The sequence below is a fragment of the Oryza brachyantha genome, chromosome 3, assembly GCF_000231095.2.
Source record: "Oryza brachyantha chromosome 3, ObraRS2, whole genome shotgun sequence".
Taxonomy (NCBI): Eukaryota; Viridiplantae; Streptophyta; class Magnoliopsida; order Poales; family Poaceae; genus Oryza; species Oryza brachyantha.
In genome coordinates, this window is record NC_023165.2 from 13,975,204 (window position 1) to 14,046,098 (window position 70,895).

General features: G+C 38.3%; 7 protein-coding genes across 7 annotated transcripts; 6 read left to right on the forward strand and 1 right to left on the reverse strand.

Moving 5' to 3' along the window:
* The first annotated feature begins 2,116 nt into the window (after positions 1-2,116).
* LOC102711335 (3beta-hydroxysteroid-dehydrogenase/decarboxylase-like) lies at positions 2,117-7,801 on the forward strand. The gene is made up of 12 exons (XM_015835780.2): positions 2,117-2,531; positions 3,840-3,929; positions 4,244-4,377; positions 4,466-4,636; positions 4,870-4,992; positions 5,066-5,145; positions 6,029-6,227; positions 6,388-6,484; positions 6,618-6,792; positions 6,915-7,071; positions 7,199-7,265; positions 7,361-7,801. The coding sequence occupies exons 1-12, from the start codon at positions 2,270-2,272 to the stop codon at positions 7,501-7,503; spliced, it is 1,698 nt and encodes a 565-aa protein (XP_015691266.1). The 5' UTR covers positions 2,117-2,269; the 3' UTR covers positions 7,504-7,801.
* Positions 7,802-8,879: 1,078 nt separating this feature from the next.
* Positions 8,880-15,569, forward strand: LOC102711606 (ubiquinone biosynthesis protein COQ9, mitochondrial). The gene is made up of 6 exons (XM_006651422.3): positions 8,880-9,194; positions 9,313-9,420; positions 14,011-14,178; positions 14,269-14,440; positions 15,123-15,196; positions 15,286-15,569. Exons 1-6 carry the CDS (start codon positions 8,895-8,897, stop codon positions 15,364-15,366), a joined length of 903 nt encoding a protein of 300 aa, XP_006651485.3. The 5' UTR covers positions 8,880-8,894; the 3' UTR covers positions 15,367-15,569.
* Positions 15,570-24,599: 9,030 nt separating this feature from the next.
* LOC121053797 (probable nucleoredoxin 1-2) lies at positions 24,600-26,880 on the forward strand. The gene is made up of 3 exons (XM_040521600.1): positions 24,600-25,146; positions 25,430-25,918; positions 26,068-26,880. Exons 1-3 carry the CDS (start codon positions 24,721-24,723, stop codon positions 26,707-26,709), a joined length of 1,557 nt encoding a protein of 518 aa, XP_040377534.1. The 5' UTR covers positions 24,600-24,720; the 3' UTR covers positions 26,710-26,880.
* A 10,670-nt stretch (positions 26,881-37,550) lies between these two features.
* On the forward strand, positions 37,551-41,332 carry LOC102717226 (probable nucleoredoxin 1-2). The gene is made up of 4 exons (XM_040521963.1): positions 37,551-37,742; positions 38,762-39,247; positions 39,341-39,829; positions 40,483-41,332. Exons 1-4 carry the CDS (start codon positions 37,653-37,655, stop codon positions 41,137-41,139), a joined length of 1,722 nt encoding a protein of 573 aa, XP_040377897.1. The 5' UTR covers positions 37,551-37,652; the 3' UTR covers positions 41,140-41,332.
* A 5,255-nt stretch (positions 41,333-46,587) lies between these two features.
* Positions 46,588-47,852, forward strand: LOC102712154 (SPX domain-containing protein 5-like). The gene is made up of 2 exons (XM_006651423.2): positions 46,588-46,880; positions 46,978-47,852. Exons 1-2 carry the CDS (start codon positions 46,659-46,661, stop codon positions 47,500-47,502), a joined length of 747 nt encoding a protein of 248 aa, XP_006651486.1. The 5' UTR covers positions 46,588-46,658; the 3' UTR covers positions 47,503-47,852.
* A 9,551-nt stretch (positions 47,853-57,403) lies between these two features.
* LOC102717504 (elongation factor 1-delta 2) lies at positions 57,404-61,426 on the forward strand. Its single transcript, XM_006650117.3, has 8 exons — positions 57,404-57,504; positions 58,229-58,314; positions 58,393-58,509; positions 58,600-58,675; positions 58,908-59,031; positions 59,433-59,546; positions 59,651-59,812; positions 61,120-61,426. Coding segments are annotated over exons 2-8 (681 nt in total). The 5' UTR covers positions 57,404-57,504; the 3' UTR covers positions 61,122-61,426.
* Positions 61,427-64,353: 2,927 nt separating this feature from the next.
* LOC102712432 (protein NEGATIVE GRAVITROPIC RESPONSE OF ROOTS-like) lies at positions 64,354-65,858 on the reverse strand. Its single transcript, XM_040521648.1, has 5 exons — positions 65,853-65,858; positions 65,057-65,740; positions 64,750-64,948; positions 64,586-64,655; positions 64,354-64,418 (listed from the first exon to the last, which is right to left on the reverse strand). The coding sequence occupies exons 1-4, from the start codon at positions 65,856-65,858 to the stop codon at positions 64,636-64,638; spliced, it is 909 nt and encodes a 302-aa protein (XP_040377582.1). The 3' UTR covers positions 64,354-64,418; positions 64,586-64,635.
* Positions 65,859-70,895: the final 5,037 nt, after the last annotated feature.

A 70,895-nucleotide genomic window follows, 5' to 3' on the forward strand; every position in this document is an offset into this window, starting at 1 on the left:
CGGCCCAATTTGAGAAGGAAGGGAAAAAAAAAGGAAAAAGGAGGGAAAAAGGAAAACCCCACTTTTGCCGAGTTTTAAATTAATTTGTTTGGCCAAATTTTATACTTCTGCAGTTTAAATTTAAATCCTGTTAGTCGATTTGCGAGCCTCGATTTAAGTGAATTAATTCCTTTTAGAGGGATTTTTCCTGAGTTAAGTAAGCCAATTGTTATTTACGGATTCCTTTTTACAATTTAGGCTTGGGATGAAACTCCGGGCGTGACATGCTGCGGGATGAGTCGTCGTTCTCTGGCAACGGATGAGCGAAATAGCAGGGTGAAACCCTACACAAGCTCCGGCGATGGATGTGGTAGCGCTGAGGTAGGCGCCTACTGACGATGGGGTGAAGCAGCTGACTAGACAAACGAGAAATTACCACCGGTGATGTACGACTGCCGTGACCGTGGTGGCGATTACTCCGACGGAAGACAGGGCACACAACTGGGATAAGGTCACTACGAGAAGGAACAACAATGTGTGGCCGGTTAGGATGATTGGTGAGAAGTAATTTGCATTGCTTGTTAAATTTGGTTAATGGAGGGTAAGATGGTCTATTTGCATGGCTAGTTTTTTTTGAACTCATGCACTTTATTTAGTAAAGAAAAGTACGCATGTCATGAGTAGTCCTCGACACTGAGGATTGAACTGCATGTGCCACTAATTTTGAAAAGAGGGCACTTGAAGATGGTCAAATCAACCTAAGCTCAGGACTTTTGCAACGAAGGATTTTAGAAGATCCAAAAAAAAAGTAATCAGGCCCTTCATTGCTTCTCCGCGTAGACAAAGACACCTATGGCGACGACGACAGTGATTTGAAGACCACAAGAAGCTGTAGATGAACGCCAAGAAGCAAACCCAAAAGGGGCCTCCGATGGAGGTTGAGGTTTCATTAACTGCAATAAGAAAGTTCAGCCACTCCCTAAAGATCCATCTGCATTGACAAAGAAGGTCGACGTTCTTGCGGATGGATCACCGGAGATGAAGGTGAAGACCAACACAACTCGCTAAAACGCAAACCTGCAGCACATCCAGTTAAAGACGCCATGGGAAAATTTGGAACTGCCACCACGGAAGATCAACAACCATAGTTTTGCACCGAGACAAGAGGACGTAATGCTGGCGATCTCTTGAGCTGCACAGAGAAAGAAAAACACAAACAAGCAAAAGGATTTACCCTACTATGAGATCTACCCGACTAACCTAGACCCCCATCCCCGCCGCCGACGACCGAAGTCATCGGAGTGAGTCGCCAAAGGGGTAGATGAACTCCGCGTGGCTGGCTCGAGGGGAAAAGGGTGAGGGGGCGAGGGGAAAGACGGCAGTGCCTGCGGCGCGGCGCACGGGCGCTCGAACTACGGCCTGTCGCCTCTGCCTCCACCGCGAGTTAATTCCATTAGAATAAAACGAAGAATGGCTAAGTTTGGTGGAATCGCTCGATACAGAAATGGAGAGAGATTTTGGATGCTAATAAAAGTTGCTTTTGGTTCTATGGATATGATTGGATCTGATATAGCCGCGGGGTTTTTGACAATTTTTGGTTCGTGGATAAGAGGTAGGTATAGTGGCCATCCAAGAAATATTTCTTAAATATGTTGGATGGATGAATCCGGCCAATTTGGTTGGATGAAACCATCCACCCTCGATAACCATGATCATTAGCAATAATTAGTGATAATTAGTATAGTTTATTGTTTATTAATGGTTATCATTTTAAGATTAGTGTTAATTATGAATAGTTAATATACTTTGTTGTTAATTAGCATCAATTATTGTAGGATTATTGATCATAAGAATATTTTGTTTTAGATTAATAATTTATTATTTTTATTCCACCGACCCTTATACGTTCAACCAAATAAAAAAATGACTCATCCACCTAACCAAACAACTTATCATATCCAATAAAACATGTACCGCCATGTCCATTCAACCTGGTCCGTTAATCAAACGCACCTAAAGTGAAATGCGAATTTTTGGTGCCACGCAACCAAAATCAGCAACTTTGGATGGTATAGATCCGATTTTTCCTAAATAAAAATAGAGATTCGTTCCTCGTTGTTGGTCGTCAAGCCACGCACAACGTGGCGCTACACCCGCACGGGCCCACTGGACTGCCGCAAAAGCCACAGATCGGAGATCGCGACCAAAGCCGCCGGCGTGCTCTCTGATAAACCGTGCACAGTGTGTGTGGTCCGCCTCGAATCTATCGACGGCGGCGGGAGGAGGAGAGATGGAGGCGGCGGCGCCGGCGGGAGGAGGAGGAGGCGGCGGCGGGAGATGGTGCGTGGTGACCGGCGGCCGCGGCTTCGCGGCGAGGCACCTGGTGGCCATGCTGCTCCGCTCCGGCGAGTGGCGGGTGCGCGTGGCCGACCTGCCCCCGGCCATCGCGCTCGACCGCGACGAGGAGGAGGGGGTCCTCGGCGCCGCCCTCCGCGAGGGCAGGGCCGCCTACGCCTCCGCGGACCTCCGCGACAAGGGCCAGGTCGCCAGAGGTGCGTCGTCTCGTCTCCCGTTTCGCTTTTCCCAGATCGCTGCCCCGGCGGGTAGGGTGCTGCTGTGTTTGACTCGTACGAGCGAGGCAGAAATGCGGAATACAATGTTGCAGAGTGCGGCGTGGTGAGATAGGCGTATCGGCCATAGCTTTTGCTTATGCTTATAAACCAAAATTTGAATTGTTAACCTTAAATTTAACTCTTTGCTTATGCTTATAAACCAAAATTTGAATTGTTAACCTTAAATTTGGAGTTAACGTCCAAGTTTATTAATCAAATTTCTCGCCTATCGAAAATTCACTTCAGTTCGATATGTTGGGTAGGCTTGGACTTATCCTAGTTTTATACTTGTTTTGATATGTGTATGGTGTTAATCTCATAGTTGCCATACATGTTACTATTAGCTTGAGCATGTATTTGTCATCATGGCACATTGATCCAATCAAACTAAATAGTTGTTCGAGTGAGGGTCTTCTCCTGAGTCCTGATATGAATTCTAGATGCAAAACCTGCAATTAAAGCTCTGTTGGCATTCTGGGTGAAGTATGTTAATCTCTTTTGGTGCAACTTCTACAAAATTAGTCTATGCTGCAAACAGTAATTTGTGTTGTGTTCTAAAAATATGAAATTAGGGAGAGACATGACAGCTAGATTACTATTTTATTTGACTCCAAATTGAAATGTAAAACAAGGTACAAACATTATAAGTTTTCATTTCCACAGCAACTAAAAAAATAAGCGCAACTCGGGAAAGCACACCAGCCACAAACAGCGCCAAGACTATGCTATTTCATCTGCAAACATAGTGTTTCTTAATATGTTAGAATCATGGTGGTCCTAGAGGGCATGTTCAGATGACATTTGTTGATGTGAAATTGCAAAAATAATCATAATAATACTTTCATATTATCCCTCATGTTCGGGGGGGGGGGGGGGGAATAAGCTGTGTTAGGGACCCCTGTCTCTTGTTCTTTGATTTGCATGCTCAGATCTTGTGTTACTTGCAGTCATTATCTAGTTTGTTAGTTTTCTGCAGTTTCCAAAGTACTGTATATGCTGTCATCCTGATCCTTGTCTTCTTTATGTTACCCTCTGGTCACTAAGAATTTGATGTTTTGGACATTAACATGGTCTCCAAAATACTTCTTTTATCACCCATGATTGTTCTTGTTTATTATTAGACTTAGAGTATAACAATAACTGATGTTATTGTTTTCATAAGGCAGATCTAAGCATTGCTAAATGATGCTGTTAGTGTTACTTCAGTACTCAATATAACTGTTTTATGTCTTTGATCTTTATATGCAGCTTTTGATGGGGCTGAAGTTGTTTTCCACATGGCTGCACCAGATTCATCTATCAACAACTTCCACCTTCATTATTCAGTTAATGTTGATGGTTGTTACTCCTGACTTCTATGCTATGCAGCTTTGGTTCTTAATTAATCATTGTACTGATTGTTGTTTATGTGATGTATCACATTGATGCGTAGCAATAGCATGGGGGATTTGCCACTGCCAACAGTTGTTAGTCATGTGACACTGACATGTGGGACCAGGATAGACATGGTAGTGAGACATGGAGTGGCAAATCCTTGATTTTTATAACATTCGTAGGATTAGTTTTGGTTTATTTTTCCAATTATGTTGAACGCCATATAGTACTGCAGTGAAGTTTGTCTATTTGATGACCTTATATAATGCATTTCACAGGAACAAAGAATGTCATTGATGCATGTATACATTGCAAGGTGAAGAGACTTATCTACACTAGTTCACCAAGTGTAGTGTTTGATGGAATTCATGGAATCTTTGATGCGGATGAATCAATGCCTTACCCAGACAAGGTCTTCTCTTTATGAGTTACATTATTTTGATTTGTCTTTGGTTCTTCTTTATCCCTATATTTCCTAACAAGAATTTTTCTTACTCCAGTTTAATGATTCGTATTCAGAAACAAAAGCAGATGCAGAAAAATTGGTGATGAGAGCTAATGGCAGGGATGCACTTCTTACTTGTTGTATACGCCCAAGTAGCATTTTTGGCCCTGGTGATAAGCTACTGGTTCCTTCTTTGGCTGCTGCTGCAAGGGCAGGAAAGTCTAAGGTAAGACTGGCTACATTTGTGTATGCTTTTGTATGCTAAGTTTTGTCTCGTTGTTCATATAATCATAGTCATGTTGATATGGATAATGTCGACATTATAGGATCGTAATGCTATTTTAATATCAAACAAAATTGACACTTCAATTAATTTCTTTATGCTTGTTCTAAAAACACTTTCTGCAAATGTATTTCCGGCATTTTTCTGAAAGCCATTGCTTATATTCCAATTGGCAGTACATTATTGGTGATGGAAACAACTGCTATGATTTCACCTATGTGGAGAATGTGGCCTATGGCCATGTTTGTGCAGAGAAAACTCTATCTTCTGAAGATGGTGCTAAGAGAGCGGCTGGAAAAGTATATTCTTGTTTTACATTTCACGTTTTAAGATTTAGGATTTCTATGACATTATCATTTGTTTTTGTTCCAGACCTATTTCATAACAAATATGGAGCCTATCAAATTCTGGGAGTTCATGTCATTGATTTTGGAAGGACTCGGATATGAAAGGTATTGATTTTCTATCTGCTTATAGTTTTAGATTTAAGTTATGTAGATCATTGTTGATAGTTTCTGTTATCTCAGCTGACTACTCTAGCTAATAGTCTCACTTCATGTTGACTTCACTTGGAGTAATTTTCTGATGTCACCTGCAAAATTTATGATGGAATAGATGGATGACATGGATAACATTCACTTCTATCTCAAATTTCAAATGCTTCTTCCTCCATAAAATAGTTCATTATGGATATTCAATGAATTGCTCTTTGTAGTTTTAGAGATTATTTTTTCCAAAACAATCAGTTTGCTACGATGATATAATTCATTTGAAGTCAGGTCGTTTAGTAGGTTGTGCCCCCCCCCCCCCCCCCTCTCCTACGTACATGCAATCTAAAAATTGAATGACTAGACTATCTTATTGGATGGCCATATTGCTAACAGAGTTGCTACAACATCATGCATGGACATATTAGTTCTCTGAACACCCTGCAGAAGTTGCAGCAACCTGATGTTTTAAACAAATAATTGCCTTTTTCTAAGAAATTGCTCAATAAAGATCTTGATAACCTGCACTTTGGAGCATTTGAGATGATTTCTGTTGGTTTTATCATTAGCTTCCTGTAGGACATTTTTCCTTTTCATGAAAACATCTTCTGTTATGGAAATACGATCATTACAATGTACTTCATAATTCAGATTAGCTGCATTTCCTGGCTACATGTGCTACTGATGCCAAACGGCTGTCAGTAGTATCCGGCTATGTGCTGGACTAGATTTGTTGTGTTCTGCCTCTTGTCCCTTTAGAATGAGTTTGAAGATGGGCCATAAGAAACACCTTATACATACATGAGTCTTTCAGTCTCCATTGTACTAATACATTAAAAAATTGCAGGCCATCGATAAAAATACCAGTTTCTGTTATGATGCCAGTGGCTCATGTGGTAGAATGGACATATAAGACATTCTCTCGCTATGGAATGAGAGTTCCTCAGCTGACTCCTTCAAGGATCCGTCTCCTCTCTTGCAACAGAACATTCAGCTCCTCAAGAGCAAAAGATCAGCTTGGTTATGAACCCATTGTGTCACTCAAGGTGTTTATCTGTGGTCCATAATGTGCATCGTGATAGCTTTTGCTATGCTTGTGTGTGTGGTGGTTTGGCCTATAATCTTGACAAGAACTTTCTTAGTCCATACTTGCTTCTTTTCCTGAATATTTTCACTGGGTTTTGATTTATCTATTCTAAAATACAGGATGGACTGAAGAGAACAATAGAGTCATATCCTCATCTACAAGCTCAGAATCAAAGGAGCATATCAAAAGCTTCAATTTTCCTTGGGAATGGAAATTGTATGAATCTCTCTCTCTCTCTCTCTCTCTCTCTCGTATGTGCACACACACATCCTTCTTGAGATGGTAATGGATGTCTACGCATGCACACCCTTCTTGAGATCATAACAGTTTCTGTTGATCTTTTTGGCAGTCGCAAAAACAGTTCTCTGGGAAGACAAGAAGCAAACAATGACTGTGCTACTACTATTGGCTGTTATATACTACCACTTATTTACATGTGGTTACACCTTCATTACAGCAATGTCAAAGCTTTTTTCACTAACTGCACTGTTCTTGTTCATTCATGGGATACTGCCTTCAAATTTGTATGGTCTTCTGTCATTTTTCTTTTTACTGAATATACCTGCTATCAGATGGTTAAACACCATGTAGGACTTTTTTCCATCTTCAGTTACCAGATAGTGATTGTTGTCTAATACTTATGCAGGTTCGGACACAAGGTTGAGAAGCTTGAGCCATCAAACTTTCACATCTCACAGGTGGAGGCACATCATATTGCTCATTCAGTCAGCTCAACATGGAACTCTTTAGTTGGTGTACTAAAATCTTTATGCAGAGGAAATGATTGGCCACTGTTTCTCAAGGTACTGTACTTTCATATTTCTACATGACTAAACTAGCATTTATATTACCCCCTTCACAGTTGTACATTCTCTATTATTCCTGCCGAATTTTTCTGTATTCAGTGTCCTAACTGCTGCTTGTTACCAGGTGGTATCCTCCCTACTGGTTGTGAGCATCCTTAGTTCCATGTCTTCGCAATCTGCATTCAAAATAGGTAATTTAAAATACCATGATTATCTTTTTAAATCCTACAATACATGGAGGATGAACGCATGATTGATAATGTACCATTGTCCTTGGAGAAAATAGGTATTTCTATGGTTTTCCTAGGCTTCAAAGCGTACGAGAAATGGGAGGACACCATTGATAACTTGGTGGGTGATGCATGCTCGGTTGTCATGCATTTTGGTCCGAGCCAGAAATCCTCAAGGCAGAAGCATGCAGATAATTGAGTGGAATCATTTAGGGAGGTTTCAATTTCAGTAATGATAGTTTTTTATTCCCAGAACTTCGGCCAATGTTCCTATAGTGTTGTGAAATAGTTCATAGGCTCATGTTTTGGGCATTTCCATATGGTGGTGGATGTGATTTCAGGGAATTATGTTTTTTCTTCGAACAGATTATTTTTCTGCATTTTATCATTGAGAGACGAGGGATGGGTGCATAAAAACAATCAGATTTTTTTCTTGATTATGCTGGGACTTATGTTGTTGTGAAGTAAGATAACTCAAATAACTTTGTCACCCTTCATTTATACTGAATTGGAAAGGATGAATTAATTATAACTGCGGGAAGGAGCTAACACAAGTTGTACCTAAGAAAAGACTATATTTTACTATTTCCAATGTTCCAGCAGTTTCTACGTAATATCTAAGACATAATAAGGTCAGTTTCAATCTATGTTTTATTATGTTTTATAGAAATATCATGCACATTAAATAGGGTGTCATATCAGTAAAATTATTGACTTGACAAGGGTTATTAAATTAGGGTGTCATATCAGTAAAATTATTGACTTGACAAGGGTTATTAAATGAGAGAGTTTTATAAGATTAGAGAGTAGATTCACCCTCATAAAACTCATCTAATTTATAGTCATAATAATTAGTAGTGTTTGTATTATAAGAATAGTGTCTTGTACTAGTTTTTTAATGACATGTAGAATATAGAAATTATGACTAGTGCATTGTATTACGAATACTCTAGAAGCAATCTAAATACAAAAAACTAGTCATGATTTCTATATCACCATGTCATAAAAATATTAGTATAAGACATCACTCTTATAGTGCAAATATTAGTTAATCTGCCTCAATATTAGTTATGTCTAATAAGTCGGTACCGTTGGAACGGTACGGTGTGGTATAGCATTTTCCTAAAACTAAAGAAAATAAAAAATGTTTATAGAATAAAGAAAAGTCTATGCAACCAAAACTTCGTACATGACCAGACAAATAAGATCCTCTGTAATATTATACGTGTAGTATTACTTACTAAAAAAATAAGCTCGTGCCTATAGGATTCACTTGTCATCGAGGAGTGATCCGAGACGAGAGGCGTCGTGCACAAAGAGCACCTTGATTCAAAGGGTGACGGATGTCAGGCAAGATGGTTCTTCGGGGACACGTGTTGGGATACGAAGGGGGTATACGTGGCACGCGAGGGGTCCCCAGGTTTTCGTTTGAGCGGCGAGCGAATCTGCGCCGTCCGCTCTCGGTGGGCCAACCCGCGGCGGACGACCCGATCTCGCCCGCGCTACCTGTGAATCAAGCTCCGGTCCGCCGCCGCCTCGCCATTTCGTCGAGCAGGTCGCGCGCATCCGCACCTCGCTCGTTCCTCCCCGATGGCCTCGCTCGCCGCTCGCCGCCTCCTCTCCCGCGCCGCCGCTTCCCGCCGCCTCGTCCCCTGCGCCTCCTCCCCCGCATCTCTCCGCCGCTTCTCCGTGGACGCCTCGGCGACGCCGCCCCCGCCCCCGCCCCCGCTCCCGCCGCCGCCCCCGGAGCCGACCGTCGAGCTGCCCAAGTCGGAGGGCGCCTCATCATCCTCGTCTCACGCTGGAGCCGGAGGAGCGCATCGCCGCACCGGCGGCGCGGGGTACGAGGAGGAGCAGGAGAAAGTGCTCCGCGCGTCGCTGCTCCACGTGGTCTGCGGTTCTGGCTCCCTCGAGATCTGCTTCTGCTTCCATTTCCGCCTGCCTAACTGCGTAGTGATTTTTCTTTTTTTTTTTTGAACGTCTGGTTGTTTGGTTGTGCCTGCCCCAGCCAAGGATGGGGTGGAGCGAGTCAGCCATGATCGCTGGGGCGAGGGACGTGGGCGTGTCGCCGGCCATCGTTGGTGCTTTCCCCAGGAAGGAGGCTGCGCTCGTTGAGGTAACCATGCTCTCGGTGACGTTGGGGCTACTGGTGTTGCCTTGTTTTCTCAATTGGTGATTCGAAATGCTCTTTCCAAGAAAAGAATATTTTAGCCTTTTAGGACGCTAGTACGTTGGACTGTATAGGTAAGGATGAGAGATAGTATACCCATGGTATGAATTATTGGATACGCATCGGTTGGGTCAGGACCTCAGTAGTTAACACAACAAATGTTGTCACTCATTTCGTTGGTATGATATTGTTGGTTTCTCACCTAATTGATGGATGCTCATGAATGTGAGCACCTCAAGTTTGTGATGTGATTCGTGTCTCCTAATTATTTTTTTTAACCCATATTATCTAATGGATGCTCATGAATGTGAATGCCTCAAGTTCTTGATGTGATTCATGTCTTCTATTGTTTTATCCCATGTTAACACGTGGTCAGCATTGCTGGTGAATATTTTTAAGTACATTAATACCAACATGAACCATTTGTACTTTGTACTTAGAATCTACAAGAGTATTATAATTACGATGATGGATAGTATATTATAATTATTTCACACCCATAATAGAGCTGGCAAAAAAGATCATGTACTGGGCTTGTGGGTTCAGTTCAGATGTGCTTACATTTTTATCGAAGTTGGTACATGTCTGAAATGAATGGATTTTCAATGAAACTTAATTCTGTCCAAGGCCAATTCATATCTTGATTATGAAATTCCTTCTAAACTGTAAATAAGGTGATAATAAAAGTTTTACTTGGTTGATAGCCAGTCCCATTTCAGGAATGTCAATGCTGTGTCATTGTTTTTGCTTGGAAGTATAATGTACAGGGATTACAATCATGTACATGAATGCTATCTTATGTAGCTGCTTTCTACTTAAAATTGATTGGTAAGGGTTCTGTGCACTCAAATTGCATGTGCCTGTTCTTGAAAATATAACTTGGTACTTAAGCTACAATTTTTTTTAAAAAAACACCACTCTCCCAAAATTCAGTTTCAGCTTGTAATGTTTATTGTTCATTTGGTATTGACTTTCATTGGCATCTCCTATTGAAGTTCTCATTTTATTTGAAGTTGGCAATTTTATTGAACTGCTATAAGTGCATGACCATCCTAGTTGGTAAAATCTCGGGCAACATTGATGTATAATCCATTCCTCCATTTGCACAAGCCATGGATTTATTCAGCAAGAATGCTATTATATTGTGTTATGATTCACATTTTTGTTCTGAATTAGCCTCATTTTACCCAAAGCGTGGGCACAGACATTTTCATTATGTATTTATGTCTCATGCTGTAGCATGGTCAGTATGGTGGATACCAATCCAATAGGGCCATCTCTGTTAGGACAAAATAAAGTACTGAGTAATCTGTGCATATTATTTAAGGTCATACAGATCATGTGTGGTTTCCTTAACTCCACTGTGTTCGTAACCATTTTTGTATTTCCAATTTGCTAGAATGGGTCATATTTACTCTTTAGGAAAATTGGTGAGGATTGTAGCTAGCTGTCTGTTTCTTGTGCAGCATCCTGCATCAAGCAAAGCAACAATCTGTTCAAGTAAATAAAATTGGAGTTGATATTAGTTGACGTTTGACCAACTTGATGTTATTCTTTACCAAAATGACTACATCTAAACTTAAAAATCTAGTTGGGAGACTTAAGTGAACTTCCTATTTCTTTTTTCTATGGTGGAATTCTTCTCATCTCAAGTTTATGTGAATGTTGTCTAGTCATGTACGGTTTTGCATATTTCATAGTATGTCTTAGCTTCTTAGGATGGGGGAAGGGGCTCATGATGTATTGTGCAACCAAATTGATCTAAAAAAAATCACATCAGAGTTTATTTTATAATCTATGGAACTTTGGCACAGAGAGTTTTTGGCTGCGAATTTGAAGTTCATTCCAAGAAAACAAAAATTCAAGTCTGTTATGGTTACTAATCCCTCCAATTTTTAATGTTTGACATCGTTAACTTTTAGATGTACGTTTGACCATTCGTCTTCAAATTTTTGTGCAAATATGCAAAAGTACAAGTCACATTTAAAGTTACTTCAATGATAAAACAAATCAGAATAAAATAAATGATAATTACGTAATTTTTTTATAACTAGCATATTGCCCATGCGTTGCAATGAAATTTTATTATAAAATATCATTAGCTTCTTATTAAAGTAAAGTTAATAAAAGTAGTTTGGTATATAGATCTCAGTTATTTTTCCTTTCAAAAAATAGGAGGAAATTGGTGGTAGGGTAGGTGGCAGATTCACCACCACCCACCACGATCACTAGGTCCACTACTCCTTTTTATAAGAGTACAGATATAAATGGTTAAATGTAGATCCAAAAGTTAATGGCAACAAACATAAAGCTAGAGTATCATTTACTTTTTAATCTCATCTTGTCCTATTTGCTACCGTGAACACCATCCACTGGAAAGTTATATGTACATAGAGATGTAGGTTTCCCTGGTAATTGCATTTTTCCTGGAAATTTGCTACTCTGAACACCATACACGTGATAGTTATGTTATCATGACTAAGTTTAAATTGTCAACAGCTCAGTTTGGGAAACATTAAAGAGGATAGCGGATTAATTTTTTTAGGAGGACCCCTTCATTCTTATCAAAACCCTATTCCTCTGGCTCAGTTGCCTTTCCTGTTGCACCATGGCAAAAAACACAAAATGCACATGGGTTGTTTGGATCCCAGGTTTTGTTAATAGTAGTTTGTCTTAACATTGTTTTAGATAAATCCTTTTTTATTTCCTGTGCCAGGATCATCCAATTAGAAAAATAACAAGTTTCTCAAAACCAGATAATCGTGTTTCCTCAGAAATGAATCCACAGTGTTTTTGTAAAAAACAGTTGTCTCCGGCACACTATTCTGCCATGGGCCACATGTGTGCCTAAATAGGTTGTACCACCAAATTTGATACCAACCCAGACAGGATTTTAGATATAGCTAGACTAACAAAATAATGACCTAAAACTGATTTTAAAAGTAAACTATATTGAAGTTGTTTTCCTAAAAATTATTTCTATTTTACTCATCCAAACAACCATATAGGGATACCCCTGCATCTTCCTTTAACTGCCCATAATTCTGGTCGTATATTTAACAATGAATGAAACCGTGTGATTTGAATACCTGGTGTCTGTCACAGCTGCCATAACAACTTTGGTACAATTCCTTTCTGTCATCAGTTGTGAATCCTCATCAGTTGCCATGTTGGTGTGGAACTTCTTAGGCTGTTACTTGTTAGTCCGACTGCATAGCTAGAGTTCAGGTTGTTAAATGTTTCTGTGAGAATTAAGTAGTATGTTTAAGGGTCCTTTTTTTATGTCCTTTTGCCTTTATTTAGTTAGGCCAATGATTGTTCGTTAACTTCTCTGCAATCTTAATACCCTGCCAAGTCTTCTCCATATTCCTCATGAAAAAAAAATAGTTGTGTATTCTTTGCTGTATCAGCATGCCTAGGCAACATAGGTTGCTATTTGTAAATTTTAAAAACTAGATGTCCTTCGAAAGAGGGCTACAAAGAAGTGGAAAAAAGTGCGAAAATATGTGGGAGCGAGAGATACTGAATACTGAACATGAAATAACTCAGGAAGAAGGGGAAAAAGGCCATAAGTTAACCCACATTTAAGTGACTAAGTGGTTAATCCACAGGATTTTGACTAGTTTCTATGATAAACAGAAGGGTCAAGTTAATTACAGCTATCAAATGCATCTATAGTCAGAAATAATTAAAAAGAAATATGAGGGTGCCTTAGAAAGTCTCCTGTTTGAGAATTGTTTCGATTTTTGGCCATGAATTGACAGAACCTCAACTTTATGCTTATTCAAGATAGAGATCCTTGATTTGTTCATTTTTTCCAGACTTTCTCTAGTGAACCCCTTGCTGTTTTCTCGTACAGAACACATAACTGCAACTGGAATTAGTGGTTTAAAGGTGAGGTCTACAATTGAAAAATAACTGAAAATTTGTGGATGTAGCCAATGGAGTGTTGTGAGAGCCTTTAAATTTCATGTTCAAACTGAATTGTATTAAAGAAACAAAAGTATTGATACTAAGAGTGTCAGAGTTCTAATTATCCTCTCTTTTGATTTACTGTTTATTAGAACTTTGTCGTTTTTGTTACTCAGCATTGAACAAACTTGAACTTATTAGTGTAGATAAAGCAATCTGATCTCATCTATATAATTTTTTATGTTGATTGCCGAAAACAAAAAATGTGATGATTGTACACCTAATTGAGCTTTTTCATTAGATATTTAAACATCATCTGTCCTTTCAACTTCTTCCCTTGTTTAAAATCTTTACATCCCACATTCGAACATAGCATGACCTCTTAAACAGATATGCAAGGTAATTGAACTAAAGCACCTGATATGAATTCTAGGGAGATCTCTTAGTTTACTTGCCCTAAAAATATGTTTAGGGATGTTCCAAAGCCATCTGAAAAACATTTTGACAAGTTCATGATAGGTAGAAATGTAAATATTACTATATTTCGCATGTTAACAGTGTATTATGCTACTATGGAACAAGCGTCAGTATGCTTGTGCTGATCATTCTGTTTATTTGGTGCAGTTTTTCATGGATGACTGCCTTCAACAACTCATTGATCGCATAGATGCTGGTGAGGGAGAGCTTTTGAAGAACTTGGTACTGAGTGAGAGACTTTCCAAACTTGTCCGAATGAGGTTGGAAATGCAGGGACCTTATATATCAAAGTGGCCTCAAGCTCTCAGTATCCAAGTACTCCATTCTGACAACCTCTTTCTTGCACTTATTTTATTGGATCACCTGATGGCCTACACGTATTAACTTTATGCCTCTGTTTGACAGTCCCAACCAGCAAACATTCCAACAAGTTTAAAGCAAAGAGCTGTCCTTGTTGATGAGATTTGGCATGCTGCTGGAGATGCTGGGTCAGATATTGATTGGTACGTGAAGCGAACTGTGCTTGGTGGCATCTACTCCACCTCAGAGGTGTATATGTTAACAGATAATTCTCCAGGTTTGTTATACTAAGCTCCATACTTTAATTCCCGCTTCCTGTTCTACATAATGTTAAAATCGAAACTTAGTAATGCAACCTTTGGAAACACTTTTAACGGCAATCATCAAGATCGAAAATGTTTGCCAAAATCTCTAAAGGTTTAAAGTGCAAATGGCTCTAAAATCTCAATGAAGATAATTTACCATGTTATTTTTCTGTGTTAGCAAACCATAGTGAACTGAGCTTGATGCTAACATTTTAGCATATTGTCTTTTATATCTGAATTGTTTGATTAATTTCCTTTGGTTATCTCAAATACAAAGAATTGTATGTAACTGAACAGAATATCTGTAAATAATCTGGGACCTCTATAGACATTTATGTAAGTAAAGTTCTGTAAGACACTTCATCTCTTTTGGCGGAAACACCAGCCTTCTGGCCCTTCATTACCTAAAATCTGAAATCAGGATGAAAAATTATCAGGCAATGATAAAGAAAACGCATGGAACTCATGTGTCTGTTGCATCATCCCCAAGCCAGATAAGCATACTGACAGCATTAAACCTGTTTAAAGAATTAATGGCTTCCATTTCCTGCCTCTGAATATCACAACGAAAAATATAATGTTCACATTTTCTTCAAGCGGCAATCAATTATAGACTTCGTATTGACTGTTCCCTCTTGTATTGACACTTGTTAGATTTCCGCGATACATGGACATTTGTGAGTCGCCGTATCAAGGATGCTCTTGATCTTCAGAAAACATTTCAGGAGGTACCACATCATGCTCAAGCTGCACTGTATTTGTTTTAGATCTCATCATCTCCTTCTAACCTGCTGATCCGAAACCATCATGTGTGCAGGCCGCGTATCTAGCAGAAGCCGTGGGAGCAGGCATGGGTGGCTCCCTACAGGGTGTTCTGAACAGAGTTTTCAAGAACTGAAGTGCACGAGCCTGCCTTGGATACATTCTCATTCTCGATGTTTCCAATATCGCATTTCAATTCAGAAGTTTAGCACATTCAGAGTCAAATAAAGCAAACTGGTTGCTTACGATGTAGTGCTGTACATAGTAGCATCGTTTTTCAAATGAAATACTGTCGGGATCCACATGCGGACGGATATGAGGTTGCTAGATCTACCAACAGTTGTGCTGTTTTCTTTGCTCTGAACCTGAAATGTTCAACATGCGGTTATCTAGGTAACTGTACCTCCTGTCGTTGGTTTCGTCTTCCAATTAGAAATTTTTGCCAGTGGTTGGTGTCGCCAAACTGGCCCGAAATCATCATCGGTAGCCAAAAACAGTTATACAGAAGCAAATGATATGTGATCCAAGTGAGGCACGATATTTATTGATAAAGTTTAGCTAAGTCTACATGACTACATCCCTAGAGCATTGATCATGGATATTTTTTCCCAATTCAATATAGTTACATCGTACCAAGATATCGATAATCTTTGATTGCCAACGCTGTTGATAAGTCATTTTCTCGCCTATGCTAGGTTACATGTAATTATAACATGTTACTCCCTCTCTTAATAAGGTATGGAACACACTCCCTCTAATTGAGAGCATAGGATCAATTTTACTACGATCATGACATCTATTACATGTCCAAGTTTTTAAATGTAGGTGACTTTATACACATAATTGATATAAACTATAATAATCTCTATGTGCGAACCTCCATATATCCAAATTTGAGATGGTTCCTTCAACAGCTCATGCAAGCTACCCCACAAGCATGTTTGTGACCAGACATGTTTAGAGGTGTACCATACATGTCTCTTATGTCTTCTCCACCTATGATTCTCATCAGAGTTGAGAGAAGTGAACTTGTGTAGGAGGTGTATACATATGTGTTGTGATCTTTGGCAAGTCCTAACTAAGAGACATGTAGGCATGTCAAAATTCCAATAAGAATGAGTGGCCTCTCATTCATGTCCAATGGAGTGTTATTTAAAGTTTGAGTAATTTCCTCTTGATAAAAGTTGTCATTCTTGGATAGATTGCTCATGATTTGTATATCTCTTTAAGTAAATATTATAGAGTCAAACAATGCATGAATTCAACACCTGAGTCATGAGATATCATCGTTTTACTAAACAATCATGCTAAAAAGTGAATGGCGGTCTAAATGGATCAAAAATGAGCTAACCAGGTTAAGGGTCGGTCTGACCGATGGTTAAAGGGTGGTCTAACTGCTAGAGGCACCTTTCCATTCCCAATGAACTAGTTTTTCTACCGCTGAACTGCTAGAAGCACCTTTCCGTCCCTAATGGGCTAGTTTTTCAATCGTTGAACTAACTGAGGTTTAACCACACAGTATAGGGTGGTCTGATCGATAGACATGTCTAAAAACATATGTTTTAGTCCTCAACGGTTAGTTCCTTAGTATGGGCAATATAAGGGTGTGAGTTTGAGTAGTTTGGCTATTGGTTTCAACCCTAGCGATAGAAGTTTATCATCTCACATTTTAAAAATATATTTTTAACTTTATAATAGTTAATTTCATCATTTATATCATTGAATACTACCTCTATCACCATTTTTCGTTTTTCTGTGTCCAACGTTTGATCATTTCGTCTTGTTTAAAAAATTTCTAAAAAAGATAAAAAAAAAATTAGTCACGCATAAAGTACTGTTCATGTTTTATCATCTAGTAAGAATAAAAATATTAATCACAAAAAAATTTCAAATAAGACGAAGAGTCAAAACATTGTATCAAAAAATTGAAAAATGATCTTATTTCGCGACGAAGGTAGTAACTGTTAACAAATCAAATAATATTATATCTTTCATTTTTCATCTGCAAAAGAGTAAGTTGGCCCTAATTATCTCTTCTCTCGTAAAGTAGCTTCATCCTGATCCTAATTGTTTACCGGTTTTGGATTATTGATCTATGGTACGTGCAATTCATTACGTTAGTGCTATTGAATAAAAAAAACTGCTGTTGATCAGAGTTTCCAAGAACCGGAGCCTGCCTTGGATACCTTTTCGTTCTCGATGTTTCCAATATCGCTTTTCCAATTCAAGTTTAAAAAAATTTTCTAAAAACATCGCATCGAATTTTTAGATATTTAAATAACATATTAAATATAGATGAATAAAAAAACTAATTGCATAGTTGTGGAAGAAATCTTGAGACGAATCTTTTGAGCCTAATTAATCCATGATTAGTCATATGTGCTACAGTAACCAACATGTGCTAATGATGGCTTAATTAGGCTCAAAATATTTGTCTCGAGGTTTCCAGCCTAGCTGTAAAATTCGTTTTTTCATTCGTGTCTAAAACCTTATTTCAATATCTAATCAAATTCGATGTGACCTTTCTCTAAAAAAATTTTGCCCTCTAAACACCCCCTTAGAAGTTTAGCACCGTTCCGAGTCAAATAAGGCAGAATTGGATCGTGATCAAGATTTGCTTCCGCCGAGGTGCTGTACATGATGATACCACGGTTTTCCCAGTGAAGTATTGTCAGAACCCACGGTTTTCCAAAGATGGTTGTTAGATCTACTAACATCAGTTGTGCTGTTTTCTTTCAGTGATTAATTAGCTCTGAACAAGAAATGTTCAATGTGTGGTTATTATGTATGCCAAGTTGGCAACTGCATGGTAACCCCTTGTCGCGTTAATCTATATCAAGTAGCGTTAATTAATAATTAGTTTGATCTTCCAAATGACTTTTTTTTGGTTACTGGTTGGGTTTGGATCTGTTTGCATCTGCCTGTCATACAGTAAACGATGGCCACTCGCAGCTTCACACTTCGTGACATCGGGTGCCATGATGCAAACGAGAACGATGGGTGGTGACGTAATCTGTCACACCTCGTAATTATCGGAGGAGGGGGCTCCAAAAAAAAAAGTAATTATCGGAGGAGCTCATTTCATACGAATTTTAAAATAAGCGGTGGATATCAATCATTTGTTTTAAAGAGCTCCGTAAAATGCATATCTTTTAAAATTTCATTGTTTTTTTTTGTTTTAGAGGACCCAAAGCAATTCGTGACATTAAGTTTTGTGTTGTTTTTTATATTATTATCAGTTTTCTTTTCTCGGATTTTATTCATATGCTTTCCAAATGACTAAACGCATTTTTAGATTGTATAACTATAGGGGTCATCATTTGACTTTTTCAGAGAAAAACCAAACATCATATTTTCAAAAAAAATAGTTTACAAATAATATATGTATATATGTTCTTAATTATCTTAATTATCTAAAAGAAAGCCAAGTCTAAATAGTAATTATGATAAAAACATCAAAATCAAGTCTAAATTTAAGGTTGAAAATTTAGATTTTTTGGCTCATAAGTATAAGAAGAAGCGAAAATATAAGTGTATTACTCTTACAATCTAAATTGTTAAATCTGGACAAAAATCTGAATTATCTGATAGAGCTAGAGATTTTTAGTTGAAGCTACGGTGGCCACGTGCTCCTTCAGACAGGATGAGAATATACCGATATAGGCAAGTAACCGAGAGGCGAGACAGAGTCTACTGGTTAGGTACCATGCAAATGCAAAATACTCGAATCGCTCCCATAATAAATGTATTCTTACGCTGTTAATATTTAATATTTGATTGTTCATCCTATTTTCTAAAAAATATAATTAGTATTTTAGTATTATTAGATGATAAAATATAAATACTACTTTACGTGTTACTATTTTTTATGTTTTCATAATTTTTTAAAATATAACGAACGGTTGGACGCGAGATGTAGTTAGGTCATAGGACCTCGGTGGCTTCTACGGCTCTGTTCGTGAAGGCGTCAGCGGCTAATGTATATCTTTAATTTATGCGTGTACGTATTTTAAGCGATTAAATGATACATAATTAGATAAAAAAGTTTATATTAAAGTTGTTTAAAAAATCATATTAATTCATCAAGTTTATAATAGTTAATACTTAATTAATTATATGCTAATCATATATCTCGTTTTACATACTTGGGTAGGCACCACTCCTACCATTACTTTAGAACGCGCCCTACACGCACATCAGACAAGCACCGATCACTTAGGACGAGAAAAGAATCTGTCTATGATGATAGGCCTACTTGCAAAAGAGCATGAAACTGGATTAATTCCAACTTTTACAAGCCGGTTGGTCAATAGCTTACATGCAAAGGTTTCTCAAAGCTAACTACTTCGTTCCAGTATATATACAAACATTTAGGTGATGTTTAGATTGAGAAAATTTTTAGGAGAACTGTCGCGTCAAATGTTTGACCGGATGTCGAAAGGGGTTTTCGGACACAGATAAAAAAAGAATTTCATGGCTAGCGTAGAAACTACGAGACAAATCTTTTGAGTCTAATTAATCCGTCATTAGCACATGTTGGTTACTATAGCACTTATGACTAATCATGGACTAATTAGGCTCAAAAGATTCGTCTCAAGATTTCTTACATAACTGTGCAATTAGTTTTTTGGTTCATCTATATTTAATGTTTTATTTAGGTGTCCAAAAATTTGATATGATGTTTTTGGAAAAAAAATTTGGGAACTAAACAAGACCTTATATGTTATTTAGTACTCCCTTCATTCCACAAGATAGGCATTATAGAATTTAAATTTTGTATCACAATATAAATATTTTGCACTAATTTTCATGATTCCAATCATTCTAATTATTTTTAGAACCAATCAAATATTTAAAAAGAAAATCTAATCAATTCAAAATTCAAAATTTAATTACTAAAGTGACTAAAACGGAATCATTTGATATCTCCTTAATTTGTGGTAATCAACATAAAAATGGTTATATTTTGAATTGGAGGCATTAGGAATTAAGATAAGATTATATTGTCCCTTAATAAACAATAAATGAATGGAGGTGAGAGAGTAGGTGAAAATAAAGTAGAAACAATTTTAATGAAATAATTAATAGAATAAGTAGTGGTGTGAACAATAACAAAAATACTTATATTAAAATTTAAATACTAATTGTTTTTTATAACGGAGGCAGTATATTACAAAATGCTGCGGCTGCGGTCATGTCAGCCCAGCCACGCGGCCCAAAATTTTGACCATCATTACTGGGGACGTGTTCGGCTATAGGGTAAGTTACCTAGATTTTTCGTTTTTCGCATATATATTTTCTGAACTGCTAAATTATGTATTTATTAAAAAAATATTTATATGATATTAGTCTATTTTATTTTTTAATAATTAATAATTAATTAATCATATAGTAATCTATTGCTATATTTTTCGTGCTAGATAAGTTAACTTATCCCCTCACTACCAAACGTGGCCTGGAACTCGCATCATTGGCATTGATTCGTTTTTCTATGGAAAAATAAATGACATATTTGTAAATAAAAAATAATTTCTAAAAAAACATTTATATATGTATTTTTTATCAATATAAAAGTCAATGTTGAAAAATAAATTTCGGTGAAAAACCCTAAAATCGACTCTAAATTTAAGGTTGAAAATTTATATTTTGTTTTATAAGCATAAATATAAGCGAAAGATTGGGTAACTTTGTCTCCAACGTAGGTTTCCAAAAACATCCGGTAACTGTGTATTACCTACATAGAATTTAACAAACTTTCTTTGAATTATAATTTTGTTAAAGTAAAATAATCCTAGAAAATAGTACATAATTTGTAATGATATCAGGTGCTAAATTTTGCAAAAAGAAACAAAATTAACTTCTAGCCTCACCTTTTGGCGACATTTTTTATGAATAAAAATTTTATATATGTGTTTTTAGTGATTAAAAAGCAAGATTGAAAAATAAATTGCAATAAAAAACTCTAAAATTAAATTTATATTTAAGATTAAAAATGTAAATTTTAGCTTATAAGCCTCAATAGAATGAAAAAAATGAGGCACTTCGTATTTCGTATTTTTACAAGACTATGTTATTTCAGAAGGTCGGCGCTCGTGGACATTAATGGCATTTCTGTTATCGTCAAATACGAGAGATTACGGGTTTCTTTTTCTTTGAGATTTTGTTTTATTTTTTTCATGTCATGGACCGTGGTTACCGGGGCTATTTGTGTGGTTATGTGGTAATCACATTCTTACCGTGGGATAATAAAATTCATGTGTGTCACTATTTGAGGGGAGGGGTGGGGTTGGGTTAATCATTTTCTGAACCTTTTATTTTTATATTTTAAAACTGAGCCCACCTAAAAGTTGTTTCTAGATCTAAATCTTTTAACCACGGTGCCCCATCTGGTATTGCCTGTTATGTGTTATGACATGAGAACAAGTTAAAAAGGTTGACAAAGTAAAAAAATCAAGGAAGAGAAATATACAAAATGCATTTTAAAATGGAGAGAAACAAGCATCAAGGAAGATTATAAGGTCATTGCCATGATTAAGATAATGTGATGAATAATTAGTTTTGCAAAAAAAATATTTAATAAAATGTAGTTTGAAAACGTTCGTGAGGTTGGTGTGGGTGCATGTGACTAATAGGAGTTATGTTGTAAATTCAGTGCCTACAAACAGTTACTTGTCTATTTAAGTGTAGGTGGTTTGAGATCAATCTAGATCGATGGAGGGATCCGGACCAGATTTAGGAGCAAATGAACATATATATTTATGCACATACAATTTATATATAAAAAATTTAACATATGAAGTATGTAGTAAAAATTATTTATATTAAAATATTAAAATATCATCTTAGAAAGATATATATTTATAAAGATTATATACTCTTTCTATATATCATTCGTACATAAAACGTCTGTATAAAGAAAAGGAGTTTATATATAGATAGTTTGTACAATAAAAGTTGTGCTCATGTTGGTTAATGAGCTTATGGAAGTTTGCCCATTAACATTTCCAACAAACACATGTGCACCCTTAATGATTTCATCCATTTTAGTAAATTGAAAATAAGCCTATTTTTCATTAGAAAGAAAACATTACAGTAGTACTACATGTATTTTTTTTGTGAGTACTAGCATCAGACGACAAGTGTGAACAAATGACAAAATTAAAAAAGTTGTGAAGTAATGGAGGAATGGAGGAGCCGTGTGCCACCAGCTGGCTGAACGGAACTCTTTGGTAATCTTCTATGCTAAGGAAAAGAAACTAAGACGCAGGGCAATTGGGGTCGGTCGGTTGGGCCACCGGCCATTGTTTCAAGCAAGTAAACGCCCCACAGGGACTTCCTCCTCCGCAACTCCGGCGACCAGGTCCCTCTCGACCACCCTGCTCTCTTTTCTTTTACTATCTCCCTCCATTCACAGTCTAAGACATGTCTAGTTTATATGGATAACGAATCTCTTTATAAATTATATATATTCATCAATTAATAAAAGCTAGGAATTAATGAAAGCTGGGCTAAAAAGTCTTATAATATAAAACGAAGACAGTACATAATTACTTCAGTCTAAGGCTGGTACTTTTAAGTGACTGTCGTTTTCATTTGCACTTATAAACTAAAATTTAAATTTTTAACTTTAAATTTGTAGATTATTTTAAGATTTTTTTCACCGTGGTTTATTTTCTAGTCCTGGCTTTTAGATCGATATAAACGCTTATGTAAAAATTTTGTTTATAAATATACCATAGAAAAGCCAAATAACCTTTTTTTTTAACAAGCCTCTACCAACGTGCACACATCCCATAAATAACATGAAAAAGAATATTGAGTGATCGGATAAGTTCGATACCGATTTTTTTTCTAAAAGGGGACCAGATGAATTAAAAGCTAACAAAATAGATTACGTAAGCTCTAGCAAGTAATTTTCTAGCCGTCCAAAGCGAATAAAGGACTCGTAGACTACTACTCGAGTATCCGGCTCGTCGTGTGAACCAAATATTAATTATAGTGGAGTTCATCACATAGCGATAGAATGCTAGAAGTACCACAAGGGGCGATTTCACTAGGCAGATTTAAACAAATTTAGCTCTGTGAGATCGTAAAACATGTGTAGTTACGCCGAAAACAATAAATTAGGAATTTTTTTAGTGTACTCCGCGGTGTATATGAGCTGTTGAATAGGACTAATCTAATGTCTTAGATGAGTTAATATTACGATGATTAGATTGTGTAGCAGCATGGTAGGAAGGTAATATAGACAAAAATTATTATGGTATTTTTGTAATTTATAATTTAATCGAAGGGCAATGTGTTAACCATATTATTGTCGCGCCGCCGCCGCCGCCAGGTGCCCCTCCCACGCCGACATCCGCCGGTCCCGTTGCCCGATGGTTGCCGGCACGCAGCCGCAAGCCGCTCCCCATCGACGCCGACGATATCGGATGGCACTCCCGTACCAAGTCCCGCCGGTCCGCAGACTCTCATCCATCGACGACGCGTTGTCGGATGCCGCACCCACCCCTCCCCTTGGACCGCGCTCCGCCGCCGGTGATCCACCGGCGTGGCCCTATCCTCTCCACCTGATGCCTCTGCTTCTACATTGCCACGCCCTCTGCTGAGACGGAGTCGCTAGCCTCACCTGCATCTGGCAACCGAGCCTTCCTACCCTCCACCGATGTCGCTTGGCTTCACCGGGACTCTCCGGAGCTGGCTGCAGGCTCGGCGACAGCCGCTCTCGGTCGGAGGAGCACGCTGGTGGCCTAATCTGCTCAGTGTGGGTGTGCCTTGGGCCGACAGGCTCCTCGTGGACCAGATCAGGTGGGGGTGGAGTGGAGATTAGCTAGATCTTTTGGTTAGCAATCCACCATTGTTGGTCCACTCGATGCTAGTCTTGAATCCTTGATACGGTGGTTTGAAGTCTTACTGTTTTGGTGCGAGCGATGGCTGAGGAAAAAAAAAACAGTGGATTCGACATTCGTTTTATTTCTTGAAAACCTCCTGCATAGATATAATTAGCACTATATTGTTGGGCCTTGACCTGGTAGCAAACTTATCCATTTAATCTAAATGACTAAATTGACCTTCCACCTCATTTAAGCAAATGACAAAATTATCCCTCGAAATCAGCGGTGATGATTTTTCCTACTGCACTACTGTCATCCTAAGTGGAATGTACCGTAAAAGCGCCCTAAATTAGAGTTGTTTTTGTGTTTTTTTTATCGTAATTTATTTTTCAGTCTTTGCTTTTATATAGTCAAATAACACATATATATATATATATAAGTTTTATTTATGAATTATTTTTCGAATATGCCGTTTCACTTTATTTAAAGAAACGAAACGATCACCTCCCATGTGTTTAGAATGAACATACGGAGAAATCAGGAGAAAGCCTTGTCTCCATCTCCACCAATATGTGTTAAGGCATCATATCTACTGTCCTGCAGGTCAAGATCAGCAGCATCGAGGCACGCACCGTGGCCCTCTACTTCTCGGCGTCATGGTGCCCACCGTGCAGGCGGTTCACCCCAAAGCTCACAACGAGCTGATCTCCCAGCCGGAAAAGAGCTTCGAGGTCGTCTTCGTCTCAGGCGACAGTGACATGGACGAGTTCAGTGCCTACTTCGCCAAGATGCCCTGGCTGGCGGTGCCATTCTCGGACTCCAAGGCTCTCGCCGACCTCAATGAGCGGTTTAAGGTGATGGGCATCCCACACCTCGTCATCCTGGATGCAGAATTCGGTGAAGTTTACACTGAAGATGGGGTTGAGCTCGTGAGTGAGTATGGCGCAGAAGCTTACCCTTTTACTGCAGAGAGGATCAATGAGTTGAAGGAGCAGGAGAAGGCAGCTAAGGAGAACCAAACCATTCATAGTGTTCTTGGTACACCCACTCGGGACTACTTAATTTCGAACGGGGGAGACAAGGTATGGTGTCCATCTTTTGGCTTTCGAAATAAATAAGCGAAACGATATATTTATAAAAGAAAAAAATAATTTATGAATAAAACTATAATATACATGTTCTTGCTTGTTAGTGACATAAAAGCCAAAATTGAAAAATAAACTATAATGAAAAAAGCTTAAAATTAATTCTAAATATAAGTTTAAAAATTTAAATTTTAGCTTATAAGCACAATCACAAGCGAAAAGATTTCGTAGATTCAGATACTCTCGCCTGTTTTCTTATCCTTTTTGTTGGTACACCCAGGTACCCATCTCTGAACTGGAGGGCAAGTACGTTGGTTTGTGCTTTGTGGTGGATGGCTATGGTCCAGTTGTTCAATTCACTTCGTTGCTTGCTAAAATATATGAGAAACTCAGAGAAGTCGGGGAGAAATTTGAAGTTGTAGCTGTATCCGTGGACGGTGATGAGGAATCATTCAGTGAGAGTTTTGCAGCCATGCCTTGGCTTGCCATTCCTCATGGAGACAAGGTGTGTGAGAAGTTGGCTCGTTATTTTGAGCTTAGAGGCCTGCCTACACTTGTCCTGATTGGTCCTGATGGGAAAACACTGAACAATGATATTGCTGAGATAATTGATGAGCATGGTGTAGATGCATGGGAAGGGTTCCCTTTCACTGCAGACAAGCTGGGAGTTCTCGCCGAGAAGGCGAAGGCCAGAGCTGAAGCCCAGACCTTGGAGTCACTTCTGGTCACTGATGGTTTGGACTTTGTCCTTGGGAAAGATGGGGTGAAGGTATGTGTTGGTTATGCATGGTTTGTTTTCATAGGCGAAAGTATCCATTTCACCACTTGTAACATTGTGTCAAAGTAATTCCTTGAAGTCATGATCTGCATGATTAATTCTATGTCATGATTAATTAACATCTGGTTTTTGATTTGAAGGTTCCTGTCTCAGAGCTTAAAGGGAAGACTGTTCTCCTCTACTTCTCAGCTCAATGGTGCGGGCCTTGCCAAGCCTTCCTGCCCAAGCTCGTCGCTGAATACACCAAGATCAAGGAGAAGCACAGCGATTTCGAGATCGTCTTTCTGTCCAGCGACCAAGACCAGAGCTCCTACGACGAGTTCTTCTCCAGCATGCCATGGCTCGCTCTTCCTCTGGGAGACCCCAGGGAGAAGCAGCTGGGCAAGACCTTCAAGATCCGCGGGATCCCGTCGCTCGTCGCCATCGGCCCCGACGGGAGGACGGTGACCGGGGACGCCAAGGCGCCACTGACCGTCCACGGCGCCGACGCGTTCCCGTTCACCGGCGAGAGGCTCCAGGAGCTGGAGAAGAAGATGGAGGAGACGGCGAAGGCGTGGCCCGAGAAGGTGAAGCATGAGCTGCACGAGGAGCACGAGCTCGTGCTGACGCGCATGGCCACGGTGTATGGCTGCGACGGGTGCGGGGAGATGGGCGGTTCGTGGTCCTACAGGTGCAAGGAGTGCGACTTGGATCTGCACACCAGGTGCGCGCTGGAGAAGAAGGGCGACGAGGAGGCTGCTGCTGGCTATGTGTGCGAGGGAGACGTTTGCAGGAAGGCCTAGCCTAGCTAGAGATGTTGTTTTTCCTTCCTTCCCCATGTTGTTGTCTCCTTGTCCAGCTTTTTCCTGAATGTTGAGGTCTGAATTGTGCTGGGATGGGTAGTGGCAGTAATACATACTACATGTTTCATGGTTTTGCTTGCAATGACTATGTTTTTTTTTTCATGGACGAAGACTATATGAATTTTTTTTTTTTTACTTTTGTTTTTCTTGGCCTTCGGCGCTGCTGTCCGAGTCTGCGAGGGTGCTACCGAAGCGTAGCAAGCGGATCGCGGCCATGCTTGCGCTTTCCGGTCCTGGCGACACAGTCACTCGGACGCAGCGCCATTCTGATGCACAAGTTTGGCCTTGGCACACCTCGGCGCCCTCTTCACGAAGCCCCCTTTCGCACGACCGCATCATCCACATGCGTAGAGAGGAGATAATTATTTGGCTTTTTATGGAGAAAACGAAACAACATACTTACAAACATAAAACAATTTATGAATAAAATTTTTATATATATTCTTCGCCATTTAAAAAATAAGTCTGAGAAATAAACTTTGGTAAAAGAACTCCGAATTTAAAGTTAAAATTTTAAATTTCTTTATAGAAGCGGAAAAATAGGGGTCTATCGATGAGGTTGATAGTAATTTACTAACAGTTGGGTTGTTTTAAGGATCTGTGGATGAAACGAATGTTTGGGGTGCCAATAGTTTGTTAATCCATCATGATAAACGAAGGCCGCTCGCAGCTTCACACTGCGTGAGTATCGACGTCGGATGCCTTGACGCCATCGAAAGCTATGGGTGGTGATGTTGGGTTTTGTCATATTTAATTGTAAATAAATCATAGTGTTAATAGATAATGTTTTGTTTGTGCTTTAATTTTAATTTGCCTAACTCTTAACCACCTAACCAACGTACCATTTACTCTATTTTTTTTACCTAAGTCTATCTGTGTTTGATGTGTTATTTTATTTGTTATAAAAGTATAATCAGATTAAAGTTAACCATGTATAATAATGATAGCACCTAACCAAGGAGACCCGTAATGTGTCACCTACTCACATCAAGTTTTTCTCGCAATTATCTGCAGGAGCTGCTTTATGCAAAACTAGTCATCTTAATGACCTACTAGTCAAGTCAATGAGTGAGTCCAAGTGGAACCATGGCAAGTCACTACCGTCTGCAGGCATATCGATCGGACAAACTCATCATCGAAACAATCCACTCACAAGCGTTTGTCGTGAGTAGCTTTTAATAATAAAATAATTAATAGTTATATATTTTTTAATAAGACCAATGACAGGACAGAGGGAATACTTTTATTATTGTGTTCCAAATTCATTCTTCTTAAAAAATCTGTTGTTGATCAGAGTTTCCAAGAACTGGAGCCTGCCTTGGATACTTTCTCATTCTCGATGATTCCATTATCGCTTTTCAATTCAGAAGTTTACCGCGTTCCGAGTCGAAGGTATGGTTTAGATTGAGAAAATTTTTGGAAGAAGTGTTACGTCAAATGTTTGATCGGATGTTGGAAGGGGTTTTCAGATACGAATGTAAAAACGAATTTTATGGCTAGCCTAGAAACCGCGAGACGAATCTTTTAGCCTAATTAATCTGTCATTAGCACATGTTGGTTACTGTAGCACTTATGGCTAATCATGGACTAATTAGGCTCAAAAGATACGTCTCAATATTTCTTTTATAACTGTGCAATTAGTTTTTTTATCTATATTTAATGTTTTATTTAGGTGTCCAAATATTCGATGCAATGTTTTTTGGAAAAAAATTTTAGGAACTAAACAAGACCTAATCATTTTCTTTTTCAAATGAATATTCTGGGGATCCACATGCGCACAGGGATGATATTAATTAGCTGTTGATTTTGGAAGTTCAAAGGCAATAGTGTAATATATCTGGATACATTTGATTCTATATGCTGCCAGATTCGGTGGTTAGCAGTTTAGCACGTTCCAGCTCAAACGAAACAAATCAATATTTTCAGGATATATCCACATGCGCACAGAGATCGACGAGGTTAATTGCTAGTAATATAGGGGGTGTTTAGTTGTTGAAATGAAAAATTTTGCGTGTCATATCAGATTTTGATCGGATGTCGAAAAGGGTTTTTGGACAAGAGTGAAAAAACGAATTTCACGGCTGGCATGGAAACCGCGAGACGAATCTTTTAAGCCTAATTAATCAGTCATTAGCGCATATGGGTTACTGTAGCACTTATGGCTAATCATGTACTAATTACACTCAAAAGATTCGTCTCACGATTTCTCATATAACTGTGCAATTAATTTTTCGTTTTATCTATATTTAATACTCTATTTAGGTGTCGAAAGATTTAATATAATGTTCTTGGGTGAAAATTTTTGGGAACTAAACGGGGCCTTACTGCTCCCTGATAATTATTTGCACAAGCACAATGACATGATCTTCTAAGTGTATGTTCGATCATAATTTTTATATTAAAATATATACAATTTATCATAATACTCTTTAGGACTCACCTATATACGTTGTTATAGTATTTTAAAATTAAGTATTTTAAAGTTATTAATAATTGAAGTTTAAAGTTTGGCCATACTGTTATACAAAATGACGATAGTTATCTAGCTGGAGAGAGTAACAGTTGAGTTGTTTTAACTTTGGATCTGTGGATCAAAAGAATGTTCAACAGTTTAGGCCATGTTTAGTTCCAATTTTTTTCCCAGAAATATCACATCGAATCTTTGGATATATGTATGGAGCAGTAAATATAGATAAATAAAAAAACTAATTACACAATTAAAAAGAAAATCACGAGACGAATCTTTTGAGCCTAATTAGTTCATGATTAGTTATAAGTGCTACAGTAATTTACATGTGCTAATGATGGACTAATTAGGTTTAAAAGATTTGTCTCGCAGTTTTCAGGCGAGTTATGAAATTAGTTTTATTTTATTTATATCCATAAAACTCTTCCAATGTTCAATTAAACATTCGATATGACAAAAAAAATTCACGAACTGAACACACCCTTGATGACCTAGCCAAGTCAACTCCATATGACCCTCAAAAATTTTGTTTTCGTGAACTAAGAATGTCAGTAATGATAGGGATGACAATAGGTCGAGTTTGGGGCAGGTTTTGTAAAAACCCACCATCATAAAAACCTGTGACTATAAGCTAAACCCATGCCCATAAGCTTTTATGGGTGCAAAGCTAAACCCGTACCATACCCACTAGGTACCTGAAACCCAATGGGTACCCACTGAGTGAAACCCGGTGAACCAAAAAAATATCTTAATCAAGACATCTTCATAAGTATATTAAGGTTTTCCAATATTTAATTATAGGCAACAAGAAAATAAACATAGTTGATTGATTAATATAGTAGTAAGAAAATAAAAAAAGGTACAATAGTAAGCAAGTAAAACTAAGCTCATCTAATTCTAACGTTTAAGTCATCCAATTAAACCAATGAAAACAGCCAACAATGCATCAACAATAGTCTCGTACTCATAGCTTGTAATATTGGACAATAAGCATGATTCATATTGGATATTTAAGACATTGCTAGATTTTACTCTCCCATGCATGAGCACTAACGGATTAAATCTAAAACCCATACTCAACCCATAGTTTCACGGGTCCTCATACCCGTAAATCCATGGATACAAATATTCATCCATATCCGTCTCCGTTGGGTACAAAACCCGTTGGACTTGGGACCTGCGGGTCCAATTGCCATTCATAATTAATAATTAATGACCTAGCCAAGTCAACGAGTAAGTCTACTGCTTAGCGACAAAGCAGCCAGCTGGAACCACGGCAAGTCGATCAATACCGTCTGCAGGCAGATCGATCAGACAAAAATCATCAAACAGTCCACCGACAAGCGTCTGTTATGCCCGTTATCCACGCCACCGACCTTTGCAGTTATAATACGGAGTACTAGCTTTTATTATCGTTTTCCAATTTTATCCTAAATTTTAATTTGTTCCTAGGGACTAAATTTTACTCCCTAATCATATCAGATGTTTGGACACTTATCATAAATAGTAAACATATACTATTAATAAAATCCATCTATAATCTTAGACTAATTCGCGAGACGAATCTAATGAACCTAATTAATTCATATTAGCCTATGTGACGCTATAATAAATATTTGCTAATTATGGATTAATTAGGCTCAAAAACTCGTCTCACGGATTAGCTCTCATTTATGAAATTAGTGTCCAAACATCTAATGTGACATGTGGCTAAAAAGTATAGCCCATCTAAACAACCCCTTAGTTTCTAAAAAGTTTTCCAAAAACATCACATTGAATTTTTAGACACATAAATGGAGTATTAAACATAGATGGAAAAAACTACTACCTCAATGTTTTGACTCTTCGTCTTGTTTGAAATTTTTTTGCGATTAATATTTTTATTGTTACTAGATGATAAAATATAAATAATATTTTATGCGTAACTAATTTTTTTAAGTTTTATACAAATTTTTCAAATAAGATGAATGGTCAAAGCATTAGGCATAAAAATAAAAAAAATGACTGTATTATGGATGAAGGTAGTAATTACATAGTTATGCGAGAAATCATGAGACGAACCTTACGAGCTTAATTAGGGCATAATTAGCCATAAGTGCTACAATAATCAATGCTAATGATGGATTAATTAGGCTAGAAAGATTCGTCTCGCAGTTTCTTGGCGGAATCTATAATTTGTTTTTTATTTATGTCAAAAACCTCTTTCAACATCTAAACAAACGTCTGACGTGACATTTGTTCCAAAGTTTTTTTTTAATCTAAACGCCCCTTAAGCTTAAGGTCGATCAGGGCAGAACATAACGACACTCTTTTGTAGATATTTTTATTATTTTCCTCCGTTTATGTTTATTTGGTACTATGGACGAAAACATATCTTTTTTATATTATTGTTTTTTTTTTTTGAAACGGCCTCCGTATGCTTGAACTTTTGTCTTTTCATATATACGAATTTAACTATTCACTGACAATTTCAATACGATGATGACATAAATTAGAATTTATTTATGGCTAGAAACTGAAATTGTCGGACCACATCATGCCCAACCTGCGGCTGCATTTAATTTTCTGCGTTGTTTGATTTGATTATTGAACATATTATACTTTGCTTATCTATTTAATTATGGGGGTAAATTAAATATTGTTTTATAAATTGCCTAAAATATTGTCTTATTCAAAATTTATGCAAAATATCATTTATTTTACTTGTGACTTACTTTATTATTAAAAGAACTTTAAACATGACTTATCATTTTTTATATTTGTACTAAATTTTTAAATAAAACGAGTGGTTAAACGTTGCAATAAAAAATCAAACATCTTACATTATGAAACGGAGGTAGTATTAACTAAAATAGTTGAGGCCTTCTTCAGTTTAGAGGAATTTTATAGAAATTTTGAAAAAATTAAACTATCTTATCTGAAATTTTTGTTATCCGAACAAGCCCACGAGTTCTTTTGCTTTAAGGATCTGTGGGAAAAAAGAAGTGTTCAACTTGTGGTTATGTATGCCGACGTGATAAACGAAGGCCACTCGCAGCTTCACAATGCGTGACGTCGGTACCTTGACGCAAGCGAAAGCTATGGCTGGAGCCTGGTGATGTAAGCTGTCACATCAAATAATTCTTCGGAAAGGTTTGATTTTTCATCTGTTTTGTTTCATTAGAATCGAATGTTTATACGTTAATTAAAAGTATTAAATATAGATCGATAATAAAACTAATTGTATAAATATAGACTATTTTATTAGATAATTTTTTAAGCCTAATTAAGCCACGATTAGCAAATGTTTACTAAAACATCACATTCACTAATCATGGACTAATTAGACTCAATAGATTCATCTCGCGAAATAGTCCAGAGTATGGGATAAATTTTATTAATAGTTTATATTTAATACTTTTAATTAGTATCAAAATATTCGATATTAAAAAATTAATTAGGTGAAACCAAACACCCCCTTAATTTTTGTCATCTAAACAAGCCCTAAAAGGCTGGATAGATTCGTTGATAGATCTTCCATTTGCAAAAAAAAGTAATTCTAGTAGTTACCTGCAAGAGCGCCTTTCTAAACAAGTAAATAAGAAGCAAAACTACGTCTTCCTCTTTTCAATTTTGCTTATATTTATAAGCTAAATTTTCAACAATAAATTTAAAATTGATTTTAGAGTTTTTTCATCCTTAACTTATAGCTGAGAACACATATATAAAAATTTTATTTATAAATTATTATTCATTTATAAATATATCTTTTGGGTTTTTATTAAAACGAGAAGATTAACGTCGGTTTAATAACAAAGCAACTAACTCAAACCATGGCGCCTCACTAGTCTACGGGCATTATCGAAACATTCGACAACTTCTAAAACAAGCGTTTATGATAGAGTACATGTTACGTACAGGCCACCGACCTTTGCCACTCAACTTTTTTTAAAAAAAAAAGTAATTGCCACTCAAGTTTTCGGTCACCTAAATACTGATTAGCTTAAATTTACTCTTAAGTGGTTTAAATTGCATCAAAATTTGTACGAGCTTCTCTTGTCCCTCTTCCCGTCTGTCCGACATCATCAACGCTTCATGTCCAGACCCTCTATCGTTATGGCCGCGTTCAGTAGTATGGGAAGGGGTTAGCTATCCACACAAAAATAAAATAAATAGATTACTACATGATTAATTAATTATTAATTATTAAAAAATATAAAATAGACTAATATGGTTTTTAAAAAAATTTTATAAAAAATACAACATTTAGTAGTTTAAGAAACGTGCGCGCGGAAAAAAAAAAGAGCTTAGTTATTTTATGGGCAGTGCCGAACGTGACCTGTGTTAGTCAGTCTGTGCTATTACGGTCAATGATACATAAGTCTTATCCTAATACGTGTACACCTCAGTGACGGTAATGACACTGTTACTAGTAGATGATATGAATTCCTAATAGTGCCAACAAGCTGCCACCGGTCTCATCATCTTCTCTGCCTCCATGGCTTGGTTATCAAAGAGTAAAAAAACTCTAAATTAATTTTAAATTTATAAAAATTTAAATTTTAACTTATAATATAAGTATAAGTGAAAAGATAAGGTGAGAACAAATCCAACCTCTTCTCGTTAGTGAAAAAAAGAAGATTACAGCATGACAGAGGGATCCAAGTCATAGGACAATATTTAAAATTATCCGTTCTTTGACGAAGATATACTAAGAGTAGGTACAATAGCAGGCTATAAGCCAACTATAAACATATTTTAATGAGATAAGATAGAAAAGAGAAAAGGAGTGGCCTACTAATTTCAGCTGTAGCACAAACTCCAATACACAATATGTGTATGACATATGGGACCATGTATTAATATTTTGTAGGTAACTATTGTATGCATTGGCTATTAGATTGAATTAGAGCTAGTAGTTGGCTATACTATTGAACCTGCTCTAAGCTATTATTATGTAGAATAAAAAGGCTAGGCTATGGCGCTCTGTCAGAATAAAAAGGCTAAGATATTATTATATAGAGCTCTCTCGGAATAAAAAGGAAAAACCATGATGATCATAGATCTACTTACAAAGATCGTATGTTACAATCCCTTGACTAATTAATCCCAACTTTATTAAGCCGGTTGATCAATAGCTTACATGCAAAGATTGGCACTGCTAGCTAGAGTACAAAACACCCGTAAGCGCGTTCACGTCAGCAGGCCGACCCAAAAGTTCGACGCTCATGACTAGGATTCGCGTCATGCTTCTCTTCCTTTTTTGACCCCAATTTTTTTTCCTCTCTCCAAAGAGATCATCCGAGGTTGTTTAGATGGACTAAACTTTTTATTCTCATGTCATATTGGATGTTTAGACACTAACTTGAAGTATTAAATATAGACTAATAAAAAAACTAATTTCATAATAAGTGGTAATCCGTGAGACGAATTTTTTAAGCCTAATTAATCCATAATTAGAGCATGTTTACTCTAGCATCACATAGGCTAATCATAAATTAATTAGACTCAATAGATTCGTCTCGCGAATTAGCTCAAGATTATGGATGGGTTTTATTAATAAGTCTATGGCCACGTTCGGCAAACCCCAGCTAGTTAACTTATGCCCCTCATTTTTCACGTGCATGCTTCCCGAAATGTTAAACGGTGTATTTTTTAAAAAAAATTTCTATAGGAAAGTTGTTTTAAAAAATTATATTAATCTATTTTATATTTTTTAATAATTAATAATAAATTAATCATGTACTAATCTATTACTACGTTTCCGTGTCAGATAACTAAACCACCACTCCAATCTACCGAACGCGGCCAATGTTTACTATTAATTCAATGGGACAAGGGACTAAAAATAAGTCTCTTGTCCCGATCTTGTAGTAAACAGTGTATTTTTTTAAAAATTTTCTATAGAAAAGTTGTTTTAAAAAATTATATTAATCTATTTTATATTTTTTTAATGATTAATAATAAATTAATCATGTACTAACCTATTACCACGTTTCCGCATTAGATAACTAAACCGCCCCTCTAATCTATCGAACACGGCCTATATTTACTATTTAAAATAAAATTTAATGGGACAAGAGACTAAAAATAAGTCTATTGTTCCAAACACTACCTACCTAAAGAAGATCTTATAGTAGTACCCCATCCACCCGTTTCATAACCTAAGTATTTTAGTATTTAAATTTTGTATCATAATATAAATATTTTTACACTAATTCTTATGATTTAAATTATTTCAATGATTTTAGACATAATAAGATGCTTAGAAAGAAAATCTAATTAATTTAAGTTTTAAAAATTAACCATTAAAGTAAAAAAAGAAAATCTTCTAACTATTTTCTTAGTCTATAGTATACAATCTCGTAACGATTATGTTTTAGGTCGAAGATAATATGATACACACTGTTTGCACCTAATCCTAATGCTTTCCTTTGTACGGGTGATCATTGGTTAGACTGAAGAGTTCAGTCACGGTTATTTTTGGTTATCTAAAACTGTATACCAAATTGTATTGTAAAATAGTAGTGGTAAAGATCGGGAGAGTCTATTTAGCGAATATTCGTATAGATGGTCTCCGGCAAACATCTTATTTAACTAACATGTATAAACTTTACATGTATAAACTTTAAGTATATAAATTTTTATAAAAAAATATTGAACATATAATTTTTAAATATAGATATATAAAAATATGAATTTAGAATTGAAAATCGAATCCTAGTTTAAATTGGACTCGACCATGTAAACGTTATACATATGGGGTCTGTTTGGTTGCTCGCATCAGTCTAGCATGGTCCGTACGAGTCATCTAGGCTGACTCTAGCCTGGATAAGTGGGTGCAAAAGAAGTTGTACGAGTCATCTAGGCTGACTCTAGCCTGGATAAGTGGGTGCAAAAGAAGTTGTTTGGTTGTCGTATCTGTCGAGCCTGTATGTCCTGAGATGTTGTTTAATTGGTTGCATGTATATATGTTGTACACAAGAGATTTTGTTAGTTTGAATGCATGAGATACATATATAAAAAAAATATACCCGAGATTTTGTTTGTTTGAAATAGTTTATAGTTAAAACATCACATATATTAATAGTTTATTTTTTTTGTCATATCACATATATACATACAATGGTAGGGACATAAATAAAAAAATAAAAAAAACTAATCTCTAACTCTCCTTTACCACGGTCGGTGCCGCACCCCTCTCCGGCGGGCCACCCACGGAGGCGGCGGCAGATCTGGCGAGGGGGCACGACGATAGATCTGGTGAGGGGGCACGGCGGTAGATCTGGCGGCGAGGGGGCATGGCGAATCTGGCTGAGGAGCGCTGGCCGTGCTCGTCGTGGACGAGTCGACGAAGCCGGCCATAGTGGCAGCGGCCACCGCTGTGAAGTCCTCGCCGGCGAAGTCACGGATGTCCCCTGTGAAGAGAAAAAGTGAGGATGGGGCCAGGGGCTACGGTGGGCGGCGACCATGACCGCGGCGCCTCCCGCCCTGCCGGAGTGGGAGAAAGGCGTAGGTGCGGAGGAGAGGGTGGAGCTGGTGAGGCAGCTCGGCAAAGAGTCCAGGGGCTGGTTTCTCGGATTCGTGGAGGTGCCATTTTTTAGGACCAGAGGATGGGAGGTTGTGGATGCTCATCGTCAAGCTCATCGACCCATTCTCCAGCAACTGCAAATGCCTCACCCGCTGCACGATCGGGGCTAGGCTGAGGAGCGAAGCTCGATTCCTCATCCTGGCTGGGCGTTGCTTTTTGCACCCGCGGGTGCAGACTCTGGCACATGAATAGGCAACCAAACATGCTTCTCTCTGTATCCACCATGCGAGCCAACCTAGATGCGGGCAACCAAACATACCCATAAACATTGATGGCATAAACTTTACATGTATCAAACATTATCCTAAATAAAATAAGCTATATATCTTGAACTATATTAATATATATATGACGTAAAAATTATATTCTAATAGATTATTTTTTGATGGAACTATTATCCTAAAGGAATAAAATGAGAAAAAGAAAGACGACGTCTCCCACTTTCCATTTTTTTACCCTTGTCGTCATCGTTTTTTTTTATCAGACCGGTAACAGAGAAGGGACAAAAGACATTTCTATCTGTATAGAGGGAAAATATTTTTTAATAAATCTAAACTTCATAGCAAACTCCTTTTTTATGATGGCATAAAAACAATTTTCTCGCACCAATCTTACACGGTAAGGAAGCGGACATCAGTTTAGCCACCGGCCAAGGAATATTCTAGCCTATGACAGCCCGCACCCAGCCGCTCCTTCCGCCGGCCGCGCCGCGCCCTATATAAACCCCCCACTCCGAGTCCTCCGCCCACCTCTCCCCCTTCCGCCGACCACCCGCTCCTCCTCCTTCCACCTTCCGCTACTACTCACTACTCTGCTCCACTCCTCCAGCAAGCCAGCCAACCGGACATGGCGGAGCTCACGACCGCCGACGCCGGCGTCGCCACCATCCTCGCAACAGCCGGCAGGGACTTCCTCCTCCGCAACTCCGGCGACCAGGTCGCTCCACCCGACCACCCTCGTAGTGATTTTTATTTCTATTTTTTGTTTTTGCTCTTGCTCGTGCGGATTAATTCGCTGATGGGAGTGGGTCTCCCCTTGGCGGGCCCGATGCCGATTACGCCCCCCCCCCCCCCCCCCCCCCGTCCTCCCTGGATCGACCTGCTGCTTGCTTCTTTTCTCGTGTTGTGCTGGATTTTTGGGGGATTCGGGGGCGACGACCATGAGCCGTACGCTTGGTTTGTCAGCAATCGCTCATACTTGTATCATCTATCGAGTAGTAGTAATCACCGATTAGTGCTGTGGATAACTGTGGTAGTCTTCTATATAGTTGCAGTGAACACGTTTACCCGAGTTTACTGGCGAGATGATTTTTTTTTTTGAGCTAAACTGGCGAGATGATATCACCAGTTTGTTAAGCAAGCTCTGCTTCTTCTTCTTCTTTTTTTCCCTTTTAACTACTGCCGTATATTAAACATGTCATTGTTTATATTTAAATCAAGCAAGCACCCAAGTATACTTGGTGAGTTGGTGTGGTAATTTCTTGTTACAAGCAGTACCGAAATGAAGGGTGGCTGGGTGGGAATTTGTTCTCATCCATTTTTCTCTCTTTTGTTGGGAAGATATGGGCGGTGATCGGCATATTTGTACATTAAAAATTTATATACAAGTTCTTCGTGATCTAAAAGCGAAAGCAAAGAGTGAAAAATAAATTACGATAAAAAAAACCTAAAAATTAACTTTAAATTTAAAGTTAAAAATTTAAGTTTTGATTTATAAGTATAAGCAGGAGCGAAAAGATATGGGGTACAAACTGAAAAGTAACAGTTGAGTTTTATCACAAAGTGATGTAAAGTGGGCAAAGGTCGATTCCACTAAGCAGATTGAAAAAACACTCCGTTTGCTGCAATCGTAAAGTATGTGAAATCAATAGCATGTTGTGAATGAATAGGAGTAGGACTAGTTCTTTTTTCCCTCCTCGACCAGAATGTATTGGCTGAAGGCTTCTTGTCTTGCAGGTTAAGATCAGTAGCATCGAGGCAAGCACCGTGGCCATATACTTCTCAGCCTCATGGTGCCCACCATGCAGGCGATTCACACCTAAGCTTATTGAAGCGTACAATGAACTTGTCTCCCAGGGAAAGAGCTTTGAGGTTGTGTTCGTTTCAAGCGATAGAGAACTAGAGGCATTCAATAATTACTTTGCAAAGATGCCATGGTTGGCAGTCCCTTTCTCGGACTCCGAAGGTCTTGCTGGCCTTAAGAAACGGTTTAAGGTCAGAGGTATTCCACACCTTGTCATCCTTGATGCAAAATCTGGTGAAGTTTATACTAAAGATGGAGTTGAACTTGTGGACGACTATGGTATAGAAGCTTACCCTTTTACAACAGAGAAGATCAATGAATTGAAGGAACAGGAAAAGGCTGCAAAAGATAATCAAACAATTCATAGTGTGCTTGGTACACCCACACGCGACTACTTAATTTCGAACAAGGGAGATAAGGTAACTGATCAATGGCAATTCTTTATTGTCCTTCTACATGATTTTGCCGATGCACACTTTCTTAGCTATTTTCTTATTGTTGTTTATACCTAGGTACCCATCTCCGACCTCGAGGGCAAGTATGTTGGTTTGTGCTTTGTGGTGAATGGCTATGGTCCAGTTGTTCAATTTACTTCATTGCTTACTAAAATATATGAGAAACTCAAAGAAGTCGGGGAGAAATTTGAAGTTGTAGCTGTATCGTTGGACGGTGATGAGGAATCATTCAGTGAGAGTTTTGCAGCCATGCCTTGGCTTGCCATTCCTCATGGAGACAAGGTGTGTGAGAAGTTGGCTCGTTATTTTGAGCTTAGAGGCCTGCCTACGCTTGTCCTGATTGGTCCTGATGGGAAAACACTGAACAATGATGTTGCTGAGATAATTGATGAGCATGGCACAGATGCATGGGAAGGGTTCCCTTTCAGTGCAGAGAAGCTGGAAATTCTTGCTGAGAAGGCAAAGGCTAAAGCAGAATCACAGACATTGGAGTCCCTTCTGGTCACTGGTGATTTGGACTTTGTCCTTGGGAAAGATGAAGCAAAGGTAAGTTGTGCCTGGTTTCATTGACATCACATTTTTTCGTCCTTGGGAAAGATGAAGCAAAGGTATGTTAGTTGTGCCTGGTTTCATTGACATCACATTTTACCACATGGAAAATTGTATCGAAGGTATATGAAGTAACTTAGGCAAATTATGCTTGTTACGGAAAACAATGGAGTATATTAGCCACTGTGATCAAAATGTTGCCCTTCATTGCAAAATTTTAATGAGTATGATAGCATCTGAATTTTGTTGCTTGAAGTCATTTGATACTGTACTCTTCCTCTCTCTTTTAGCTCTGGGATCTTATTTATGTAAAATAGTAGTAAAGCATACAAACATGACATGATTTCATTTCCCCTTTTGTGTTGCCAAGGCTCGTCATTTTCTAAGTAATTTTACTACACAAGGAAAATTAAGTCTGAAATCCTGTTCCTAACTCAAGGTTTTGATAGAGGGCGATGTTTCAGAGTGAATATACATATGAGAGAATATTATATACTACAATTTCAAGTCCCGGATGATGACCATATGAACACTGTTTAAAGATGTTACGTCAAATTAGCTGCTTGCCTGCTTTGTGCAGGCTTTTGCCTTATTTACCTATCTAAATTTGTGATTAGTGCTTGAAGATAAACTCTGCTTTTTATGTGAAGGTTCCTGTATCAGAACTTGTTGGGAAGACTGTTCTCCTATACTTTTCAGCCAAATGGTGCCCCCCATGCCGAGCCTTCCTGCCTAAACTGGTCGATGAATACAACAAGATCAAGGAGAAGCACAACGATTTTGAGATCATCTTCATTTCTAGCGACCGGGACCAGAGTTCCTACGAGGAGTTCTTCTCTGGCATGCCATGGCTTGCTCTTCCTCTGGGAGACGAAAGGAAGCAACAGTTGGGTAAGATCTTCAAAATCAGGGGGATCCCTTCGCTTGTCGCCATCGGTCCCGATGGGAAGACGCTGACCAAAGATGCGAAAACCCCACTGATGGCCCACGGCGCCGACGCGTTTCCATTCACCGAAGAGAAGCTTCAGGAGCTGGAGAAGAAGATCGAGGAGATGGCGAAGGGGTGGCCTGAGAAACTGAAGCATGGTCTGCACGAGGAGCATGAGCTCGTGCTGACTCGCTGCAGCACGTACGGCTGCGACGCCTGCAGCGAGGCGGGCAATTCGTGGTCCTACTCGTGCAAGGAATGTGACTTCGATCTGCACCCGGAGTGCGCTCTGCGGGAAGAGGAGAAGAAGGGAGAGGAGAGTGCTGAGGCTGCCCCCGCTGGGTATGTGTGCGAGGGAGACGTCTGCAGAAAGGTGTAAAGAGTTTGTCGTGTTTTTCCCGCCTTGTGCCGGTTGGGATGTGAGTTCGTGTGACGAGTGATAATAATAAATACTAGTTGGTACATCAGCTGTATATTTGGGCTGATGATACATCATCGGTGTATCTCTTGATCAACATAAGCTGTTCTTCCTTGAGACTGGAGATCATTGTATGCCAAACCTTTGTAAAGTACGTACGATTGCGGATGCGTAATGTGTATTGATCATCAGGCTTGCTTATTATTACAGTCCTGAAGCGTAATGGCAGCATGAATGCTGTTTGTAGTTGTGTAAGGCAACTTGAAACCTTGGTTTGTTCAGGACCTCAGGTTATATAAATCTGAGTACACCTAACCTGAGTAGGGTCGGTTGCTGTGAGGGTGTCTCCGTAGCTCACCTCTATTCTAGTAAATAATAATAAACATAGCTTACCTTTGGTTCACAAAATCAAATCATAGTGAATTTCTCGTTCGCCCGGTTAATAATTTGTAATTACTTTCTTTTGTCTTCTTATCTCGGTCTCACCCGTTTCAGGTGTCAAGACGAACAGACGATAAATTGATGTCAAATTGTCAGCCGAGGCAACTATGAGCAAACGGGACAGTGAGGGTAGCTGGGCTCCAGCCCGGTCGCTCACTGCAATGCCTGCCCATGTATTACAAACGCATTTCAGGCCCATCTCATTTTCTTCTAGTAACCTTGGCCCCATAATACCTGTGCTAAATGTTGTTTACCCTGCGTCATAAATCGTTGGGACGTTAAATTGTTTCGATTATCTTCTCCGATTTCTTCTGTATTTTGATTATCCTCCTTCCTCTCACGAGCCTCAACCTCTGACCATCCCATGGTTAGCTAAGCAATTTCCAGCTGACCGTTGTCAAATGCAGGCAGCAACCTGACACAATTAGGGGTAGCCAGGTCGGTTTGTTTGGGCGTGTCATGTTAACGAGCCAGGTCGGTTGGGCTTACAAGCTGGCTCGTTAACGCGCTATATCTCATTTAAATCATCTCTATAATTTATAAATTTATTATTTTATTATATATTAATATAAGAATAAACAGTAAATTACAGTTGACTCATTTTCAAACATGACGATTGAATAATTCAATAGATTATGGACATAGCTAGGGAAAATATTCATATGAATGATTAAATATCACAAAGCTAAATAGCTTATAAACAGATATCTAACCAGTGTTGATGTATAAAATATTTGGACAAATCATACTTCGAACAATCTATACCTACATAATCTGAAAATGAACTAGCTCGTCACCACGTCTTGCACGGAAAATCCAGTGTTCCTGGCAGTCCGAATTAGCTCTCTGCAGGCCGGACACACAATAATATTCACTGGCCAGTCCTTTCTGAACTCCAAGCTAAAAAAAAATTCAGAACTGCCTCCGCGTCCATTGGCAACAACATATCGTTAAAAAGGTATTGTATTTGATGATGAAATAACACTTACATAAACAAGTCAGTCGTAGATCTAAGAGATGACACCTTTCCACTTTTCGTCTTTGTTTATGCTTATAAGTCAAAATTTAATATTTTTTATATTAAATTTAGGGTTGATTTCTAGTATTTTCATTATCGTAGTTTATTTTCCTGTTTTGAATTTTAGATCACAAAGAATATATATAATTAAATTTTATTTATAAATTACTTTTCATTTGCGAATATGCTATTTGACTTTACCCGCTGACTGATGTATTCTGCCTGTGCCTACGAGGCAACGACGAACTTCTGTCCCGTTGCAACACATCTGAAATTCAGAATTACCAGTTAACCGAAGTAATCCTCTCCCAACTCTGAAAACGAACTTTGTTTTGGTTACTATCACAGCAGGTACAATAGCAGGCTATAAGTCAGCTATAAACATATTTTAAAGAGATAAGAGAAGAGAGAAGAGAGGTGTGCTACTAATTTGTAGCCAGCTGCACGCGGACTCCAAGACAGAGTGTATATATATGACATGTGGGACCATGTAATAATGTTTTGTAGACAACTATTATATGAATGGGCTATTAGATTGACTATAGATGAATTGGAGCTAGTAATTAGCTATACTATTGAACTTGCTCTCAAGTGAAATTAACTAATCCCTAAACTACAGCCGTTAAACTAATCCATCAGAACTTAGTTTTTCAATAATTATTTGTAGTCATCAAGTGCATCACCGAGAACTGATGTCCCAAACGACACAATCAGTCTCAAAGCTAGGTAACTTAAACTAGTATTACACTAATATTGTTTCAAAATCATGTTAAAAAATGTCAACTTGCAGTAACGGCGACAAACAATGCTGCAACAAAGCCGACAACTTAGGACTTCTTCTGCTCCTAGGACTGAAAAATACAATAATTTTCATCATACAAAGATTTAATTCCAAACTGATGGCCCTGTCTGCTCTGCACTCTGGAGGAGATTCCAACGGCCAAGTTGAATGATACCATGCTGTCATTTTCTTCTCGGGATTACTTTAACCACAAAATTATTACACATACTTTTTTCCCTTAATTATCACGGATTCAAGGTAAGCAATTTGCCACAAATGTGAGCCTAAGATTCTTCGGATCTTCTGATAGAACAGGGCCATGTGGGCGTCAAAGGTCACAGCCAATCGGCTTATAGGGGAATTTCAATTTTGCTTTAGCCTCATCGCGCAAAGATAAAATAAGGACAATGATTTTATGTTTATAAATAATTAAGAGCACACCATTTTCTTCGCATATGCCTAGGGATAAACTGTCAGATGAGAATTTCATAAATTCCTAAAAGAAACAGCCAGTCAGGCTGAATTGACCTGATGAAAATGATAGTAATTTCCAATTTTAAGCAAAGGGCAGCATCCCCAAATAAGGGATGTGCTTCCTGTGAGAAGAAATTTGTAATCTTTGTTTAAGTTATAAAATATATGGTTCAGCAAATCATGTTTGAGCTACAATTATTCCGTTGCTGTTTTGTTAAGAAAAGAAAGACTTTTCATATGAAGAATAAGAATTTCATGAGCATGTAGATTGTTGTTGATAAAGCAAAGGCCACGTACAGTTTTCTTTATATTAGTGTTTTATAGAGACTTTTCTAATAGAGATTTTGATATGGATCTTTCAAAAAGAGATTTTTTGATATATGTGATATTGCACATACTTAACTAAGCGCAAGTTCTGTGTGATGAATCACCAAATTAAAGTGTGTAGCGGATATGCCTCGGAATGAACTACTACACCCGTACCTAAATATTTAACGCCGTTGACTTTTTGACACATGTTTAATCGTTCGTTTTATTCAAATTCTTTTATAAAATATATAAAGTTATATATATGCATAAAAGTATATTTAACAATAAATAAAATGATATAAAAATAATTAATAATTATGTAAATTTTTTGAACAAGACGAGTAGTTAAATGTATATAAAAAAGTGTCAAACAGGGGAGTATATATCTGTCCTGAGAGCTCACAGCAGCCACCTAAACATTTCAATGGTTATCTTTACTTGGAAGAGAATATGTATTTGGGAGAAAGGAGAACTAATCATGTCGGAAGAACGTTCTGAGATTGCCATTTCTTTTCTTTATTTTTTGACAGGTTCTGAAAGCATATGTCAAAAGTGCACAATTAACGAGCAAGACTTTTCAACTATTCCTGTCAGAAACTGAAAGTATGGGATACTTTTATATTTTAAATTTCAAGAAGAATTTCAAAGTAATTGTCTCTGATCACGTTTTTCTCTAGATTCTTACCAAATTTCAAATTTGCATAAGAGTATTCATACCATGGATAAAATTATAATATCAAGATAAAAAAATTCAAATCTATAGTAAAACTAAAACTGAAATCTTAACATATAGTTATATACACAATGGAATTCAAAACATATTTCCTATTTCGAATCATGTCGGCGTTCTGAAAAGGACAAGTTATATATACTGTCTCTTCTGGTTCTGTCTTGAATTTTTATTTCTTTCCTGAAAATGATGTGATCCCTGTTTCCCATGAGGCCAACTGGCCATGAGTAATCAAACTTTGGAGTGGAAACATATTGTTTTCACCTAGCCTTTTCTAAAACTCTCTAGTAAAACTAGCTAGCATAGTCCTACTGCCAAGGGATCACAAAATAATAATATAAACATCATCCTTAAAAGATGACAAAAAAACAGTTTATGGTAAAATATAAAAAAATGTATACAACACTATTTATAAGATAATCCAAAAATGAATAAAATACTCAAATCCATGTAGATTAATTTACAAAGCAAAATTTGAAATGGAGAGCACATTAAGCCTACTGTATTCAAAGGGGAATAAGAACCTCGCAACCTGTAACTTTGCTTACGTACGAACGCATACAAGTAGTATAGCTGGAGGAAGATCCCATGGAATCGTCCCTCTTTTGTATCGTTTTCGCCACAAAACGCAACCCTAAGCAAACTCAAAAAGTCACCCTGAATGCGAAATCAGCTGCCACTTGCTACAAAACGCAACCGGCTGTGCCTCCAAATTGCATTTTCTTGTTCAATCTCATTGAGGAACTATCACATATAGCAATTTTCAGCTCTGATTATAGATGTTGGGTGTTACAACTCAAATGCAACATACAAGTGCAAGTGCAAATGCAACTCAAATTTACCGCCGTTCACTGTCACATACACCGATGCTTCCTCAAGTATACGGATCTCGTAAACACCCACGGTCCATTATGTCTTCACACCTGGTGTCTATTAGGACGGAGATTTTGAACGAGCCAATCTCTGATATTAATTATAGAATTGTAAATGGTATTTTTCACCCTAAAAGATAGCCAATAAGATGAGGAGCTTCCTACTTATATATTAGGTCACTTGATCTTTCACAACTAAATTAATATGAGATTATTTAACAGTATTTATGCACTACAAATATACTAGGCTCGTAAGACTACGAATGGACTAAGAGAGTAGTTTAAGGATATAACGTTAGACCATACCATGGTTAAGAGAGTAGGTAAAACAATAAAATTTACTCCATATATTTTTATTTGGCACAGTCGACTTTTAAATCTATGTTTATATAATTATTTATCTTATTCAAAAATTTTATGCAGATATGCGAAATTATAAGTCATGGATATAATACTTTTAATAATAAATCAAATCATAATAAAGTAATTAATAACTATTTTCATTTTTTTAAAAATAAGATGAATGGACTCGAAAGCTCGCTACGTCAAATAAAAAAAAGAAAGCTACGGCAAAGTAATTAAAAAAATAGAGCAAACAATAGCAAAGTAAATGCAAATAAAGGAGTGATCTATGGATCAGGGAAGAATTGAAATAGGATCGAAATATGTTATAATATGAAACGGAGTGCCGCACTGGACACGTGCAGCATATGCTCCCACATATTCGTTCCTCCGCCGCGCTGTTATATTAGGGCGCGACGGGCTCACCTCGCCGGCCGGTGGATAGATGGCGTACTAGCCAGAGAGAGACACAGCAAACCACCAGTTTTGATTTCGCCGGAGCCGGAGGCGGCGATGAAGTTCGGGAAGCGGCTCAAGAGGCAGATCGAGGAGAGCCTGCCGGAGTGGCGCCACCATTTCCTCAACTACAAGGAGCTCAAGCGCCGTGTCAACGCCGTCGTCGTCTCCTCCTCCCCCGACCCGGACCCGGCCTTTCTCGCCCTCCTCCACGCCGAGGTCGACAAGTTCAACGCCTTCTTCCTCGAGCGGGAGGAGGACTTTGTCATCCGCCAGCGGGTACCCCTCCTCCTCCTCCTCGATCGTCGTCGCCACATCGGCGGGCCATGGGAAAATCGGCTGGCTTTCTTATGTACGTCATTGCTCATCGCCTCAGGAGCTGCAGGAGCTGATCCAGAATAGCGCAGCGGCACCGGCGGAGATGGGGCGCGTGCGGAAGGAGGTGGTGGACCTGCACGGCGAGATGGTGCTGCTGCTCAATTACAGCAGCATCAACTACACCGGCCTGGCCAAGATCCTCAAGAAGTACGACAAGCGCACCGGCGGCGTGCTCCGCCTCCCGGTCATCGCCGGCGTCCTGCAGCAGCCCTTCTACGCCACCGAGCTCCTCTCCAAGCTCGTCAGGGACTGCGAGGCCATGATGGACGCCGTCTTCCCGCTCGTCCCCGCCGCCGACGCCGCCGCCACCAGGGAGGCCGACCGCGACGCCCTCGCCGCCGCCGAGGCCCAGCAGAGCATCTTCCGCAACACCGTCGCCGCCCTGCTCACCATGCAGGAGGTCCGCAGCAGCAGCTCCACCTACGGCCACTTCTCCCTCCCGCCCATGACGCCGCTGCCGGACTTCGACTGGCTGCAGCAGTCCGTCCAGCCGCCGCCGCCGTCGCCGCTCATCCCCACCTAGTCGTCACGGCAACGCCGCCCTTCTCTGCAACATTGTCAGCTTTTTTTTTGTTTGTTTTTTTGGCAGCAAACTGAAAAGTAAAAGAACAGACATGTAATTACAAATCTGTAGTATTTTCTCTCTGTTTTTTTGGTGTGTGTTTCTTATCATAATTTCTCTAACACTAAGGAGTAAATAATGTAACCGATGAGATCAATACGCATGCTTCTTGATGACCATAATTAAGAATTAGGTATAGTATTACATTGCAGATTCATAAGTGCTCAAATTATCTCCTATGGATTGGTGTGTTTATGCTGGCCAATATATGATTATTGCCAATTATTGTTTTACGGCAAAAGAATAATAAGAATTTGACGTTTATGCTAACATTTTCAGAAGTTCAGAACTGGGTGATACTGACATGTGTCTCCATGCATGGTTTAACCAAGAAAAGAAAAGACTTCTCATCCAATTTGGGCTGCATCTTTACACATTTGTCATGAAATTTGCCCTCGCATAAATGGGACTGGCAATTTTCAGGACTATATGATGATACACATCAGATGCGATATTCAGTGTAAAAGTTTTACTGCACATAAGGAAGATGTAAAAAGTTCCATTACATAATTCTCATTGTAATTTTAGGCCATGTTCTGAATCCTTGGATTTTCCCAGTTATCGCAAGGATTTACATTTAGATGTAATTTGGAAAATCTTGTTGTCCTCTTGATCTCTGGATTAGGAATTACATGCATCAACTTTAAGGAGCAGTGCGCCTTCGTAGGCAGAATCCACATGCTTTTCAAACGAGAAATTTGAAATGTGGCGCTCTTGACGAGTCAAAGCGCAACAGCAACACAAGAACAAGCACACAGCGACGGAATGCTGAACAGAATCATTGACGTTTATTTGTTGAAGTGGTTGCACTATTCCAGATAAGTCAACTCACCATTCAAAAACTCTCGTCAGTCGTGTAACTAATGCCTGATGACAATTCAAGCGCAGTAGGGCAAGGACAACCATGTAGATGGTTGTTGTCTATTTGACATACACAGACAGCTAAATACACGGCTTGTATAATAATTTGTCTATTTGTTTGTTTGCAAAACATTTAATTTATTCTTTGACACATAAATCAAGGTAATCAATAGTACTAGCGAATAGACGAGACGCAGCGTACAACAGTGCTATTGGTGTCGATTTGGTATTGGAGCACACACCCCTGCTGTCTCTTCGCAAAGAGACGATGTGGCCATCTGTTAGATGGGGCAGGGTCTTTTTGCAAATTTCATAATATGTAGACGACTTAAAGACAGAAGTTGTACATACCCTAACCAATTCACACATCCCAGTGTTCTTCTGGGGAAGTTCTATTTTGACAGGTTCTGAAAGTTTTTACAGAATGATTCTTACCAGGGTAACGAATATACTGCGGTGAACCGCAGCTCAAATGACATCGAGTTTGACGCTGAGAGCCTTATGCAGAAGTAGTATTTTTTTTTATTCAAGAGCAATAATTCTGGGCTTCTAATTTGTTTTCAAGAACAAGAATTCTGGGCTTCTAAGATACATACATACCAGCGCCATTTTCGTTTCTTGTTTGGAAGATGACAGGAATATTCTTTTCAGAGCAGTGGACTTTGTCAACAGATGACTGGAAGGTCAAGTTGTTAGTTGGTGCTCTGGAGATGAACCCTGGATATTCTTTCTGAAATGCCAAACCTGTAGCACTGAATGCGAATGGAGTCCATAAGATCACATTATGCAACTAAAGTAGGCTAGTTGTTAATGTGGAGAAAAGGACTATTTGGTGTAAACATATGACTACCGAACCTGTCGGCTGCCGGTGAGTGAAAATTGGGGAACTAGAAAAAGTCTTTCAGTTTCTAGATGATGAGAGTGAGACTATCTGAATGGCTCTTGTTTACTCCAGACAAGCAGGCAACAACTAAAAATGATTCATATTGATTGTGTAAAAATTACCTTTCCATTTCACCTACCATGCACAAAATTTGAAGATAAAAAGGACATGTTACTAGTATGTTAGAGCTTCACCTATGTGAAATTGTGGTCTCTTTCAGGTGGTCACATCCTTTCAGATATTTGAGGGCTTACATTCTTATGAGAGTATTTTTTCTATCCTTTAGGAGGTATCATGAGGTATTACTATTTTTTATATAAAATTTGGTATCTTCTAGTATATAAGATACTAAGAGATACCAAATTTTGACATACAAAAAAGTGAGTGGTATCTTATGGTACCTTCTCTGGAATGAAAAAAATACTCCTCTTGTGATCAGTCTTCAAGTTGGCAGGCGGTATGTTAATGCTGGAGGACACATGAAGAAGATATTCGTTTCTGATTGCCTGGCTAGGTTTCGTGTTCTGAAATTTTAATGAACGCATGGTTAGGATCTTATTGGCCCAAACAGTGACCCCATATATATCTATAGACCATCACACAAAAGTATTTAATGCAACTACCAATCACGTTCCATCAGAATGGCAGCACTTTAATTAGTAGTAGTACTAACATAAACTACTCCAGTAATTAATAACATAGACTGGGAATCAGCAGGGACAGCATATCCCTGTGTTTATTCCGATACGCTAAACCTTTTCGCTGCAAATCAACAGCACTTGGACGATGTAAAGGCGATCGATCGTGGCATTAACTTATTGCAAATGACCACATCTTATCCTGCTCTTTGCTCCCTTTTGCAAAAGCAGGCAGATCAACAACACATGCTAGCAGCAGCAGCTGCTGCTGCGACGACGTATAGAATCAACCGTTCTTGCTCCACTATACTTGTCCCGGCCAGGTGACCAATCTGCAGCACGCACTTGTGTGCAGTCCAGTTTGGCAGCCGGTGCAAGATAATCTTATATGAGCACTGTTTAGGAAAGCAAAAAAAGAAAAAAAGAAAGAAAAACAGAAGGAGAAAGAAGGAAGCAACTGATCGCAGCAATGTAACGTCTGAACTTTTCCCATCTGTTCAGACAACGGGTTATGTATTAGCAGTAGTGATCGATTGACCAGCCTTGGCCGAGTCCCTGTGAAGAGAAGAGCATCAAAGCTATGATTAAATTGGATATGCGGTTGTTGATGTAGTGGCGTTTTCATGATTGGAGGCACAAGCCCTTGTCGTTCACCTTTGTTCTTTGGTACTACTTTCCAGTGCGATTTAGGAGGCTTGGCCAAATGGATTGTTCAGTTCTTTCTTCTTAGCATATGGCATATCTCTCCTACCTGTTTTTTCTTCTGTTCTTTGAGTTTTTTTTTTTGACATTTCTAGTGCAAAAACTTAGAGAAATTTTATAGCACTTAAGACAGTACCCAGAAAATTTTTTGTGTAAAATTTTGTTATCGCGAGACATGAGACACCATGTTTTTATATAAAATATGGTAACTCTATGTATTTTCTTAAAAATTCTCTTAAGAAGATATATGTGTTTCAGACCTTCGGTTTGAACTATGATTAGAAACCGTTTTGGATCTATTCAATATACTCATACCTTCCAAAATATAAGTACTTCCAAGTGTTTAGCAAAGTTTAGGTTAAGAAAAAAAAAGACTATGTTGCACCTTAATAAATAAGGAATTAATAAGGATGGAATGATAGGCGAGAATAAGATAAAAAAAAACTATGAAAATGAAGTGATTTGTGCAACAAGTAGTATCCAAAAATAATTATATTGTGATGTAAGATTTTAAGTCATAGAAATACTTATATTTTAGGATAGAAAGAGTAACTGTCATCCACACGCTTAGTATATATGATGCTTAGTTGCTTGATTCCTTTTCTGTTCACTTCTTTATCATTCTTAACTACACATGTCTGATATCTGGTTACAGCAGCTCGATGATGAAATTGCATGGTCGTTTCGCAAAGCAACCTGCAGTTAAGAATATGGGTATGTTCGAGGAGATTCTAGCAGCCGTATCTTCTTACAAAATCTAAGCTAGAAATTCTTTTAAACAACACTTAATTTCAAAAGCCGAAACCTCAGCCTTTTCAAATTATAATAAACCCGACTTCTCATTATCAGTTACTCCTCGTAATTTAAACCTCCCTATATAAGCTATGTTATTCCTGCTTCCACTTACCATTCGTAGGTGCTAGCAAGCAGCATACCCTACCTAACAATCGATCACAAGACGTGAGCATCAATGCAGAGCCCTGAATTCTCTGATCGATGATCACATCACTTTTCAGATATTCTCCCTTATCCTCGGCTCATCGTCACCATCATCTGGCTGCACTTTCAGCGTGCACAACAGATTCGGTTCCGAGTCAGTTTGAGCACCATATATACGAGTCTTGTCACGAAAATGTAGGTCGAAAGTGTGACTAGTTTTCTAGATGATGGAATAAAATTCCAAGCCTCTCCTCCATAGTGATGCACGGCCGTTACTTAGGCGTTGTTTAGTTTCCAAATTTTTTTCTAAAAACATCACATCAAATTTTTAGACACCTAAATAAAGCATTAAACATAGATGAACCAAAAAACTAATTGTACAGTTATGGAAGAAATCTTGAGACGAATCTTTTGAGCCTAATTAGTCCATGATTAGCTATAAGTGCTACAGTAACCAACATGTACTAATGACGGATTAATTAGGCTCAAAAGATTCGTCTCGCGGTTTCTAGGCTAGCTGTGAAATTCATTTTTTTCATTTGTGTCCGAAAACCCCTTTCAATATCCGGTCAAACGTTCGATGTGATATTTTTGCCAAAAAATTTTGGCAACTAAACACCACCTTATTAAAACTACAATCTTGTAGTCACTGTATATATACTACACTATAAAACAGTAAAAGGTCCAGCAAAAATAAGCTTAATTATAGGAAACATCAGGCACAAACCCTATTAATAAACTTCTATCCATGCTTGGTGAGTATTTCCATCAAAGTTACATCCATCAGACAGCACCCTGCTTTCAAAAGGTGTTGTTCCTCCTCTTTTTTGCAGCAAAGTCCAAAATTGAATCCAATGAGTGCCCATAAAATTACCTGCATAGGAGAATAAACATTCCCCCATTTTTTCGCATATACTTATAAGCCAAAATTTGGATTTTTAATCTTAAATTTAAAGTTAATTATGTTTTTTACCAAAGTTTATTTTTCAGCCTTGGTTTTTAAATCACTAAGAATATATATATATATATATATATATTACTTTTTATTTAAAACATTTTTTTCATTTGCAAATATACAGTTTTGGCTTTTTCCATGAAAAAGCTAAATAATCATCCCCTTTGCTTTCTCAAAAAATACGTCACTATAACTTATTCTTATAGCCCAGCACATAACACTTGCTCCAACCAAAATAATATTTTTTAAGCCTTTTTGGAACACCTTGCAACCACATTCCAATATTAGAAAAACTAACAGGTGGTGGTAGTCCAAAAGCTATTTGAATAACGCACCATATAATTATATAAAGTTTGCAAATGGCATGCAATTGAAAAAAAATATTTGTATAGTTTCATTTGAATAAAAAAACATTTAGAACTACATTTCTATTGTCTTTTTACTAGGTTATCTTCAATTGTCTTTTTACTAAGTAATCTTTAGTTAGAATTACTCCAGTAAGCAAGTACGGTGAAAAACCTTTTATCTTTATTGGAATTTGGAGTTTCCAAATAGCTGTTAATATGACATCATTAACTATCGATGTTTTATATCGGCAACAAATAAAGGGGATGGTAAGTGAGATAGAAAGAGATCTGGCACATAGGAGACAAGCAATTATCTAGGTTTAGGCCTTCGAATATAAATTAATTCTAGCTAGAGTTTAGCCATGTGTATTGGTGGGTGTTGAATATTGTGCCCTTTGGTGACCCTGTCCCTCTTATATACCGAGGGTTAAGGTTACAAGATAGACAAGCTACCCGAATACGACTTTGTTATCTTTACATGATATTGTTTGATTGAGACTATAGTTCTTGTCGTGGGGTACAAGGTAATGTATTGTCTGAGTTCTAATCTATCTCATATGTCCTGTATCCAACCTAACTCATGTCCATAGCCAATTATGTCTTCTACGTGGGTACCCAGTATCCATATACCCCGAGTGGTTCATAGTCAAGTTGTAAAATTCCTCACAGTTCATGACCAATACCGAGTGCTCCAACTCTCATGATTGTTGTTCCTGAGTATTGTACTCCTTCTTGATATGTTGCGGAGAGGTTGTGTAGGGTTTTGTTGCTAAAATCCGGTGTTCATCGAATAGATGCACCTATTAGGTGTATCTTCTGACCCTATACTTAGATGGAAATCAACTAAATATTGATTCCAACAGGATTACATCCAAAGATGAAAATCCTAGGTGTGCCGACCGAATAGGTGTAGCTGGACTATATGCTTAGATAGAAAACAACTAAACATAGAGTCTACTAGGGGCTATATCCAAATATGGACTCGATAGGTTCGAAAAGACATAGTCAATTGACTAACCCAAGTGCAAGATGCACCTAAAAGTCAATAGATTATAATGTGTAGGTGCTAGAAGGCATAGTCAATATACTAACCTTGAGTGGTTCTTGCCAGAGTGTAATACCAACAAGTGGTTTTACTTTGGTATGGCGCATAGCTCAAGGCCCAATGCGTCCGGTGTTCTTGTCTAGTACATGCATCTTTATTATAAGATCGACTGTTGGCTCTTTTTAAGGGACCCATAAGGTATCGTAGTATTTAAAGTTTAGCCCAAAAAGTTCTAAGGTTTTCCTTAAATCGGTTTAATGCACCAACACTATTAGCAACGGTCTGTTATCATCCTAGAGATGCATGCCAATCTAATAGCTTTGTGACCTTTTGCAATATAGGCATGTCACTTAATTGTGTAATGGAATTGAGCCTACCATTAGGTGGATAAGTCAACACATCATTTGCTCTTGAGTGATAATTTTCTTGAGTGATGCGAACCAAACGTATCTAATTGGAGTGGCTTCTGATCTAAGTGGTTTATCCCTAGCAGAGCATGCAGATGTAGAGGTGGCATCTAAATACTAACTGGTGTGAGTACGCAGTTGGCAATCCCCGTGGAGCATTCCGACCAGTCTAGACTTTGAGTGTAGGAGATAAGTTCATGGTCATGAATCTCTGTTACACATAATCTGAGCCATACAGCATAAGCACGTAAGATAAATAGTATTAGATATAAAATATATTTACTCGATAAAAATCCAAAGTAACATAAATTTTAAGCAAGTTAAGCAATCGATGTCTTCAATGATAGCTCTATTATTTAGTCTTAATTACTACTTAGCACCTCGCACTAGACACCTATCCTGACAAACCTCCAAGTGCAAAGAGTTGGTGCCAAGCATAAGCTTTACATCTGGTAGGCATCGGCAAGTAAGGCCTCACACATTGATATTTTTCTTTCTCAAAAACATTAAGAAAATGCAATTACATAGTAGTGTATACAAGTATGTATTTGTCCTTCTTTTACTTTTATTTTGTCCGACATGGAGTTGAGTTTCACTCATTAGAATTTACTCCGTCTCAGTACTTTTGCAATCATTAAGAACAAAAACAATCTATGCTTTTGATTTTCTCTGAGTAGTACTTAGTGTTTTGTGTTATACACTTTACATGACTAGCTCCCAAGAGCCATAGACTATGTATAGCACTAGAGTAGGCATAAAAAATAGAACTTTATAACTCAAACATTTTTTCTACTCGGAGTTATTCACAATCAATCAACACAAGCTTTATAAAAGTTATGAAAGTAAAGAGAGGTAACCTCCACATAATCTCAAAAAAATACGAAAATAAAGAAAACAACTGGACTACCTCCTCCACATAAACTCCAACAAAATGAGAAAATAAAGAAAACAACTGGACTGGATGCAAACGGATAAAAATAATAGTATGGTGTATCAAAGCTAGTGTAGCAGAGGTAGTGGAGTGTATATGTTACTTTTAAATTGACGACGAGTAGATGATACCGTTAACGCTAGAATTTAGAAGTAGTCGTTGAAGAAATAATTAGGAACAGTGACCGAATCGAACAAGAAAGAAGGGCAATCAGATTGAAGTAAAGGTGGAAAACGACTTGGATTTAGCCGATAGAGTCTGAATCAGATTAGAAAAGGAGCCTGATTGGTTTAAAAGCATACAGATAGATTCAGAAACAAACTAGAGTCTGTGTAACTTTTCATCTGCAAATATTAGAGTTTGTTTTGGTTTTATCTCTAACTAGAGTCCATATGTAATAGATTAGTTATTAGATACGGATCCATATCTGATTAGTTAGTTAATTCTCGGGGTATAAACATAGCACCCCATACCTTTGTAAAATCATCTACATATCAATACAAATCAATTACTCTCGGCGCATCGTCACCCGGAGGTTTCAACATCGGCGGAACTTGGCACCCGACACGGGGCTGCATCGATTTGATCTTCGGCGAATGAGTAAGTCCTACGTTTTGCTGGCCAAGGTAATCGTATTGGCTAGGTTAGAACTGTCTCGGTTCGGTTCGATCTTTTGATTTGCTTGTGCGATTGCTAGTTGTCGTATCAGTTTCAACTTAAGTTACTTTTCTATTCCGGGTTGATCCGGTCGACCACTTTGGGTGATTTACATTGGTTTGATATTTGCTGTTTGACATATTCAATTTGATACTGTCTTGGTTTAGTCCGATCTATTAGATTGCGTCTATCAAGTAGTTTATATCATGCTGATGTATATTGCTCATTGTTTTATCGGAGTACCAGCCGATAAGTTATCAATCATCGACTCATCGGTCTGATAGCGATCTAGATCTGTTTAGTATCTATCTTGACATTACTAGGCGTAATCTTGAACAATCTCGGTTTGGTCCGATCTTATATGATTATTCTTAGTAAGTTAGGCTAAATATTTTGTAGATCTTGATTGATTGTCCGCCGTCTATAGCCGATAATCTTTGCTGATCTACATGTTCATTATATTTATATCAATAGAGTAGTCGATTGCCTTACTGCATTATTTTTATACCAATCTGTTTGATTTATTTAGATGAATAGTTATTTATATTGCATCGGCTTATGAGAATTATATGCAAATTGATTTTGGCCGACCGTAACAAATGATTAATTATTTATTTAACTATTCAAGTATATTTGTATTGGATTCTCAGCCGATCCAAACTTTCATCAGCCGATTGTTCAGCCTATCGGCTAAACACTGCTACACCAACATCCGATCAGCTAGATTCTTGGTTACCTATCGGCTCGATAGCTGATCGGTTTGTTTCACTGTTTATCTTGTCAGTTGCAGGATCAAACTGACTAGCACACCCGCGTATTCTAAGAATTTAAGTCCTGCATTGGAGCGGTCTTAGAGTGACTCCTAGGCCTCGTGTGTGACACGTTCTCAGCGATCACATTTTGACATCAACAGATAAACATAGATAGGACTAGAGGCTTAACCGTAAAACTGGCTCTAACTCTGGTGGGGTGTTTAGTTGGGGAAAATAAAATTTTTGGGTGTCAGGTTAGACGTTTGATTAGATATCAGAAGAGATTTTTGGACACGAATGGAAAAATGAATTTCACGGATCGCCTAGAAACCGCAAGACGAATCTTTTGAGCCTAATTAATATGTCATTAGCACATGCGGGTTACTGTAGCACTTATAGCTAATCATGGACTAATGAGACTCAAAAGATTTATCTCACGATTTCTTCCATAACTGTGTAATTAGTTTTTTGTTTCATCTATGTTTAACGTTCTATTTAGATGTTCAAATATTCGATGTGTTGTTTTTGAAAAAAAATTAGGAAACTAAACGGGCCTAAGAGATGCGTGGCATCGTTTCAGCCGGGCCCTAGTGGATTAAGAACCTGGATTTCCTAAAGCCCATACAGCCCAGCGCAATTAATAATAATCCCTACGGGCTCCCCCCCGTCCTCACGCCCTAAACCTACCACTTGAGCCGCATCGGCCTCCCGACTTCGCCCGCCGCCGATCTCCATCCCGCGACAGTGCGCCGCCGACGTCCTGCTGCTTCGGCCGCATCCTCTCCGGTGAGCACCGTCTGCACGTCCCCTCCTCTCGTCCTATTCCACCACACTTTTCTCTTCCCCCTTTTCAACTTCTCATCTAGATCTGGGAGCCTTTTTTTTTTCTCTTTGCCCTAATAACCCTCGTGTTAAACTAGTTCGCGGGTTCAGCTAAACCCCAATGATGCCCTTGTTTCGCGTTCGGACTCGGCGGTCGTAGCTGCTAGCAGTCTGAGATTCGCCCACCGATTAGTGCATCTGTATCGAAATATTTTATCGTGTTTCTGATATTCGTTCTGGTTAATAATCTGTCTAGCTGGATCCGGTGCTGATGTTAGTGGTTGGGATGTTGATTCATAGCTTGTGCGTTGTTTGGTGTTCTCATCATTTTGTTTAGGCAAAAATAACACCTCATTTGAGTTGTTTGTGTAATAATCTTTGCACTTCACTTCTGCTTACAATGTCATAGGTGCTCTATATGAGAGTTAGGTTTGATTGTTTATGGTAGAGTTTGTTAGTTACTGGCCTCCTAACTTGATTAGATCTCTATCAATAACACAGCATCCTGCTTGCTCGTTAGTGATTTGATGGTTGGTTTGTACACACACTTTTTGCTGTTCGTGACTGTCATGTTTGTTTGATGCTATCTTTACTACACCAGTAATTTGTAGTTCTTTCTTGCAATTTACTGTCAATTTATTTTCAAATCCATACATTCAGATTACCTGATACATTTTGTTCTAACCAGATGGCGATCACTTTGTCCAATGTCAACTCTGAGGCAGGCCTCCAGAAGCTTGATGAGTACCTCCTTACTCGCAGCTACATCAGCGGGTAGGAGATGTCATGTTGGCTCCTTTGTTAATCGGTCATATGCGTCACATTGGTCTTGATTAAACCTTTTCGCTTCAGGTACCAGGCTTCAAAGGATGACATGGCTGTTTTCACCGCACTTCCATCTGCTCCCCCAGCAAGCTATGTCAATGTTACAAGGTGGTATGATCACATCAGCGCTCTCCTAAGATCCAGGTGTGTGCTTAAGAAAACATTAGTGTGTTACACTACATTGCTTTCTAGTATTGTTCCACGGAGCTAATGAGAATCTGATCAACCTTGCAGTGGAGTTACCGCAGAGGGTGAAGGTGTGAAGGTTGAGTCATCTGCTTGCTCTGTGTCTCCAAGTGCTGACCAAAAGGTTAAATTCTGCTACTTACTTTTTTCAGGAAAAAACATGGCTTTGTAGCTGAAAGTGTTGATACTTCAATCTGAAACTATGTTTGATGCTTGATGCCTGCATGGTTGAAATACTATTTGTATTGAATTTCATGACATTTTTCGTTTGTTAGTTCCTATATATCAAGTTCACATTTAAAAAAAGTTTAATTTATTGCTATCTTGAAAGTGCTAAGTATAAGGCTTAATTTCAGGCACCAGCAGCTGATGAAGAAGATGATGACGATGTTGATCTGTTTGGTGAGGAGACTGAAGAGGAGAAGAAAGCAGCAGAAGAACGTGCAGCAGCTGTCAAGGCTTCTGGAAAGAAGAAAGAATGTATGTATTTCATTCATTCGTAGGATCCCTTCCCAGTGCCTCATTGTGACATTTAGTTTATGTAGTGACAAGGCTGATGATGATGAAAAGAGAAGGGTTAAGGCCTCGTGCAGTTGTGCTTATTAATTCCAAGTTAATTTTTGAAAAACTCGTAAAATTGGTAGTAAAAATAAAAAAGTTTGTAGCACTCAAATCTTATTCATCTGCACATTTTCTTAGCTTATGTCAGATTAATTAAAGTTTTGATGCTGCATTATAATACATTGCTATTTCTACCACTACCATGGATGGCAAATTTTGGTCTCAGTCAGCTGCATTTATGCTTATTAGCCCCATAATTTAATTCTTAGGCTATGCTATATGATACGAAAAATCTGTTACTAACTTGCCTATAATTTTAGCTGGAAAGTCATCGGTTCTGCTAGATGTAAAGCCATGGGACGATGAAACAGACATGACAAAGCTTGAGGAAGCTGTGAGGAGTGTGAAGATGGAGGGCCTGCTCTGGGGCGCATGTAAGTGACTCTACTCTTCAAATGTATTCTACTTATGAATGCAGAGTTAATGTGTTCTTATGGCTTACTAGTTGATATTTCTAACATAAAATCATCATTCACAGCTAAACTTGTCCCAGTTGGATATGGTATCAAGAAGCTGCAAATTATGATGACCATCGTGGATGACCTTGTTTCTGTGGACAGTCTCATTGAGGATCACTTTTACACGGAGCCAGCCAATGAATATATTCAGAGTTGTGACATTGTTGCTTTTAACAAAATCTGTAAGTTTCCTCTGGCATGCTTAATGCTTTACTCGTTCTATCCAAACATATAAGGAGTATTTCCCTATTAGAAAGATTAAGGATAGAAGGAAATGACTAGCACTTATTAAATGAGTGTTTGTTGGGATAGGAGGGTAGTTGAGGGGTATGATGGAAAGAAATTTTAATGAGAAGTGATAGATGTGATAACTATTAGTAGATAATGTCTTACATTTAAGGACAAGGTGAAACCTTAGAATCCCCTTATATTTGAACGGACGGAGTAGTTTGGATTTCCAAATAACTGACTGTTTGATTGAGGCCCTGTTTGTTTCCACTTAGGATTATTTTAAGCGGGATTATTAAGCTAGATTACTATAAGCTATATTATAATAAGCTCTAGGAGAATAAGCTGTAATCTGTTTGTTTATCAGATTATTGGATATACTAGATTACTAGGTTTACATGACTAAAGTCTAGAATGCCCTCAACTATTTTTGGGGGTAAGGGGTAGCAAGATGTGTAATTACTTTGAAAAGTCAAAGGGCAGTGGGTCTTTAGCCAACCAATAATCCAAAAAAAACACCTATGGAGATGGTTATCAGATTATAATAATCTAGCTTATAGATTATAATAAGTTATCACAATAATCCATCTGTTTGTTTTAGGTTATTTTTAATAATCCAAATTATAATAATCTTGAGTAGAAACAAACAGGGCCTGAATATGCAAAAATATACAATGAAATTATTGGACGTAGACCTATGCACGATCGTAAAATCAGTTATGGACTATGTGCATGCAAAACCTTTACCGCACCCAGTGCTGGTTCCAACTACCAAGAAACTGTCATATGTTTGACCTATCTATACTCCTATAAAAAGGAGTATTGGCACCTACCCCCACTATAGTTTTACAATTTAGCTCAAATTTTTTAATATTAAAAACCAGTTAAAAATGGATTGATATCTACATATAAATTCAAATTAAGGTGACTATTTCATATAAGAAAATTTGATAACATCATAAAATCCGTAGCAAAGAATAAAATTCGTAGCAAAGAATGGGTATTTAACTAGTATTAATATTCAATATATAGGCTAGGTTAAATTGTCCTTAAAGCCACTGGAAATGGCACAAAATTGATTTTTGAAGGAGTTCAACTAGATAGGGAATTGATCGCAGTAGTTGGCTGGAAGTTGAAGTGTATGGTACCTTTGGTTAAATATCAGATTCTTTATCCTACAAGAAAAAACTCTGCAATTGATATTTATCTCAAGTATATTCACAGTTTTCATGAACTGATTGCTGTATATTTTTTGTTGCAGAAAACTGAATCTTGTGGGAGGCAATATTGCTGAAATACTTCATCGGCAAATCTTCATTGTCCATTTTCCAATCCTCGCCATAAAGATTTCCCGTCATTTATGTTCACATAAGGATCGTGAGTGTACCGCGAACCAGCGGTTGGTGTTATTGTGAAACTTAATCTTGATTGGACTTTGTTTTGCCCAGTTGCTCACTTGCTCCTGTTGATTTTTTTCCTATCGTTTTTGGAGACCTTTGCCACATGCTTGCAGTCGTTCAGGACTATTTACCCTTGCATGGCCTCATATAACTATACAACTCTGCTCATCTGACGTCGTATCCAGGGTTGCCCAAACCGCTGGAGGGCCTCCTAACGCCCCTCGACGGAGGCGTGGTTACTGTGGAAACAGGCGCAAATTTAAATTTGGAATTTCTGAATTTAAGTTAGACGATTATCGTGGCTTCTCGGCCAAAACTGCACGGTAAGCAATTGAAACTGCATGGTAAGTGGTTAAAATTGCGCGGTTTTGTTCAAGCGAAAATCATTGGTAGTATATAAGAATTATAAAAGAAATATAAAAAAACTATTAAATTGTAAAAAAGAAAAGGAAACTAGTAGTTAAGTATAATTTTGATAGTTGGAACATGTTTTTGAAAAAAACATGATCAGGGTTCTCCATGTTTTAATATAAGATCAGAGATTCTATTGGCTATAATGCATCGATCCATTTAACTAATAAATAAATTATGTATTTTGTACCAAGAATTATGTGTATTTATGCTACATACATATCCCTAAAAATTACAAATGTTTCCTAAATTAATTGACATAGGAAACTACCCAATATAAATTAACAAGTGATAACTATAATTTTTATTTTCCATAATAACCTAACTGGATAATGTACAAAGATATACATGTCTATAAATCATTCTCATTGAAAATATGGTCCTCATGTCTAGTTTTTTATATGAAATGTACCTATAAACAATTTTTACCTAATAAACTATTATAAATTTTCTTTCCCTTTTTTCACCAATGCATTTTTCATTGTTTGTAAATTTATTATTTTCATCTATTTCTTACACCAAACTTCACTACAAATTAATCCCTAACACAAATTTTTCTATCATATTTTTTCAAAAAATTTAAATTCTTCTCAAATTTAAACAGATCTACCGCAAATTAATCCCTAACACAAATTTTTCTCATATTTTTCAAAAATTTTAAATTCTTCTCAAATTTAAACAGACCTACCGCACTATATACCGAAGTCGTCTCTCGACGGAGACCACGCTAACCACGGTAACTTAAACCCTGGTTGTATCTCCGTCTCATAATAACTATAACACCGTACTTATTATGCGACGAATGAAGGCTACGTTCCTCTAACACTTTTCCTACCTATATTATCTTGTTTTTGGCACACATGTTTTTTAATTGTTAAACGATCTATTTTTAAAAATAAAAGTTCTATAGAAAAGTTGTTTTAAAAAAATCATATCAATCTATTTTCTAAGTTTTATTATAATTAACAATTAATTAATCTTATGCTGCCGTGAGGCAGTCGTGGAGATCATATGCAGGTGCTAGTGCAAGGACTTAGCCAAAGCTCCCATATTTTGTATTATGCTTATGCTTATAAACCATTTGAATTTTAAAACTTTAATTTAAAATTGATATTTTGGTTTCCTCAATTGTAGTTTATTTCCTAGCCTATGCTTTTATATTACCAAGAACACATAAAATAATTTTACCAAAAAAATATTTTTGAATCTTTAATTAGCGGTTTTGCCTATGCTTAATTTCATCGAAGTAACGAGGCAGTTAGTTTTAGATCCTCTGTGATCAAGGTTGCAATCTAGAGGATGAGTAGTTGTTAGCAAGTACATAGCTCTGACTCCCTTTGTCCTAAAATGTAAGGGAACCATAATCTTTTTCCTAACCTTAATCCATGTTAAATTACATAAAATTGTTTAAATTTTGACCCAAATTGTATATATGATAGGTGGGTCCAAAAGGACATGCCACATGTTAGTGAGTGGTGAGATCCCATTCCTTTATAGGAGTATTGTGGAACGGAGGGAAATAATTTGTACAGTGGTTACCATTAGGATAGCTCTTAGCCATAATGTGAAATAGCGTCCATAGGAAAGTGTTAGCACGTCCATTGGTATCCATGGCAGACTTATAGACTTGTGCTTGTGTACCTCTACAGTAATGTAGAGTATTTATGTCCCAATAAATTAGTATGTCTGAAATCATAGTTTTGCTGTCGGTCCTATTATGCTATCAGTCCTTCCTATTGGAATTCATAATGTAATTTCACACCTGTTTCACACAGCTCTATGAGATAAAAGTTTAGTTCTCAATGTTTGATGATACTAAAACGTAGTATCCCAAAATATAACAACTTATAGTGGTTTCTTGTGGTGTAACTTATCCTGTTTAAATCCTAAATTTGATACAAGTAATTATATTTATGTATTTATGGTTAATTGTTCTTTTAGTGATATACCACGTATGTGTCGATGGCGAGATGTTTATGGTGAATTTATCAATCTCAAGTGGCTAACCCAATCTTCTAAGACATGTTTGGAATAGTGTACGTGTGCACGCGGTTATAGGACATTTGCATTATCTTTCGTAAAAGAATTCAGTTACGACCAATAAATGCTTATATTATATTTTAAGACTAAAGGTGTACTTGCGTGCTACGGTACCAAATTTCCTTATAATATCGCCCAAACAGGCATTATGAGTGGTGATTACTTAGCCACGATGAGGCAGTGTTGCATCGCCATTTGGCAATGGCTTCTGCAAACCTTTGCTTTGGTTACACTTCTCTTCCAGATTTTTTTAACCCAATGAGGCAGAGAAGTGCACGAACATTCACAAATGTGCCGGTCAGTTGCTTCCGTTTACAATTGTGCACTGGTTGTCTTTCCTGTTTCGGCTATACTTGTCCCAGCTCCCAAGTACCAACTGTACGGTATATTCTCGGTACATTTTTCTGTAAATTTTGTCCAACATGTAACTTCAGCAAGAACAATCCAACATAATTTATGAACCATATAGCACTTTTAATGTTTATATGTCATAAAATACATCTTTTTCACCTCGAAAACTCGTGTATATTTACATTCTTAAATTCTAAGGGAAACTTAACTCAAATTTTTTTGGGAGCTCTCATATGTTTGGTCGCCATGTTTTTCTGTCAATGCATTTCTGCAAAAAAAAAAAAAAAAACTCAAGCTGCTGGAGTGGTCATCTTGGCGCCTCTTTCTTTCTCCATGTATCAATCTTTTTACCTGGTATCTGTATGGGAAAAAAAATGTAAACTGTCAACTTTGTTTTTTTTTCCTGAACGTTAAGGGAAATTCATGAATCAGCATTTCAACTAATTGGCCATAGCTTTGTTGAAGTATAAAGACCAGGATGTTTTTATTCCATTCTCTAAAAAAAAAGTTAGCCATAACTCTTACCTATACATTACACCAGCTTGCTCCTGGTGTTTCTACCATTTTACATTTCTTCATATCTCCAGAACAATGTCTACAAGAAACAAGAGAATCCACATTAAGCAATGGACATTTTGTGACAGTGCAAACTGAAGTGCATCAAATTAAACCCTAGTGGATTTACTCACATTCAGAATCTGTCCTGTCCCATTTACAACTCTCTCCCCCCTTGTTCTCCTCCTCATCGTCATCATCATCCTTGTCGCCGCGATGTCGGCGACGGCGACGATCACCACGCGCCTTCTTACCCTCCAAGAAGTATGCCCTCGCCGCCGGCGAGCTGCTCGGCCGGGCACTGAACTTCCTGCCGAGCACCGTTCGGAGAAACTGTCCATGGAACAGGGTTGATAGAATGTTCAGAGACACGGCCTTTTTTTTTTTTTTGTGATATCGAATCGATTGCATTGTGGTGAAATGGGCAGAGATGGATGATACCTTCTCCATTGTTGATTCCGTCGGGTCCTTCAAGCTCGGCGCCGGCACGAAGCAGCCGCCATGGCAGACGCACACCTTCTTGAGCAGGAACTTGAATGACTTGTTCTTGATGTTGCTGGTGGTGGTGGTGTTACCGTCGACGAGAAGGTCCTTGGCCTTGGTGAGGATCATCTTGGTGTCCGGCGAGAGGCCGCCGCCGTGATCCCGCTGCGCTCTCCTGTCCAGCTCGAGGCTGGACGGGCAGTTGAGGAACTTGTCGAGCGGCAGGCCACTGTCCGCGCCGGCGCCGCCAGCGGCGGTGGCGACGGCGGCCACGGCCTCGGACTTCTTGGACCTGGCGCGCAGGAGGAGCCTCGCCAGCGCGTCCTGCAGCTTCCTCACCTCCTCGACGCTGAACTCCGGCAGGTCCTCCTCCTCCTCCTCCGGCAGCTGGTCGTTGCCCAACGTGCCGATGGAGAAGAGGTGAGACGGCGCCGGAGTCGACGACGACCAGAGCCGGCGGTCATCACCGGCGAGGTCCTCAGGAACAACCTGCTGGTACTGGTGGCTCCTCTCCTTGCCCGCCGCAACGACCACCGCTGCGACGGTCGAAGCATTGCCGGCGGCGAGCCCCCTGCTCTCCGCCGCCGCCGCCGCCGCCGCTCGCCCACCCTGCATCATCCTGCTCTGTACCCAGCTGAAGATCTGCCACCCCGCATCAAAACACGAAACAGAACCGTAAAATCATCCGCATTGTTATGCAGCACAACAACAAAACACGATCACGCATTTGCATCCCGGTGAAAGCTTCCCTTACCCCCATGAACGACGAACCGACGTGTCCCTCTCCAAGAAACCGGCAATGGCGCCCCCGACCCGAGCAATCGATGCTGCTGCGAATCGAACACAGCACGATGCAGGCTGTGACCAATGGGCAGTGCAAGTGCAGGAGCTTGGATTTCTGGGGGTCTCCTTGTGCTGCTCCACATGCAAAGTAGTGAGAGTGAGTGAGTGAGCTGAGGCCTGAGAGTAGAGTGGGTAGACCAGGTTGGGTCCCCTCCAGTAGCAGGCAAGGGGGATTATATAGCTCGAGGGGATCTTTTTTTTTTCAAATTTTTAATAAATAATTTTATTGCTTTATCTCCAAAATAAATATTTTCACCGTCCGAACCTTTCGGCCACGTCACCTTATCTGGCATGACAAAACAATACCCCCACGTTGAGTAATGGCGTGGTAGCGTTTCCTGCCACGCCAGTGGTGGAATGGTGGTGGTGGGTTAATCCTGCCACGTTATTTGGCTTGACGTGACAGCTCTTCGTGTCAATGTCAGTAGGAGTGGTGCGACAAAAAAGATTTATATGTAAAAATATTTACCTTGAAGGTTCAGTTTTAAAATTATTTCTTAAAAATATATGTTTTAAAAAAACTCTCTCAAGGGCAACTTGCATGCTTCACCTTGTAGTATTGCCAAATTGCAATGGTTGCACTTGCACATGTAAAGCAGCCACACATTGGATGCAATGTATTGCATATGTGGTATGTTCCATGTAGTCCAAACCCATGGACTGATGGTCTGCTGATAGGGATAATCTTGTGAGTCAGATCACCTTCAAGTTGCCAGTATGCCAGCCAATTAATTGGCAAATAGCATCCTCGTGGTTACTTACGAAGAAGGTGTCTAGGGAGTGTTGTTTTTCGCGTGTTTGGGCCATTTTAATTGGTACATAGATCCCTAACGTACGCTCGGTACTCAACTGTACCGGAGGCAAGACGTGATTCGCTACGGAGAGTGTGATTAGTGCAACTAGTTCAACTGGCACGTTTGAAATAGATTGTAAGGGTTTGAGTGTGATAAATTGCTTAAACCCCTCTAAATTATTTGATAAGATTTATAATATATCCTATTTAATTATGCCTATAAAGAAATGGATAATTCATTGATTAGCCTACCTCCACATCCGATTAAGAAAAACATAACTTAGGCCGCGCTAAATTCGTTCCCTCTCGATAGCATGCCAAATTATCTCTTCTTTCGCGCACGCGATTCTCAAATTGTACGATTCTAGAATTGCTAAACAATATTTTTTTTGCGAAAAATATTTTACAGGAAAGTTGCTTTAAAAAATCATATTAATAATTTTTTAAATTTTTTATACCTAATAATTAATTAATTAATTAATTAATTAATAATATACTAATCTATTACTATATTTTTCACTCCGGTCAACTATCTTCGCTGCCGAAAGTGGACTTAATCAGCTAGTAAGATGACTGTTTCGCATAACTTTATAATTGAAAAGTGAGGCTCACTACGACAGTTATAGTCAATAAAAAACAACCACATAAGAAAATGTGACTGATCACACGAGAAAGCAACAACTCTCGAACCGTATTAAGGAGGACTTAGGCCTGAGCCCCTAGTTTTTATTTGTTCTAGAGTCAAAGTCCCCCTGCCTTATGTTTTCTCTTGTCTAATATATTCCGGTAGAGCATCCGCCGTTCTGCTAAAAGAAGATGTGAATGACACTAGCTTATCCCTCCCCATTCACCAATGTGTTTCGGATCTCCTCTGTTGAACTCGAGGGGTGGATAATTTTTTGTTCTTATATAAAATATCACCATTCATGTAAATGCCTTATGCATGTTTGATTAATAAGTGCTTCCTCTTGGTGACATTCAATGGCAATTATTACTCATTAGCAACTATTATGTTGCTATTGGTTATAAACTGACATATGTTATTAATAGATGGCAATTATTAATGATAATTACCAATGTTTTAGCTAGCTATCATTAACTATTATTGGTAATAATTGTTGATTATTAGAAATGGGTTATGATTTTGATCACTAATGTTTGACTTTATTTAATTTTATCACAAAACTCTACATGATGTCGATCAATGTATGCATCGCAATACACTATGAGTAGCATCCTAGATTTCTACTAGCAATCAAAGAAATAATTTTTTTTTCGTTTAATTGATAACGAACTAGTAGATGCACAATACCAACCAATAGATTAACGGCCCCATCTCATCTTTTGCTGGTTGTTCGTAGTCTACTTTTTATATCATTGATTTTTAAATCTCAAGTAATATATATTACCTCCATCTTGTAAGACTTTCTAGCCTTGTCTAAATTCATCAATTGATGAATATATATAATTTATATATATGTGTAGATTTATAAGTATTCATATGAATCTAGACAAGGCTAGAAAGTTTTACATTATAAAACGGGAGGAGTATATATAAGGCTTTACCTATAAACTATTATTTTTTATTTATTTATGTGGCTAATCGGTCGTAGCTCAACCAATCAAAGCCATCATCGTCTAAGCCAGATGAATCTCGTATGAAATTTTAATTAATCTCAAACTTTTCTACTTGACAGCAGCAACGCTAATAGTTTACGGAAATACTCTGTACGGGATCCCCTTTCGACGGGATCCCGGCCACTGCCGGCCTCCAAGTTCTTGGGCATGCAGACGCGGACGCTGAAGAAGATCGTGCCCCCAAGGACGTGCTCATCTTCACCACCCAGGGCAGCATCACGGAGATCATCCCGTTCCTCAAGACGTGGACCCACCTCCCCAGGGCCATCGGCTTTATGCTGCTCTACACCAAGCTCGCCGACGTACTCTCCAAGGAGGCCCTCTTCTACCCTGTCATCTTACCCTTCATCGCCTTCTTCAGCGTGGTCAGCTACCTGCTCTACCCTATGCGTGACACCATCCACCCCTCCGCGCTCGCCGACCGCCTCTTCGCCGGTGACGGCGACGACTATAGCGGTAGCAACGACTACGGGGCTCCGGCGGCGGCGGCCGGGAGCAACTAGCATTGGTCGACGGCAATAACGGCGATGACGATCCCTACGGCGGTTGCGGCGGCGACTGCGACGATGATGATGAGGATTAACCGAGTATCAGATGTTACCACACTGATATTACCTGATACTTGTGCGGTATTAGATCTGATACCAATGAGGTATCATGTTTGATACTTTGTCGGAATCATCTTGTTTCCAGTATTAGATCTGATACCGATAAGGTGTCGTGTTTAATATCTTGTTGAAATCATCCCGTTCCAGTATTAGATCTGGTACGACGAGGTATCAAACATGATACCTTGTCCGAATCATCTTGTTTCCCGTATAAGATCTGATACCGATAAGATATCGTATTTGATCCCTCGTCGGTACCATCTCGTTGTAAAACGGGATTCCGTGTTGTACCAATTAAATTATTAGGATTCCGCGAGCAGTGGCGTATGCATGAATTTTATTATAGGCGGTCCAACTTATATAATTTTTTTAATTATCACAAATATAACATATGGAATATATATAATAAAAATATAAAATTAATCTAAAGTTCTTTTCACATATATTAATAAATGATAATTTTTTCCTATTTTTATATATACACCTAGCTAGGAGTTTTTTGGATGATCCCTAGACTGCCCTATAGATCAGTCCTATGTGCATGGTCCAAATAATCCATCTTCGTAATAAGATATATTAATGGTAATAAGTACATGAAATTTAGGAATAAAATTGGTGCATAGTTAACATTTAGTAATACAAACTACACTCCTTTCCTAACGTGTTTGCGCAACTGCGCTTACTCCTTTTGCCATAAATATTTAAAATTTAAAACGAGATATGACGGCCGGTGGCGTATATACGTCAGACATTATTAAAGCAAGTTCAATAGTACAGTTAACTAGGAGCTCTAATTTATTTATAGTCAATTTAATAGCTAATTCATACAATAGTTACCTATAAAATATTAATACATGGTCTCATATATCATACACACTACGTTTTGAAACCCGTGCTGTAATTAGCTGCTCACTAATTTTCTATCTTTATATCTTTAAAATATATTTATAACTGGGTAGAGCGTACCTGCTATTATGCTTGTTACAGCTCGGGTGTGGGCTCTTATTTTCGATTTGCCTCTGACCATGATGACAGATAATGGGGAATGGTCTTGTCAACACAGCTTGTCGCATAGCAGTCCGTAAGGTTGCTACTGATGACAGGGGCAAAGCTAGCCAGCTGGGATGAATAACTCAGTGTATAGAAAGACACCTAGCTGTCACGAACATCCCTTTATATTTACAATTATATATGTAATCTCTAAATAAATATCATCATTTTGATGCTTTTTTCACTGAACACACCCTCATGTTTTTACGCTACCTCCTGATATTAAATCCCAAGAAAATATAATCTCCGCAACAACTCTATAACATTTAAACCCGATCAAGTAGTCAGGTCCACCGCAACAACTCTAAGAAGCCGAGCATAGCTCATTTTTTTATCTTCGAGAAAATCTAAAAAATGCCATTGACAAACGTCTAAGTCTAAGAAATGTCATCGATGAATACGAGTTCTAAGAAATGCCATCTTACAAACGAATTTGTCTGAGAAATATCATCGCCGTTAGGTTTCCATCCGTTTCTACCGTTAAATACACTGTTCATACTATAGCACTTAACAGAAAATTTTGACGGAACCCTAACGGCGATGGTATTTCTCAGACAAATTCGTTTGTACGATGGCATTTCTTAGAACTCACATTCGTTGATGGTATTTCTTAAATTAAGTGTTTGTCAATGACATTCGTTAGATTTTCTCTTGATCTTTACCGCACTTTCAGTCCTATCTTTTTGCTTATGCTAATGCTAGCCCTATCTTTTTACTTATGCTAATGTTTATACGCTAAAATTTGAATTTTTAACCTTAAATTTGGATTAGATTTTAGGGTTTTTAATCATAGTTTATTTTTTAGTCTTAACTTTTAAATCTCTAAGAACACACATATAAAAGTTTTATTCATAAACTATTTTTT

Excerpts from the sequence above, each read along its gene's own strand:
- LOC102711335 (XM_015835780.2), top strand. The coding sequence starts at position 2,270 with ATGGAGGCGGCGGCGCCGGCGGGAGGAGGAGGAGGCGGCGGCGGGAGA. Across the intron at positions 4,378-4,465 it reads CAATGCCTTACCCAGACAAG|TTTAATGATTCGTATTCAGA; the intron begins GTCTTCTCTTTA and ends TTCTTACTCCAG. Across the intron at positions 4,637-4,869 it reads CAAGGGCAGGAAAGTCTAAG|TACATTATTGGTGATGGAAA; the intron begins GTAAGACTGGCT and ends TCCAATTGGCAG.
- LOC102711606 (XM_006651422.3), top strand. The coding sequence starts at position 8,895 with ATGGCCTCGCTCGCCGCTCGCCGCCTCCTCTCCCGCGCCGCCGCTTCC. Across the intron at positions 9,195-9,312 it reads GCGCGTCGCTGCTCCACGTG|CCAAGGATGGGGTGGAGCGA; the intron begins GTCTGCGGTTCT and ends TGCCTGCCCCAG. Across the intron at positions 14,179-14,268 it reads CTCAAGCTCTCAGTATCCAA|TCCCAACCAGCAAACATTCC; the intron begins GTACTCCATTCT and ends TCTGTTTGACAG.
- LOC121053797 (XM_040521600.1), top strand. The coding sequence starts at position 24,721 with ATGGTGCCCACCGTGCAGGCGGTTCACCCCAAAGCTCACAACGAGCTG. Across the intron at positions 25,147-25,429 it reads TTTCGAACGGGGGAGACAAG|GTACCCATCTCTGAACTGGA; the intron begins GTATGGTGTCCA and ends TGGTACACCCAG. Across the intron at positions 25,919-26,067 it reads TTGGGAAAGATGGGGTGAAG|GTTCCTGTCTCAGAGCTTAA; the intron begins GTATGTGTTGGT and ends TTTGATTTGAAG.
- LOC102717226 (XM_040521963.1), top strand. The coding sequence starts at position 37,653 with ATGGCGGAGCTCACGACCGCCGACGCCGGCGTCGCCACCATCCTCGCA. Across the intron at positions 39,248-39,340 it reads TTTCGAACAAGGGAGATAAG|GTACCCATCTCCGACCTCGA; the intron begins GTAACTGATCAA and ends GTTTATACCTAG. Across the intron at positions 39,830-40,482 it reads TTGGGAAAGATGAAGCAAAG|GTTCCTGTATCAGAACTTGT; the intron begins GTAAGTTGTGCC and ends TTTTATGTGAAG.
- LOC102712154 (XM_006651423.2), top strand. The coding sequence starts at position 46,659 with ATGAAGTTCGGGAAGCGGCTCAAGAGGCAGATCGAGGAGAGCCTGCCG. Across the intron at positions 46,881-46,977 it reads ACTTTGTCATCCGCCAGCGG|GAGCTGCAGGAGCTGATCCA; the intron begins GTACCCCTCCTC and ends TCATCGCCTCAG.
- LOC102717504 (XM_006650117.3), top strand. The coding sequence starts at position 58,229 with ATGGCGATCACTTTGTCCAATGTCAACTCTGAGGCAGGCCTCCAGAAG. Across the intron at positions 58,510-58,599 it reads AGCGCTCTCCTAAGATCCAG|TGGAGTTACCGCAGAGGGTG; the intron begins GTGTGTGCTTAA and ends TCAACCTTGCAG. Across the intron at positions 58,676-58,907 it reads CTCCAAGTGCTGACCAAAAG|GCACCAGCAGCTGATGAAGA; the intron begins GTTAAATTCTGC and ends GCTTAATTTCAG.
- LOC102712432 (XM_040521648.1), bottom strand. Across the intron at positions 64,949-65,056 it reads CGGAATCAACAATGGAGAAG|TTTCTCCGAACGGTGCTCGG; the intron begins GTATCATCCATC and ends TTCCATGGACAG. Across the intron at positions 64,656-64,749 it reads GGACAGGACAGATTCTGAAT|ACATTGTTCTGGAGATATGA; the intron begins GTGAGTAAATCC and ends TGTTTCTTGTAG.